The sequence below is a fragment of the Falco rusticolus genome, chromosome 7, assembly GCF_015220075.1.
Source record: "Falco rusticolus isolate bFalRus1 chromosome 7, bFalRus1.pri, whole genome shotgun sequence".
NCBI lineage: Eukaryota > Metazoa > Chordata > Aves > Falconiformes > Falconidae > Falco > Falco rusticolus.
The window spans coordinates 62357525-62418472 of record NC_051193.1 but is presented as its reverse complement, the minus strand read 5'-3'; the positions used below and the strand labels follow the sequence as shown (position 1 = coordinate 62418472).

Below are 60948 nucleotides of genomic sequence, written 5' to 3'. Positions count from 1 at the left end.
TGGCTTCAAATCTTCTGCTACAGAGATAACTGCATTTCATGAGGTGTTGAATCCTCCACTGTAGGCACAAAAATGTGATGAAAAAAAAACTTACCTAAACCTTACCACCTGAGGCTATCACCCCACCATGCAAAGACAGAGAAAATAGCTAGAAAGTCACATTTTTAACTTAAAAAAAAAAAAAAAAGTAGAAATAAAGAAATAAATGTACTGGAAGGTGAAAACAAATGCTGTCAAAAGCCTATATTTACAAATGGATAAAAACACAAAGGTACTACTACTGCCTGAGGATGGTGACATGCCAGAAGCATCTGAGAGCCACCTATTGCCTTGATTCTATATTTGATTACCAAAACCCAACAAAACAACCAAAAAGTGATCTCTGAATAGCAGTGGATTGTATAACCTCATCGGTGAAAAGGTTGTTCTCTAGGCAATCGGCAAACGCCTCCCATTTAGCCACCTTTGCTGATTCAAGGCATAGCAGAATTTTCTGTGGTGATTTTTCTTTATTGATCTTTACACAAAACTTAGTAACAATTGCACATTTAGAAAGTCTGTGATGATTAAGAATAAATACGTGTGGTTTGACCAGGAGAGAGTGGAACAAGGCTCCATGAGCCCTTTGAGGGACACAAGGTCTTTACTTAAAGAGTGCAACACCACACTTCTCTCAGTTTCTGATGTTGTCTTCAGCGCTTTCAATCCCAACAGCCTTATGGGAGACAAGTCATGAGGAGAAATGCCAGTTATGGCCGGCACAAAGAGAGCAGTCCGGGAGCTGGGCTCGGGGGGGTGACCAGCCAGCGGGCTCGTGGTGGTCCTGGGCTGGCTCCTGCATCAGAGTGCCGAGGCTGTGACCGAGTGGCTGCCCTCCCTGGCCGTCTGCATGCCCTTGAATGCCAGCGAGGCGGGGATGTCGCAGCTGTGAGGGGACAGCGGGGTGCCTCCAGCGTGCTGCCAGCCATGGCTCGCCATGTAGCTGGATGGGGCGGCGCTGTATGTCATGTAAGGTGACACTTGGGCTGGTGTGGCATAGGGAGGCATGGCTGGCGCTGACACAAAACTGCTGACGGCCGGGAGGCCGTTGGGTGCCTGAAAGGAAAGGGAAAAATGTTTCTAAGAGAGTAAGACACAGCGGAGCTGCCATAAAGAAACTGCCCTCAGATGCTGCTGGGGCTTTATACAAGAGCCGGGGCTGGTGGGGACACCCAGAGAGACTCCATAGCCACGCTGGGTTTCAGGGGCACAGTGGCCCCCTTGTGCTTTGCTTTTAAGACCCGTGCCAGCCCTGCACACCTCTCCCAGCAGCCTGTCCCAGCCAGGGACCAGCAACAGGCGTTTAGGGATCACACAGTGGGAGCAGGGCAAGAACCGCTGAGCCCCTGCATGCCCCTCCGCCTTCCCACCAGCTGCTGTTCACAGACTCCTTAAGCCCACGTTGCACCTAATCATTACATTTGAGAGCTACTGGAGGTATTTGTGGTGAGTTTGTCCCATCTCTTTTGCTGAGCACCTTCATCCTCTTGGCAATGGGTCCCATGGGTGGGAGCAGATGGGCTGTAACATTTACCCATCTTTCCCAAATCTCACATGCGGTGTTGGTTGTGGAGGCCAGGCCCTGGCAGGTGGTGCTGTCACAGTTTAACCTGGGTGTGCAGCGACCACAGCCATTCCAGTGACAAGAGAGAGGGAGCCATACCAGCGCCTCACCTACCCCAGCCCCAGAGCAGGGTGGGCTCAGCCCTGAGCTGCAGTGGGCAGGCGCGGGCACAGATCCTGAAGCAACATTCCCTGGAGCAGAGAGGTAACAAGCAGCTGGGGGAGGTGGGAACATCTGAAACTCTTGGGTAACTGTTTGCTCAGAGCATGAGTCAGAACTATAGTATTATTATTACTATTGATGATGTCTTTTAAAAATCTGTTTTCTAGGTACTTTGGATATAACCTTGCAAATGTTCTTTGCTCACAGCTTCTCCTGGTTTCAATAGGGCTTCTGTGCACAAAACAATTGCAGGGCTGGGTCCTTTCCTGCAAGCTATTTTCCTAGGTCCTTCCATAGGCTGGGGAGAAGGGTTTCTATTTAAATAGAGAAGGGAGAGTCCTTCAGGCTGCCACAGTAGGATTTCACAATGAATGACTCCTTATTTAAATAAAAAGTCGTTGGTGGTTTATTTCACACCCTGTAAATGCTTCTTCAGCAGAACAGGTACAAACCAAGATCATTCATCTTGCTTAATTTTTGATTTGTATAGTGTTTATGTTTTAAGAATTGGGACGGTATTTTTTCACAGAAGCATTTCTTATCTGAATATGAAAGAACAGGTATCAATTCAACAAATCATATAGTATCTCCCATTTTTAATCATCTGGTAGCACCAAACCCAACCTAGATAGTGCAGAGTTAAGAAATGAAACAGGCTTTTATTTCTGCTAAAGCTTCACACGATGTTAACATTTTGCTTGTTCAGTTCCTGTCTGCATTGCACCTGCTTTTATTTCCAGTATTTACCTCCATAAATGGCACTGGCTTGGTTTCAGGCTCATGAGTTTCCTACCAGTGTAACTCACAGTTCCCCTGGCTGGACTATCCTCTCATTGCCACTTGGGAAGCCAAGCCATAATCCTGCTGGAGTCAATATAAATGTGTACAACGATCTAAAACAGCAGGAGACAGTGACAGGATACCAGGCACAAGCCTCCAATAGGTGTATTAATTAGTACAAAACATACAGCTGCAGCAGCAACATAATTGTCATTCCAAATCCATAAACACTTTGTTGAAGCTGAACTTGCCTTATTCTTTTGAAAATCCAAATATGTGACCTGACCTTCAACTCCAATTACACGTCCCCTACTGTGTCTCAGAATTACACTTTAGCCTCAGCTCTAAATATCAGCATTTGCAACAATACTAATTAATACAAACCTTCAAATAATTGCACTGTAAATTAGTACACTTCTTAAATCACATGGAAAATTATTTCACTGACTTTACTGGAAAGTAAAAGTGTGACAGGCCCTAAAAAGCTGCTGTTCTCCAAGCTGCCTGCCTCTTCCAATGTATAAAGTGCTTTTCAGAAGAACGTGAAACAAGAACAAGAACCTTTCTGGGTTTTATAACAAACAGCAACAAAAGGCTTTGCACAGAGACAGTAGAGCCATTAGAGCCAGGCTGTAGCACTGAGACATCAAAAGCCACAACCCAAAGATATCCTGCACAGCACCCAAAAGGGGTGCTGGAAGCAGGAAATACCTGTGGCAAGTCCCTGAAGAGTCTCACAGCCCTTGGGAAAGCACAAACCTCCAAGCCCTGAACCTTGGAAGAAGGGTTTTGGGCTCTGTAAGGCCACCCTGCTCCTCCAGGCTTGCCCACTCCCAAGCAGGCTGTTACCAAACAGTGGGCTCAAGGCTGTGCCTGGAAAGCCCCATTTTAAGTAGGATTCCTCACCGAGTGGTCATGTCCCATGAACCCTTGACTGTGTTTTTGAAAGGATTCCTCCTAGGCTGCAGAGGAGGTACATGTCCCTCCAGTCTCCTGTGTCGTCACCGCTCCCCTCTACCATGTGTGGCTCTGGGAAAAGCCAGAGCCACCCTCTGGCACAGGGAAGAGGAAATGTTTCCCATATGCTGTACAGACTGCCATGCTGTAGGATGCTCTCCAACCACTGGCACTTCCTCTTAGACCTCTTTGGAAAAGGCAGATGCTCGAGCAGCCTCTCATCTGAGGAAGAGTAAGACTATAAATGTATCCTTCAAAGCTGTGCATAGCGCTGCATTATGCCAAGGGGAAATACCACAATGGCTGTGCCCAGCAGCCCACCATCACAGGCCAAGGGTACATGGGTGGAGAAAGGCAACTTTTGGTACTCAAGAAATCCAATGCTGTGTCCAGGCAAAAAATAGAAAAATCCCTGGAGCTGATGACTCTGTGTGTACCTGTAAATAAAAGAGGACATGGCCAGTTCTTTGGCCCTGAGGATGAGCATTGCCATGCCATACCCAGCCACGCAGCTCACTCGCTCTGTCCTGGCTTCTGCCAGGAACAGGGGGCCCTCACCCATGCAGCCTGTCGGGCAGGGTCCCCAGGCTACGCCCTGCCTGATCCCATGCTGGGGTGGTGTCTGGCCGCCTGCGAGAGGGACGAGGCTAGATCTGTGCCAGGCAATGTGCCAACAAGCCACCTTTTTGTTGGTCCATCAGTGCTCAAGCCCATGTCCTGGTCTCCTGCAGCTCCTACAGATGAGGCTGCCAGGGGCTTCTCAGCAACCAAAAGCTGATCACTTTGCACAATTTGGGGCAAGTCTGAGCTCCTGAGCAGCTCGCATTAATGCGGACATTGCTGATATATATTTAATCTAATCATATATATGTTCCCCTAGTTCTATTTATCATTGTGTGGCCTTTCTCAGTATGGTCCTATGGCACAAAGTAAAATGAAAGTCTCTGAACTATAATGACTGAGGAAGCCCTCTTTTGTTACTGAATTACATTGGAGGTGCTACTTAAGTTGTTATTGACTAAGGATTCACTAGTTTTTGTAAAAGCTTAATTTAAAAGAATACCTATCCTGACTTGTAACAGACAGAAAAACCCTTTTACCCACTTCCCCTTTACGTAAATTACTTAAATACTAACAACTGTGATCACTGTTGTTTTTATAGTGTCTATTCTGAATGTGAGAAAGATCTTGCCCTCATACTGAGAGCAGGACATGGAGGCAGCTGTGCAGGGACCACCAGTTGCCACCCGTCGGAGAACACCAATGCTGGAGAGCTGTTGTCGCTGCCTCGCTGAATTTATGAGCCGTTCTTACTTCTGTTCCAGTGCTACAAAGCTTTACCGCTCACAACCATGGTGAGGTGGACACCAGTGGGTGCCTTCAGCCAAGCAGGCAGCACTGGGATGGGTAAGGACTGGCGCAGCACCAAGTGTGGATCTGCCCCAGGGGAGGCTTGTGCCATACCCCAAAGCAGCCAGAGGCCTCCTCTGGACTGAATTTAAAGCTGAGGGGATAAAGAAAAACTCACCTTACGTGATTTACAACTATGCTACTCAAAAAAAAAAAAAAAAAAAAATCCAAAACCTGATTTTCATCGCTGACTTTCATCAGTGAAGGACCTGACCCAATAAGTTTAACCGCAAGAGATTTTACTTCTAAACAGCTTTAGATACAAAGTGTAGGTTATCAGAAGGGTTGAATCTTGTCTGTCAGTCTGGCACTTTTTACAAACATGACATTCACTTAAAATAAATGGAAGGGATTAAGTTCCATGACCCTGTATATACTGGATGAATAATTCATCCTGCAGTATTTCAATCAGAGGAAATGAACACCAAAATATAAACATTCATAATTAGGAGTGCAAGAACCCCATGGTGTTTATGGATTTTAAAAACCCTTAGAACTTGTTTTAAGTGCAGAGCTGCTTGAACCTGGTTTTTAAGTTTTATAAATATTTTTTTTCTTAATTTAAACCATTGCTTTTCAAGGGAAATCTAATTTTTAAAAGCAAACAAACAAACATGTAGTTCTATCTGAACAAGAACCTCTGCTGTGCAAGTAATAAGGGTTCCTGTTTGAAAGCCCTTACTGTCCAGCTTCTACAAAGACCAGAGAGAAACAAATGCTCTGAATTGCTGCTTCTATCAATGTTTTAAGACAACTGACAGAATAAGTACTTCCAAATTTCAGAGCTGTGTTCAAAACCTAGAACACATGACCTCCCACCGATTCGTAAATTCAGTTAAACATGTTATCGCAAAGATACCTGCAAAACGACAGTGGCTGGGTCAGGATCACAAGCTGGATCTGGTACCCTTCTGCCAAGTTACCGCTGATATAACCAGTGCCACTGAAAGGAATATCCAGGCCAGAATTCAAAGCCAAGGTGGACATAAAGTCTTGCTTTAGGTCACATAAAATGGTGCTGCTGAAACAAGCGGACTGCATGTATTTTCATCAGTGAAGGAGTTGGTTCAGTAGCTTTAACAGAGGAGATTTTTAGTTTTAGACACTTTAGGTACAATACTAACTGGAGATGGCTTTTATTGTCATCATTTTCAGTCAGTTTGAGATTTGGGACACAGAAAGGGTGGTGGATGAAAAGCAGGTCTAGAACCAAGCTTATATGGGATTTTCTGTGGAACAAGTAATTTCCATTAGCCATTGGGACTCCTGAAAGTCAGAACAGTTCCTCTCTAAACCAGAGGTCACCACCACACACACCTTGATTTCTGTTTTGAAGATTATGCTGGTACAATATGTCACACAGCTTCAGCTTCCCCTCTCCTGCATGGAAAGGAGAGACAGGGCACAAGTTCCTGAACAAACTTCCCAATCAATCCATGTCAGCCAAACTGCCTGGCTTTTTGGGGGCTTTTTTCTTCCCCTGCCTTGGACATGTTAATATCAGAGAAATACACAAGCTAGATTTCACTTTCAGACATCATGGTATAAATCCAAATTCTATATTGTAATTAATTGATATTATTTTGTTTTATTTCACCCCCTTCTCTACTATTCCTTCTCTGCCTTTTGCTTGCTAGATATGTGTTCTCTCAGCCTCAAAATGAGACCTTGTCCTGTGATCCCTTCCCACGTGGCTTCTAAATGTTTCAAAAAATAACCCAGAATCATAGCATTCAAAATCACAGGCCTGCATTTATGTTCGTTATCATTAATAGCAATAATGCAAATTATCTCATTTCAGGTTTACGTGTATACAAACAAGAGCAGATTTGATGCTGCAGGTAGATGCTAAAGTAAGTGTCTGAAAGAACATGAATGATTCTTGTTTTAAAAGTAATTATTTCCAATTATTTGAATCACTTGCCTGTAATTGTTACAATCTTTTTGTTAAATAGATAATTTATTGCATAGACTAAGAAAGTATGTTTTGTAGAAGTATTCTAAAGGTCCATGAAAAAAAAGTGTTTCTGGAGAAACAACATAGGCTTCAAGCTCAAGTTAGCTAATTCATGAGCCCTGATGAGCTTGGACAGTGATCCAGCCCCAACTCCCCTGCCGGAATCAGCAGTTCAGCCTGCGTCGAGACCTGGGCAACACACCTCTAGTGAATGAGGTTGCTGTTTCATTTGCATTTCTCAGATCTAACACTGACTTGATGGAACAAATCCTTCCTGCCCTTGGATCAGCTAGCTCAGCGCACTGCCTTGATCCTCCAGCACAGAGCTTTTCCCCGAGAGCAAACGAAACAAATCTGCCGAGGTATCACAGCCGCCTCAGAACAGCCGCTCCCCAGCCAAGTGGAGGACTGGCAGCAGCATTAGCCACAGGGGCGCTGCTGTAGCCCCACGGACAGGCATCCTCCCACCCCTCATTCTTCACAATGAAAAACTTAAAATAATTTCTGGAAACGCTGGGTCTTTTCTGATGTCCTGAAAACACAGTCACAAAGTAGCTACTGGAGAAATAATTTTTCCACAGCAAAGGAAAAGCATAGCAGGGAGCAGAGCTGAATATCTAGTCCTTCAATCAGAAGAGCAAATTACCTTAAAAACCCAGAGGATAGCTCGTGTTCTTAGTGACGTGCACATAATCAGTCAAAAAGGTTATGGTAACAACACTAGGAGCAATCAAACACAAACTGCAAACATAAAGGAAGCAAACATGCTAAATCTCCCTTTTTAATTGGAGGTTAAATATGATTTATAAATCAAACCAACAGACAGGATCCCAAGGGAAGAGTAAACAAATTTTCCAAGTAAAACATTAGCAGCAGGCCTGTAATGGAAATCTCATTTAGGAAAATGGCATTACCTAAAGATGTAATGCATCTATGTTTCTTTTAAAGTTTTAAAATTAATAACCTTAAATAATATTTTGGTAAAAATTGTAGTTAACTAAATTAGGGGTGAATTCTGAAGCTGCTATTCAGTGCTATAGAGCATCATTGGGAAAAATGGCGTGATCCTACAAACACTCATTCAGATCGGTGTCCTGCTAAAATTAATGTGCCTACGCAAGTAAGTCAGAGTTACCTAAAGAAGGATTGCAAAAGTGAGTACTGAGTAAATTTATGATAACGTTTTTTATTAAAAATCTTTTTAAGAAAAATATAACAAAATTGCTAAGCTGTATGTGAATAACCTAGTTAGAGTTGACCCTGCAAATCAGGATTTGCTGTCTTTTTATAATGCTGGGGAAAAATCTTGCAAAAATCTTTTCATATTAGAGTATATATCCATGTTATTAGATGAATGAACTTATTTTACTGAACATATTCCCCCCTTTGATTTGCTATTAATTTCACCGTAAGCAAAAGAAAATAAAACTGACTGAAAAAATTAGGACTGTCATTAAATAATTTAGACATCCAAAAATTCTTGAACAGAAGGGGAAATATTTTGTAGGTAGGTTATTACTTTAAAACATATGCCTTTATTTTCAAGAAAGACTGAACAGCGGTAATACATTGGGATTGAGGAGCTTTTAAAATAACACATGGGCAAGGGCTTTACAGTTGGCCTGTTGCTCAGCTGAGCTGGGTTGAATCCCAGAAGACTGAGCTTTGAAAAATGGAAAAAGACCTTTCAGGAATGGGGAATTACAGTATTTCTCTTTCACTGTAAGTCGTATGAAGCAATGCTGGTATTCTGGTTGAAGTCACAATTAAAACAGAGTTATTTGCATGCTTGAGTGCTTTAAGATTCCAAAATAATTAGCTACCCAATCCTACACAGTGTCTCTTACAAAGATGTCATTTTCTTTATAGTTATTTCTCCCGTTACTAAATTCAATGCATTACAATGTACTGCATGAGAAAATCACGCTACTTCCTTCTGAAATAGTGTTCATTCCCTTAATAATGAGCAGATCCCATTGCCCACATTTAATGTGCTTTTTTATTAACTTAAAGTTGTTTCCTTTACTTATAGACGTCCCCAGCTGCACTGAATAACACAGAAATCAGATAATATCAATTGAGTGTTTTAACTATAGTTGCGACATGCATCAAGATCACTCTTAATTATATTTTCTTATCAAATTTTAAATCTTGGCCTCTTCAGGGAAATAAAAACCTGGTTTTGGAAATACGTATGTACACACCATCACCAATCCCTTCCTAAAGGAGCCAGGGGCATTTTATGTCTTTTCCAAAACAAACTACAGCAGAAACAAAAGAAAGGGGGGGAAAAAAAATCTTTCTCAGAGGCTGAGGAATCCACTACAAAAACAACAGAGAAAGGAGAGGTAGGAGGAAAAGGCACAATGGAGACAAGGCTGACGGAGGTTGTTGTAAAACCTAAGCGCCCTCTGAGGGGAAAGGGGGGAGCAAGGGTTTCCAGTGCTGCTTCAGAAGAGGGATGGGTTTACAGGGTTTTCACAGTGAAGTGAGATCTACCACATACAGCACACCAAGCACACACCACTAAGTCCACCTAAAATGTCTCCCAAACGTAGATTATCATGCAAAGTCTGTACTTCACTGAATGATTGCTTTCCATTCATACTCCAGTTTAGGGAGCACGACATTAATGGAAGTCACCGCCTTCCCAGTGAAGGTGCTGGATCTTGGGATATATTCTGTTATTTAACAAACCTCAAAACGAGACTGCCTCAAAGTGGAGTGAAAACAAATTCTGTTTGCTGTGAGCACAAACCTTGACTTTAATGACAAGGACCCAACCGGAGTCTCCCTTAGACAGATACACTGGCCTCATGAGATGACAGCTCAGAAAAAAATCATGCCATATCAGCAAACTCCCTTGAGCAGGAACTAATAACAGACTCACATAGTTTCACAACAGATTTGCACAATAATTCACCCTTAGTATTTTGGCAAAACCTGCAGTCAGGTAGGGCACACATAGATGTTAAACAAGCCGATACAGTGGAAGGAATAAACATTTGTTCTTTCCATGCTGATGGTTAAAACTGTGATGTAGTAGCAAAAGGTTTTATGAAAAATGCTTTCTCAATCTATTTAACAATATATCGTAATTTCAGTGTGGTGTTATTTAAATGAAACTGATGTTGGAAGAAGGAGACTTAGGGATGCAGAGGCGTCAAAGGGATTCTTGATGGCTAGAAGCTAGGCAAATATGGGGGCAAACTGGTAACGTCCCCACTTTGGCCTCTTCAGGGAGAGCCAAAACAGCGGCCCCCTTTGCCTAATAAACCTCTGATGCTGCAGAGGCGGCTACTTGGAAGCTGGTAAAGAGTGAAATCACAGCCCATCAAATATTGAACGCCTGTGGTCGTTATGGCTAGGTACGCAGGCAATTCCAAAGAGCTGATAAATTGCCACAGCAGACAAATTCAAACACACCATCCAGAAGACTGAACAGATCAAGTCCTATCTAATCCCCCTGCCCCTGGCACTCTGCTCCTTGGCTGTGATACCTATTTCCCACCACTCTCACTTTTCAGTCCCTGGTCCTCTTTGTCGTGGCAGAGCTCCTGGTGGGTTGGGGCCCTTTGAGCAGAGGGTGCTCAGAGTGCAGTTTGCATGTCATGATACCATTCACTCACCTCTCTGACTTTCTTTATTAGTTTCATCCGGGTGGAGTGCCCTGAAGCCATGTGGGTTGGTGGGCAGGGCACTGTGTTTTGGCCGTGGAAGCAGGTGGCCAGTAAGAGGCAGGTCTCACAAATGGGGTTCGAATGGGGTGCCATCCAGATCACCTGGGAAGGAATCGGGTGCATGTAGTGGGATCAGCTCATGCCCCTCACCCACAACATGCAATGACATGGATGCCTAGACCTCGAGCAAGCGACCTTAGTGACAGTATTTGAGTAGCAGGCACTGGTCTGGAGATCCTAACGAGAGCGACACAGAACCAGACAGTCTCCAAGCCAAGGTCTGAACCTCTGCACCAGACAGGAGCTCTGCTAACAATTCTGCTAGGCACCACGGCAAGGAAACAAAAAAGCACCTCTCTTCAACGCATTTCCCACCCCCGCCCTGGGTATGCGTGGTGAGCAGGCGGTCCAGACCTTTATCATTGACGGATTTTGCACAGACCCATAGCAGGAATCCAACCACCTGAATCCTGAGTTAGAATACAAGATGCCAAATAAGAAATCTGCGAATTAATTTTCAATAAATAATCTGTCATGTAATTGGCCATAACATTTAAGGTTATATTTTCATCTTCTCTCAAAAGAAATTACCATATGTTGTGGGTTCTAAGCACTGCAGATAAAAACAATTACAGATGCTTTGACTATTGCATATACAGTTCATTGTTCATCTACAATCAAAGATCAGGAACTAAATGTTTACATTGCCTACATTTTCTGCACAAATAATTGTCCAGAATTGCACCCACAAGTATTTGCAATCATTTGCCCTAAAATGGAGCCTTCCCTTTATGTGCTGACAGCACACGGTGCTCATGACCCATCAGAACGCAACCAAAGGACGCGGAGTGCTTTCGCAGCAGAGCCCAAAACTCAAGCCACCAACAGCTGATGAAGTTCAGCTAAGACAGAGGTGAAGTGGTGGCTGCTTTGGGGTCTGCTCAGTATGTCAGAGGAAGACTTCACTCAAACCATAGTCACAAGCCCTTCTGAATTAGGAGTGTTTTCAGCAGCACTGGTAGGATTGGGATCAGGCCTCTGGACAGCGTACCCTTTCCAAGAGCAAGCCTGCACTAACCACTTGCTCTCAGACCCCCCAGTTACAAGCTTTTTCCCGTTAATGAGTATCAGCTCCCTTTGGCGATGCACACATCTGCTTCCTGCAATGCAAGCAGCAAATAATTCTGAAAAGAAAAAATATTTCCAAAGCTATTTGCCTCTCAACAAATCATACAGACATACGTCAGATCTTCTCCTTTTTCATACATGTGTAAATCCAAACCACAATTTTTTCAGTTTGCATGTCAGTGACTTTAGCCCAGAAAGTCACAAGCATCAGATGTCTGAAAACTGCATTTTAAATATGATACATATTTATTACATGCTTTCATTTCAAATGCAAGGTACAAATAGTTTTGTATTTCAGTGATTTCAGCCTTTTTTTCCTTAATACAGCTGCCAGTAGAAGCTGTGCAATGCATAAAGTACTCAGAATATTCATCCTTTGTATTAATAATATAATTATCTGTAGAAGCCATGCCCCCACTGCCATGCTGAATTTGTCTCTCCCTATTAAATACTGCAATATAATGAGCTCTGTATGAAATGTGTATGACCTAAAAGCTCTCAGAAAAATCTATTTTCCTTTTCAGTTTCTCTGATTCACAGTCACTCTGTTTGCAAAGCTCTATGACAAATTTGTGAATATGATGCACCAGGAATATATAACGCAATTGCTTATGTATAAGTGACAACTTGGGACATCAGGTAATTCAAAAATGAATAGGAACTTAACAAGGCATCTTTGTGATTTCCTCGGGAACATTTGGTACAGAATCCCAGTCTGCCAGTCAGAGCTTTCAACTCCCCAAACCCAAATACCGAACGATGTCGCAAACAAAGGCCCCAGAGACACCAGGAAATCCATAATACTCCAAGTGAAAAATGTTCTACATCCAGAGGTTCAGTTTCATGTTAAATGAGCGTGACTGCATATTGCTGAGGCAAAAACGTGAAATCTTCCTGCCTTTTTTGTGGAGCCCTTTCCTAGGTGAATTCCCTGATGTGTGAGGCAAGGGGTGAAATGCAGCCGTTCGAACCCATCAAAGTGATCAGCCTTGCCTGCCGGCTGACAAGGCTGTGAGGTCACTAGTTTTGCCTAAAAAAAGCCTACAGGATCCCCTGTGTTAAAACAAACGGATGTCATTTAAAAGGAGGGATCAAAATAACATCTTTTAAAAGCACAGAAAACCTTGTTCATTGGGCTCAGTTTTTCTAGTCTTCCCCATGCAAAGCGAGTTTCCAGGGGATTTCTTGAGAAGTAAAATATTATCTTCCATAATTAAGGCTGGGGAACAAGTCCTTCGCTCCCTAGTAGCTATGCCACTATTTGCAAGCTGTGGATAGGTGAACCTTGAATGTTACTGATGCTTAAAATGTAGAGCTGCTATATGTTGGAAACGGCAGAATTCCCTATCACTCACACAAAATCCTTTGTTAATGTGCTTCAGAGCACATTCCCTCTGCTCCTGTTGTGTAATTGGAAAGCCTAAGTAAAACACGCACGCTTGATTCCCTGCTGCTCTACTCCTCTTGTAGGCGCCTCTGACTTCGGTAATACAGACATAAAACTGGAATATTACAGCACAGTCGCTTCTCTTCTCTGGGGGAAATCTGCTGGCTGCCTCCTTAAGACCCAGCTTTTGTAATGAGCTTTGACCAAAGGAGATGAGGAAAATAGCATTTACCCCGGAGCCCAAGGACAGAGCCTATTTCACCGTAGTCCTTCTGGCGTATAAATTGTGACAGTGGCTTCCCCGTTTTTCCACCGTTCCAGATACCCCTTTGCTAGATTCACACAAATGAACCAATGTTCTCTCTTGTCTCCTGCTCATCTGTTTACACCCAAAGCGGTGCACACTGTAGAAGACTATAAAAAGATCCAAGGAGTTCAGAGACTTCTGGTGAGACTTTACTGTCACAGACTGTCACCCCAGACAGACTCAGTGGGCTTCAGCGAATGGGCAGCTAGTCAGTGCTATGTGCAGCAAGAATTTGGTTCATAAATTCTTTTAGCACCTGGTTGGAACAAATCTTTTTGAAAAAAGAATGTTGCAAAAACTGCAAAAAAACACATTTTCACATCCTTATTAGACACAATTTTTTTCTGAATACATTCTAAAATAGCAAGGTAGTAAATCTGTGACAGATGAAACAATTAATGTACATGTGAATGAATTCTCTGGTAAGCAAGTCTGAATACTACATGAATAGACTGGTCTATACATTAGAACTTTCCAAAGCCAAATTCTATTTATCTATATTATTACAGGGAAAAGGGGGAGGGGGTGGGGAGAATCTCCTCTCTGTCTTCTTTTAATGAGCAGGGTCCTGAAAATGACCTTTTGGATAAATACTTTTTAGCTTTTCTGCCCTTTTAAACTCTCTGGACAATGTATTTTGATAAATTAATTCCATTTTATTAATAGCAATTTGCTCCATTTTTAAATAGCGAGTATGTTTAAATTACATTTCTCAGGTGATCTGTCAGGTTGAACAAAACTTGACGACTGGTAATGACAGTAGAACAGCGATATATAATGAAGATGAAAGCATAAATACTGAAAGAGTGAAAAAAGATAAAATATAGTTTCCAACACCAGCATTGAAAATAACCCAATTTACGTAACATTGTTCCTCAACACATCTGTTGAGGCAAATGAGATTCCAACAGAGGCAAGTGGTTTATAGCTTGGGAGCCTGATCCTGCAAATATTTCAGCAGAACCGTGTGAAGAAGGCCCAGGCTGGAAAATAAGACAAGTCAGCCGCAGCACAGCTGTTCTTAACAGAATAATGACAAGCTATTTCCATCATTTTTAGTAAGACCGCTAACACTTTGTTTTGTTTTGTTTTTAAAGAAAATTGTGGATGGATGAATATTAACTCTAAATCTAACTATCTTTAACCATACACGTAATCCTATCCTACAGTGCACGTTATTTGCATTATGCAATGAACAGAATAATAATGGGTTAATAGAAAAATGTAACACGAAATAAACAGGATAGCTTTAAGGGTGGCATACTGTTTGCAAGGCAATATATGTAATAAAGTGGTGGTTCGCTTTTGGGGCCTACAGTACTTCCCACTCTGCCTCATCCGCCTCTTTGCAAGCATCCCCGCCGTTCGTGCTCCGCATCTTGAATTCGAAAGGGTCTGATCCTGCTACTCTCAGCACCGAATACGAGCTACAACAGTCTCCTCGACATGGAATCCAAGACCAGACACAGAACTCGAAAGCTGTGTCCAAACCCTCTGTCTCTGAATGGGAACACGCTAAACATGAGCCCGCGGTTTTTCCTCGACTTCGTTATAAGTCTAACAAGCGAGTGTCCGGGAAGTCAGTGCAGCTGGGAAACCTCTGATACCTTCTGAAATGTTTCCATCGCACGGGAAAAAAAAAAAAAAAAGTTTTCAAAACCTGTGCTTTCCCAACGAGTAACAGTTGAGCCTTTTATAGCTTTTCTCCTGGCATGGGATTTGATTAGCAAGTACAAAGATTTAGACAGAGATTTATTAAGTAACAGTTATATTGTGTTGTAATTAAAACGTAGGAAATTCGCCGTCTACTTAAGCGTTTAAAAATGCTTAATGTAGGAAGCAATTACACCTCATTTTCAAATTATTCCCCTGCCTACAGAGCACGCTGCGGAGCGGGCAGAAGGCGGCTCTCGGGGCGGCGGCGGGACGTGCCCGCTGACACGGCACGGCACGGCACGGCACGGCACGGAACGGCACGGGGGTCGGGGCCGGGCCGGGGGCAGCGCCCCGGGGGGCGGCGCGGCGGGGGCCGGGCGCCGGGCGGCTCGGCGGGCGGGCGGCCGGCGGCGGCGATTCTCGGGTGTCTGCTGGGCGGGCTGTGCCGCGGCGGCGGGGGCAGCGCCGAGAGCCCGGGGCGGCCGGGGTCGCCCCGCCGGCAGCCTCTGGGCCAGCAGAAAGGCGGGGGAGGGGGGGGCTACCGGGGGGGCTGCGGCGGCTGTGCCGAGGGGGGGAGCGGAGAGGGGAGCAGAGCAAGGAGCCGGGCTCTGTCCCGACGTGGCCTGTCTTGGCGGACCCGATGGCAAACCAAAACCGAGGAGACGCCGGCACCGGCTGCAGCCCGGGAGCGGCGGCCCGGGGCGGGGGCCGCAAGCCCGGGGCCGAGCTCAGGGACCCTGCGCATCACCGCCCTCCCGCCCCCCGCGCTTTACCTGGCTGTACTTGGCCTCCTGCTCCAGAGAGCTCTTCTCCAGCCCGTTGACGGCGTGTTGGGCCGGGGGGGGGAAGCTGTTCCGGCCCAGGCTGCTCCATTCCTCCACCTTGGGGCTGGGGTAAGGCGAGGTGTCGCTCACTGCTGGGAAAGACGGAGGGAAGGGGGGGTTAGAGACAGGGGCCGGGATGCGGAGCGCTTTGCTCCAGGCTGGGGACGGCTCCCTGACCCCACGGGCCGCGGTGCGTGGGGCAGAGCTATGGGGAAGCTTGTCCCGAGCCCGCTCCACCTTCGCTGAGCCTCCCGACAGCCCCTGGAAAAGGTGATCCCAGGGGGAGAAGGGAGTCGGGTCCCTCCGTGCAGCTGATGGCGGCGATCGCCAGCCGAGCCCGGAGCTGGCCGAGTCTTTCCTCCCTGCGTCCCCCACACTGGCGGGACGGCACTTGTCCCCCGGGGTGTCCGAAGGGGATTTACGGGAATCGCCTCCTCTGTGCGTGTGTGTGCGAGTCCGAGGACAAACGATACCCCCTGTTAGAAATAACCCTGACGCGGCTGCAGATGAACCGGGATCCAAACAAATTTGGGAAGAAAAAAAACACAGGAAAGCAAAACAAACAAAACACAAAAAGACATTTAAAAAAAAAAGGAAAAGGAAAAGGAAAAGAAAATAAAAGGAAAAGGAAAATAAAAGGGGGGATAAAAGGGGGAAGGGGAGAGAGAAGTCCTGTTATTTACACGCGCATCAACCGCGGCACGGGAATACCGGGCTGTTTGCAGACGGGCACGTTCGCCGGGCCCCGCTGGGGACCCCCGGGGGCACAGGGCTCCCTCGAGCCCCGCCACCGGCCCAGCGGAGCCTGCGGGCCCGCCGTGGGAGCGGGCTCCCCCGCACACCCCGCTCGGCCCCTCGCCGAGGCTGGGGGAAGGCACAAATCTGAAGTTGTCTTAAGAAATTGAGCTCTCTCGGTGAGCGCCCTTTTCTGCTGATCTCACACTTTCCCATGAATAGGGGCTTCCTTTCCGTGTCAGCAAGGTCAGTTTATCCTATAAATCAAGGGCGAGCAGCCCCCATCTGCGGCATCGGCCGCTCGGCAGCCCCGGCGCTCTGCTGGGAAGGGGAGGAGGGAGGTTTTACATGCAGAAAGATGTGTGCCGTGCCGAGGGGGACGGGGCAGATACCGAGGCACCAGGCAGGACCGTCGGAGGCCTGCCTGCCTGCCAATGTGGTGTTAATAAAGGAGGAACTCACTAAAAAAAAAAAAAAAAAAAAAAAAAAAAAGCTCCATTTCTCATGTGATTGTAATGTTTGTAATGTTCTCATTCTTTTTAATGTTCGTTGCCAACACTACCTCTCCCCGGCACAGAGCAGAGGTTGCCAGGCGTGTATTTGTTGAAGTCCACTCAGAAACACATTTGTTTGTGCCAGTGTGGGCTGAGGATAAAGTTTATATCGTGAAGCAGAGGGCGAAGAAGGACCAAACTTTTGTATTTTTGTATGTATGAATATAAATAAAAGATATTTGTGTGCGTGTGTTTTGCTTGAAAAAAAAAAACATACCACTTTTTTGAGAGCAGAAAAAGGAAATTATTCTGCATTGCCTAAAGGATCAATTTGCAGTTGAAGTGTTGCTGGAACCGGATTGTTGCCGCTAAAAACGCAATGAAAACAGAAATCACGGGGCCCCCCTCCGCTAATTGGGGAGGGAAGAGTGGGACACAGACATCGCTGTAGGCAAAGGTTATTTTAGACTGCTGTTTTAACCACTTTCACTGTTAGTTCACCGGCAGAGACCGAAATGGAAAAAACGTCCCTTTCTTTGCGGCAAAGCGTAGCGAGCGGCTGGGAGACGCTACGCAGTTTCCAGGCAGAGGAACAGAAAGAAGGTGGAAGGGGCAAGAGAAGCAAGTCTCGGGGGCTGGGTTTTCCTGGACCACCGCTTCGGAGGAAAACACAGCATCAGAATGCAAGCAATTAGGTGACATTTGAACTTCCTGCCGGAGCAAATTTGGTCTGATTGCGAAAACTAGAGAAAATGGACTTCTCGGTAACGCCAAGGCGGCGCCTGAGACTGGAGGGCGGCAGCGAGCCTTGGCCGGGGCCGGGGCTGGGGCCGGGACTGATCGCGGGGCCGGGGCCGCCGCACCCCGGGCCGCTCTTGCCGGCCGAGGGCGCAACTGCTCGGGTCGCAGCGGCAGCGGGGACGGCCGGTATGTACCGTTGGCCGGACCCCCCGCAGACCACCACCCCGGGACCTCCGGTCTGCCCGAGTCCCGACGCGCATCCTCCGGTAAGCTGGGGCTGGGGACAACGCGAGAGGCTTGCCGAGGCAAACCACCGAACCTCCTCCCGACCTTCGGCCAGGAAGGAGCCCAGGAGCAGGGGACCGAAAGGCTCTGGTCCTGCCTGGCTGCCGCTGCGGCCCCGGGTTCCCCCTCCTCACCTTGATCTGTGATGGACCGGATCCCCAGGATGTCCGTCACCGAGTGGGAGGACGGCCACGTCCTGGGCATGGCCATGGTGCTGGGGATCGCTGGCACCCCGGGAGGGGTGGGCACCTTGGCTCCCGCAGCAGCGATGGGGCTGGGGTAGGAGTAGATGTGGTTGTAGGGCAGAGCAGGCTGTGGGGGCGGCTGGTGCTGCTTGTAGGACTCGTAGTGACTTTGCTGAGACAGGTTCCCGATTTTGTTCCGGAGGATGCGGCTGATGGAGCTGACCGACGGCACGTTGTACTTGTCACACACGCCATCGGCCAGCAGGCGATCCCGGATCTCCCAGGCGAAGATGCCCGGATCCCTTTGTTTGTAGGTCCGGATATGTTTTACCACCGTGGGGGTGGTGACCCGAGGCTTGCTGCCCCCGATAGCCCCCGGTAGGATGGAGCCTGTCTCGTTGTAGCGGGCCAGGATTTTGCTGACACAGCCGTGGGAAACGCGGAGCTGCCGGCTGATGTCACACGGTCTGATACCCAGTTGCGCCAGTTCCACAATCCGCAGCCTGATGGCATTGGGCAGGGGTCTCCCGTTGACAAACACCCCCCCGAGCTGGTTCACTTCCCCGAAGGCAGGTTCTGCAAGCAAAGGCACAAACACACCCGTCGGACACGGCAAACGGCTCAGAAGAGGGCGTCTGAGCTGCTCCCCATCACAAGGCAGATGTCACAGCTCGGGGACCCCGCGGCCACTCCACACATGCTTCTTTATAATAGCGCGGTGCCCCCAAAATTGGGAAAAAAAAAAAAAAAAAAGAGAAAGAAAGAAAAAGAGCAAGGGGAGGGGGCGGGAGGAAGAGAGGAAAAAGAGAAAAAAAAAAGAAATAAAAACCCTGGCAACAAATGTCGGAGCTCTCTGGACTGTGCACCAAGCATATTCCAAAAAAGCACATACCAGAGATGCAAAACGAGATCGCCCCAGCAGACAAGTCAGCTTTATTGCCACAGGAAAAAGGAACACGGAGAAGACAAAAAGAAAAGAAAAATATTTTCGAAGACGTGGGGGAGGGGGAGGAAGGGGAAAAAAAGTAGTTGAGGAAATTCTTTTACATCTTGGGAGAGGCAGGGGCAACGCGGTGCTTCTGAGTGGGGACTAACTTTTTAAAGACCGTTTCTGGTGCTGTTAGCGCCTCTTGCTTAACAGCACAATTACACCGGGCTGTAAACCAGACGTGCTAAAACGTTAACTGCGAAGATCGGTGTCAGGAATAATATACAACGTGCCACAGGCTCCGGCCATTCGCTCGGCTGCGATCCTGCCTCGCACTCGCCTAATAACATTAATAACAAACCGAGCCGTCATTAGCTTTCTCTTTTCTCTGCTCCTGACCCTTAACGTGTTCTTACAACTTGTAGGAACACGAGCAAAGTCAATAAGGGAGCTGCGGCGGCGGCACATGACGGCCAACGGGTGCTCCCCCTCTCTTGACAGCACTTGAACCCTCCTGCAGCGCCCAGCACTTACCCATTCCTCTGAGCAGGACACCGCTGGGGCTGCCCTAAATCCCAGGCGGACACCTATGCCCAGAGCCAGGCTCCCGGCCTCCCGCGCTCCCGGCCGCACTAGCCCCCGCGGCTCTCTGATCTCCACCGCGGAGGCAGCAGGGGCGTGAGGGGAAAAGGGCTACAAGGAAATCTGCTTCCCGGCGAGAGAGCCTTGACTTCTGCATTTCAACCTCAGGGCACCGTGGGCAGGGCTGGGCTGGGCAGGGCGCCGCAGCCCACCGCTCCCCCGAGCCCGCCCCCGGGGGCGGCCCCAGCGCCCAGCCGCCCGCCTAATGGCCGGGGGAGATGACGGACAGCGCGGTGCTGGCGGCCCTTCCGCTCTCCCTCGCCGGCGTGCTCGGCACCTGGGTCCCCGCCACAATGGAAATGGCCATTTCCTACCTGCCCGGCGGTAAGTTGCGCGGGAAGCGCAGTTAACGCCGGGGCGGCGCTGAGCGCGGCTGGCGCTGGCAGGGCATCGCTCGGCGGGGGGGCCGGGGCGGGCGGGCACGCAGCCCCCGCGGGGCCGGGGCGCCGTCGGCGGCCAGGCCCGGGCAGAGCAGGGCGCAGCACCCGCCACCCGCCGGGCACCGGCCGGGCTGCCGCGCCGCCCTTCCCGGCCCTTCTTCCCGGGGGAGCTGCCGGGCAGGAGCCGTCGGGGCCCGCAGAGCGGTGCCCCCCCTCCCCTGGCAGGCGCAGCGCGATGTCTTGACACAGGCGCGGGTTCCCCGCGTTGACTTTGCGGATGCGGGAGAGAAGTTCGTCCTTGTTTACGGTCGCCTTGTTGTAATAAAGCACTTTAACGAATATTTCGCGGGTGGCGTACCAGAAGGCTGTGAACGATGGGAATTGAGTAATTTTTGGTGGAAAACACAAACCGGTCGGGAAGTCAGCTGCAGCTTCCCTTGCCCCGGGAGGACACGGGACGGGGCTGGCGGCGACCGGGCATCGAGGTGCTGATGGTCCCCGGCCATCAAAGACCGGCTCCGGTTTTTCTTTTAATCCCCACACTAAATATTGCACTGCGCTTGACTGTAAAATGTCAACTCCTCGCAGCTGATTTCAGCTTTATCAAAGACACTGCTACATATTAACAGTTAAAAGAAAAACAGACAAAGCTGGTAGGAATTAAGGTATGTGTGGGTCGCGGCGTGTTTGTGTATGTGGAAGAAGTGTTTGGTTTGGCATTAGGTGTGTGGATCCTGATCTGTGAGCTTGTGTGTGCCTCTGACATACATGCCACATACATCATGTTGCACACAGAGATCATGGGCTTCCCAATTCCCGCCAAGAATTTATCACATTTTCCTTTATTTTTGTTTTCTGAGACTCTTTTTTGTTTGTTTTGGTTAGCTAGTTTGTTTGTTTTAAATATAGTCTGGAAAATACAGGATCTGTAAATTAAATAAAACGTAAAAAGAAATAACGCGGTGACCCGAGTGCACGAAATGCGAAATTGATGTCAGTGGTGTGTATGAACACTGCATAAATATTATTGTAATTGAAATGTTTGTAAGATAGTTTTAGAAAAAAAATAAAATTAATTGCGCTAGATTTCAGAGCCTGCACATATCGCAATGAATGTGCATAGTTATGAATGACTAGGATATTGCAGGAGATCCCACAGAAATTAATGGCACGTTGCAAATGTTTTGTGGTGGGAAGAAGGCGATCGTAGTTCTTTCACAGGTATCTCTTTTATTTGATCGGAATATTCGTGGATGCTTCTCTTTCCTCCGCAGGGATTTAAAACAAACAAACAAAACCCAAACAACCCACCACCAACAATTTTTTTATAGCAGCTCTGCGGTTATTTCAGAAAAATGTGAGTTGCCCGTCCAGAATATCACACTTGTAAATTGTGATGCTTCCTCAGCCTAGAGAAAATCACCTCCGGTAAAGGGGTCTGTCCCGTCCCGTCCCCTGCCCCGTCAGATGTCCCAAAGCGGTGGCATGCTGCACAGGCAACACTCGCGGGCATTTGCTGAAGCCAGAATCCTTGTCGATGTTGTGAGCTGACCTGCTTTCGGTATTTCTACGGCAGGAGGCATTGAGCTAGCGGGACCCGGATCCAGCCTTAAATTAGCTTAATTATGTAGTTAAACAATGGAAGGGGGTGCGCGTCCGCGAAACATCCTATCCGCCTTCACAGCGTCCTGCTTCCCGAAGCAGAGTCCTGGAGGGACCCCCGGCAAGGCTGCCCTCCCGGCCGGCTGCTTCCCCGCCCGCCGGGCCCTGCCCGCCGCCCCGCACACGCCTCCCCCCACCTCCCGTCGCTTCAGCCCGGTGCAGCGGCGTGTGGCCGCGGGCCATCTCCGGGCGCACGGCCGGTGTCAGCCCGGCCCCGCGGCTCTCGGCCCCGCTAGACGCCCCTGCATCTCCCCCAGGGTTACTGGGATGCTCGGGCGTGACCCTGCGCTGCTCTCCCACGCTGCCGGGGCAGCTTCTCTCCCCATCTGTGCCTATTGTGTTCACGGCTGTGTCCTTTTCTCCCCCCTCCGCCGTGTCCTCCAACCTGTCTGTTCCCCCTCCTTCCCTCTCCCACCCCTCCACCCCCGAGCCCGCCTCTGATCTCCTGGATATTCGGTTTCTTTCCCTTTCTCAATGTGTGTTCCTGATGTGGTCCTGTCGGAAAAGCTCGTTTACTCTGCTCGGGTCTCCAGTGGTTTAAGGATAATGTTTATCAGAAGTGAACGTGCTCAACTTGTTTCCATTCAACTGCTGAGTGTGGGCTGAAATACCAAAGGTCACATCTACAGTGAGTCGGTAGAGGGCAGGGGGAGCCGAGAGGAATATGAAAACATTATAATATACAACAGCCTGTTGATCGCTTCTGACCTGTCTGGCAAAAAGATTAATTTTTTTCAGGTAGGAAATCATTGAGGAGTCGGAAGGGAAAGGCGGCAGGGAGAGGAGGGCGGGGGGCGCGGGGTCAGGATTTCGCCACCCGGGGCAGGGCATGCGTGGCCGGGCCGGGGGCTCGTCCCGAGGTGCAGGCCGCCCCGCCACGCACCCGCGCCCCCACCTCGGGGTCCCCGAAAGGGACCCGGGCAAGGGCCAGCCAAGGGCCGGGCTTCCCCTCCCGCCCCTTCCCCTCCGCGCCGAGGAGAGGGACCGGGCTGCTCCGTCCCGCACCGTGCTGCTGGAGCCCCGGGTGCCGGCACCCGGTGTCTCTCGGGGGTCACCGCCTCTGCCTGCCTCCCCCCGACGCCGGGGCATGGCACAGCGCGGCTGGAGGCTGCTTCGCCGCCTCTCTCTTCCCTCAAACCCCGCTCTCTCGCCTTCTCTCCTCCACCAAACGGACCTGGCGTGGGTTGCCGCAGCCCCGGGCGCGGCCGGTACCGGCGAGGCGGTGGCTGGCAGCCCCCGGCTGCCCCCGCCCGTGAGGGCTCTCTCGGGCGCTTCCCGGCGCCGGGGTCCCCCAGATAGTGCCCAGCCCCGGGGCTCTCTGGCCACTTCCCGCAGCGGGGAGCGGGGTCCCGGCGCGGCGGCATCCCGCCCGTGGGGGCTCGGCCGTGCTCACCTCGGGGTGCCCGGCCCCCGCCGCCCCCAGCCGCGGGCCCGTCTTCCACTCCACGAGGGCTTTCGGGGGGCGCCGCGGGGTACAGCGCCTCGCGGGTTCCAGGCCTCCTCCGCTCCTTGGAAGAAATCAGCCAAATACAACGCGGCACACACCCCCAGCCCCTCTTCGATGCCGCAGAATTTTTTATTTTTCTTTTTTTTGGAAGGAAGCTAAACCCCTCTCCTTCTTCGAGGGGAGGAGGCTACTGAGGAGCTGTTAGGGCAGAAGGGTGCTCAGATAACAACATGTTTTGTAAGCTGAACTTCCCGAAGTGTAAAGCCCCCCATAAGTGTAGCCGGGTGGTCGGGTTTCTCGATGTGGTGTGGGGAAAGTGGGGGTCTGGGGTGGCCGAGCTCAGAGCCACGCAGACGTGATGGGACTGTCGCAGGGACTGTTGCAGCTGCCCCGTCTTCCACCCCGGCTCCTGCCATGCAGCGCAGAGCCACGAAATCCCGCACCCCCCCTCCCCGGGAATCGACGTTTGAACATTATATTAATTCATTTAAAAAAGCGACAGTTTGGAGGGCAAAGAGCACCTTGGAGCCGGAGTAGGGGTGAAGGGGCAGCGCGGTGGGGACATTGGAGAAGCTTTTGGCCACCTCTGAAAGACAGGGAAAAGCCGGCAGAGGCAGGTGGAAGGGCAGCGACAACCTTGGGCTGTGGCAGGAGGTGACCCATCCCGGGGGGAAGGCGCTGTGTGATGTAGAGAGATGAGACCCCCGGAGCTTTAAACGGGGCTTTCGTTTTGCACGGAGCTATTCCTACACGCGGGCGTGTGGCGTCCCACGGGACATCCCAGGATCGCTCCCATCTTCTGTGAGGCACGTAAGGAATCAAATGCAGGACGAAGGGGCCTTCGCGTGTCCCTGGCTGCCGTGTGCCTTTCCTGATGCGACAGAATCGCTGAGCCCAGCAGGGCAGCGAGGGCACCGTGCCTTAGCGGGGCGTGGGGGGTGCGGGGCCGGCCCCGGCTGACCCCGCGCTCCCCGGTGGACGGAGGTCCACCGCTCCGAGCCTGCGGGCTCGAAAATCCCTGGCCTGACCCCCGGGTCTCAGGTGTGCTGACCTTCCCTCGTAGCCGGGGACAACCGCACTCCAAACAAGCCCGCGGCAGGCGCTTGCTAACAGACTGCTGCGAAGGAGAGGGGGGATATTCCAGGGGGAGATGCCCCTCAGCCGGCGTGCCTGCAGGCAGGGACCGCCGCCTCCCCACAGCCCCGAGCCCCTTGGCGAACTTCTGCAGGAGCAGGCCTGGTTTTCCACTTGTTCTCCCCTCCTCGAGGGAAAAAGTTTTTGTAAGCGATCCCGGGACGCGTTACCGATCCCCCGTTGGCAGATGTCGTGTCTCTTACCGCTGCCCGCTGCCTTGTTGTAGCTCGCTATTAAAACACATGCGTGTACGCTTGTGTTCATATAAACTGCCTGCGTTCGTGCACGAAAGTACTTGTGAATCCATTTTTATATTAATTGAATTAATACAATGTTCAAACATGCATGGGAATACTCACAACCATTCCGAAATTCATAGCTTTATTTTTTAATTTTTATTTTGTCCCGTTCTCAAACAAGCCGGGGGGTGAAGGGGGGGCAGTGCCATGTGTGAAATCAATTTTAAGAAATTGATTTGACGTCAGGGACAAGACGGAGATTGGAAATGTAATAGGGTGAATTTTGCTTAACAAAGTTCCGTCGAATACAAACAAGCCACATCTGAACATTTCCTGCACACTTCGGAAACGATGACGGGCAAAATACAGTCAGGTCTTGGAGACACCTTGGCGGTGACAGACCCCAGAATCTGAAGGGAAAAAAAAAAATCAAGCAATTCATCATAGCATGAAATCAAGGCATAAGGCTTTTGAGTGTCATGCTTTTGGGGTAAGGATGCAACCTCCTGCAAATCTCTTTGCTGGCGTTCAGAAGCAGGGGAGCCCTGTTTCAGCGGTCAGAAACTGCCCGTGCAGTGTCGGGTTGTCCTGGCGGCTTGGCTGGACCGTGAGCATCTCTCCGGTGATGGGGCAGCGGCTCCCCGGGGCTCGGCGCCGGCGGCTCCCCGCGCCCGGCCAGGGCTCTCAGCCCCCGGGCATGCCGCGGGGAGCCGCCTCCCGGCCTGGTGGGAAAAGAAGCTGGCAAGGTCTGTAAAAGCTCAGGCGACCCGTGCCGAGTGCCTCCGGGCATTTGGCCCCTTCCCAGGAGACGGGAGGAGACAGACTGCCTTGTCCGGGTTCACCCCCTCCCATCTCAGGTCCGTAGCAGATCCTCTCCAGTGAAGGCGAGAGCAGGCGTCGGCACTTTACTGGAACACACTGAAGTCAGATGAACAGGTGAAATAAATGTACAGTAGCCTGAAAACGGGCGCAGAGCCGGGGATTACGGATGCCCCCGCGGGCCGCGCTGCCCCGCCGAGCCCCGCCGCGCCTGCCCCCGCTGCCCAGCCCCGAGGCCGCCCCGGCGGGGAGCATCCCACCGGCCCACGGTGCCGCGCCACCGGCCGCTCCTTCCACCCTCGCCTGGATATTCAGATGGAGGTTGGGAGGGTTGGCGGGGGGGGAGCTGGGGGGCTCTTAATGATGTGTTAGTCGCTTGGACAGGTTTAATAACTTTGCCGCCACTTGTTCTTAGCAACCCCTCTGGAAACCAGACAGTGTCTCATTAGGGCTTTCCTGGTGCAAACATTTGACTTGAATGAGTGGTGCTGAGTTAATTTCTCTTTGCACTAGGATTTGTTTAATGACATATAGGGAAATAGACAATTCTCATGGACCAGGCCATAAAGCTACAGAGGGCCTGATTTTAAAAGCATATTTTGTTCTAATAAAGCAATCGGGTTTTCATTTGTCACATGTTACATGAATTTAGAGTAAATGAAAAAATACCTCTATTGTTCTGCATTAAATTATAGGAACCAATTGGGAATTCCTAGGCAATTTTCTCCATTTCTGCCTTCGCTTCTGCAGCACCTAGTACCAGTGCCACCTACAGGAACAATTGCATTTTCGAGCTGCTTCCAAGTAAACAGAAGCCTTTGAGAGACTCCTGGCAGCTCTGTCGTCTTCCTGGACACACAGCACGAAGTCAGACTTGGAAAGCCGTTCTTTTTCTCCGTGGCTTTCTTCCGAGAGCGCGCACCCCCGCACCCCCACGCACGCCAGCGCGCACACGGGAGGGCGGGAGGCACGGAGCCCTTCCCGCGGCAGGGGGGGGGGGGGGGCGGGCAGCCGCCGCAAGTCAAGGCGAGGGGTAGAACCGTTGGCTGACACCTGGCAGCGTTTCGGGGTGTCCCTGGCGATGCCCGGCTCGGTGCCGGGCAGGGGGGCAGCTCCCGCTTGCGCCGTCGGAGCACAGCACAGCACACCTGAGGCACCGGGGATTTAGGGGTTCGCCTGTACAGCGGCTCACACCGACGCCTGGACCTCCTGGCTGTGTTTTGACGAGAGGCAGCTACAAGCCAAGCGCGGCTCTACCTTGCTCCCCTGCGCACCTCGGGGCTTTACCTTCTCCTGGCGACTTAAAACGGATGTCTCCGGAATGCCAGGGGAAGAATAATTATCCCCCTCCCTCGTCTCTTTGGTGGGGGAGGCCTTGGCTTCCAGCGGGGTTTCTCCTTCCCCGCGGCCGTGCAGCCCCGCGGGGCGAGCCCGAAGGGGTTCGCTGGGGAGGGGGCGGCCGGGGGCGGCTCGGGCTGCGCTCCCGCAGGTGGCTCCGCCGGGAAGTTTCCTCACCTGGCTTTGTGTCCGCTAATCCTTTCCCACGGTTAAATCGACCTCCTAAATATTTGTCTTCGGGACGTAAAGGCGGTGGCGATCCTACCTGATCAGATTTGCATGTCCGCCTTTTTTTCTCTCGATTCTTTCTCGGTAAGGTTTTTCCGCTCCTAGAGTGTGCATAAACCCCCTCTCCAAACATGTGTATACGGATACTTTCATCCTTCATCCTATGCGTTCTACTCGTTGATGCCCCGTTGCTCTGGAAAAGAGACACCTCCGAGGTGACCCGAGGTTTGCCGGCAGGTGGGGACATCAGTGTGAGCGGCTGAGGGGCTGCGGCAGCCAGCCCAGGGGGGCACGGGGGGAAGGTGGGACACGCAGGGCCCGGGCCAGCACAGGGCTTGGGCTGGGGGCATTTCCAAAGGGAAAGGGCTGTTCATGTTTTCTTCCAAAACCTCGTCTGCCCTTGCATTGTATAGCCACGAAACATGGAGGACTGGGCTTTGTTTGGTTTGTTTTGGTTTTTTTGTTGGGTTTTTTTTTTTTTTTTTCCTGATAGAGTAGTAAATGCGATCTTGCTTACGAAAGAAAGCAAGCTTTTTGGCCTACGCGGAAAGATTTGTGGCCATTTTAATGTTTTGCAGCCTGGAGAAAACTCGACCGTTCCTGCTCTGAGGGTTTCCTTTCGTTAAGAGAATAAAACGGGGGAAAGAAAGAGACGCGGAGCGAGAGCCGAGCTGCCCCCTCTCCCTGCCCCATCCCCTCCTGCCCCGTGCGGGGCCGCAGCTGCGCTCGACGGCCGGTCCCCGGGGGGGACCCCGCACCGCGACCCTCACCCCCCTCCCCGAAGGGCCCCTGGCGCTATTGAGGCACGTGAGAACAAACCATTTGCGACGTGAAATAGCAAAGACGTAATCGGGCGCGGAGTTCGCTATCGCTTGGTGTATTTTTTGGTGAAGGAAACGAAAATTTCTGCCTCCCTGACTCGGAAGTTTCTGCGGTGACGCAGTGTTTTTTACACGGGGGGTGCGGGGTCGAGCCCTGCCCGCTCACACCACACGTGGAAATCAAAGTGTCATTCCACCCACGCTGCGTGCCAGCCAAGTGCCAGCTTGCCACTATCCCCAGCAGCCTGCGCTGCTGCTTCTCCAGCAAAAGCCCCGCGCCGGGCCAGCGCGGGGAGCGGGAGGGCGGCGGCCGCCGGCAGGGGCTGCAGCCGGTGGGACCGGGGCAGGTCGGCAGCTCCCGCCGGGGAGCCGCTGGTCCCGGCCGTGCAAAGCTCGGGGGGTGCGTTTCGCACCGGGCCGCCCCAATTTCGTTTGCAAAATATTTCTCTCCTGCAACCGCGGTGTAACAACAAAGGGTAAAACCTACCCAGCACATTTACGACGTTAAGACGCCGCAACATTTAACGCAGAATTGTGCTGTAAATATTTTTTTCCCTTTGGACAAAACCGGCTATTTCGAGGGAAGAAGACCGCTGCTCCTCGCCCCTGCCCACCTACCGTGACTCCGCTCCCAGGGAGAGGCAGAAGCCGCCCGACGCGGAGATGTTTCCCTTGGGCTTCTGACGGTTCAGAAAAAGACATTTAAGAGCGGGTTCTCCGTGGGTTTTCTGCCAAACGCAGCAACAAGGAGTAACGCAGGGACGATGCGGGGCCAGCCGCGGCACTGAGGGGCATTTTGGCTTCCCCCGTCGTGCTGTGATTTTGCACACCCCCCTCCTTCCCTTTTCCAAGGGCTGCGAGCGCTGATGGCCGAGCCCCAGAGCCTGTAGCTGTCCGCCAAAGGGACACCCCCCCACACACACCCCGCCGGGACCCCCGTCCAGCCCTAAGGGACCTGTGCAGCCCGGGGGATGCGGGAGAGGGGCGGCCTGCAGCCGGCACGTCGGAGCGATCCCTTGCCTCCTCCTGCAGCTGCCCACCTCCAGCCCCAAATCCCGGCCCCCCCGCCCAGGGAGGGGGCGCAGCAGGACCAGTGCCTGGGCTGCAGAACCGCCCTGCTCTTGGCAAGGGAGCGCCGGAGCATCCCCGACGAGGGCAGCTTCCAGGCTGGAGAGCCGGACCCTGCCTTTGCACTCCACGCACTGCCCTGGGATTGCTTCCAACGGCGGAGTTGGAGGCAGGAAGGTGAGGGGATGTTGCTGTGTTAGCCCTGTGCTGAGCACCGAGGCGTCGCCCCAGCGACCACGGGCGGCTCCACGCCGACAGGCAGCGGGGGCTGCTCGTTGCCTGGCCCCGGCCCAGCTTCCCTCGGGACACCCCAGTGCCACCGACCTGGCCCCCGTCGGCAGGGCCCGGTGTCACAGCGGGCTGCTGCTCACCGCCTGCCCCCACCACTGCCCCCGGACTGATGCCTGCTGCATCCACCCGGCCTGTGCAGTGTTTCCCTTGACACTTTTCCTCCTCTCAGGGATAAGATCTGAGATATCTCCGTTTGGGACATTTTTCCTTGGAGTGTTTTAGGTCATCTCAGAGGTCTGAGACCAATAGGCAGGTGCTCAGCGATGAGGCAGGGGAATAGAAGGGCTGGGGGAGGTGTGGGCTTTGCCTGCTGCTTGTAGGAGACGAGTACCTATACAATAGGAAGAAAGGCGAGGCCAAGGCCTCCAGGGAAAGTCTGCTGCCAAGACGTCCAAGCATAGCTGTGGCGAAGGTCTCCACGCAGCCCTGCTGGAGATGCTGCATGGCAGCTTCCCTGCTCCCCTGTACCAGGGCTTCGCTGTATGACAGAGGTCGGTGCGTATTCCAAACCAGGGAAAGCACGGGTGCAAAGCTCCCTGCCGTGCAGTGCCAGGTTTACTGCATCTCTGCGACTTCCAGGATGGAGACCTGGAACCAAGACCTAACCCAGGAGAGTGACCCTCCAGCTACGGGTGGCTGGGCAGAGGCAGAGCAAAGTGGCCGAGGTGAGGCTTGGCCACAGGTTCATAGATGGGTGCCCATATCTACAAACTCAGCAACTGCTCAGCCAAGGTAGGAAACTCAGCCCAGCTGCTTTGGTTCGTTGTCAGCACTTGCAGGTCTTTGTCCGAGGTCTCGCTTGTATCATGCAGGATGCTGTGAACAGCCTCTCAGTCTCTGGATACCAGGGCATAAGCCACACAGTATCTTTCTTCACTCGTGTACAAACATCCTCCACTTATAATAGGAGTAAGACATGAAATGTCACTTAGGGGGGGAAAAAAGCAAATAACATCCCGTTGTTCTGCACATTTGAAGGGTTTGTTTATTCTTTGTACGCACACAATTTAGGATGAAGGCGGGGGCTTCCACGGGATTTGAATAAGGTGCCCTTTTTACCTTCTAATTTAACCTATACTTTCCACTCATCAATTGTGACTATGGAAAGACTATTATAGACCCCACTCCTGTTAAATATAGTTGCGAGACCAAATAAGTGTGATATTCTGAATGGAAAATGCATTTTAAAGAATCAAATAATCATAGATGAATTATTCATGTATTGGTATTGTAAATTAATAATAATTTTGTATATGGAAGAGCTGCAGCACCATAGAAGATACAAAACACTCTCAGGACCAGCTTCCTATATTAATGATGTGCAACTTTCTTCAAAAATAATCGTGGGTGGTTTCTTCAGGAGTAAAACCGGTTTAAAACCTTTGAACCTGTTACCTTCAGTATTTCTGCGTTTACACACATAGAATACAGTTTCTTATTTATGAACAAATCTGAGCATACTGTTCCGAGAAACAATGCAACAGAGGTAGGATCACGCTGGGAATGTGGTGCGGATTTAGACAATAAAGATGACCTTTAGGCTGGCTTTCAGAAATGTTTTTATTAAAAGTCAGCTAAAACTTTTGTGCTCCTGTTGCGCGGTTAGTGTTTTCTTTGCGTGTACACGTGCGCTTTAAAATCGGTCTCTTTCAGATAGATGTATATGGCTATATACATACGGCTGCAGCTGGTGGGACTAAGGGAAAGGTATTAGGCTGTCAGGAGGTCCAGATTCAGTAGCAGTGGAGAAAGGACTTAACAGGATCGGAGCTCTGTATTAGGGAATCGGTGTGGAAGAGCCGACGGCAGGTCGTCCCCCGTCCGTCCCCGTCCCCCGACAGCGAAGGACCCTGCGGGCTCTCCCGCCCAAGCGATCGCGTTCCGAGCCCCCCAGGCGACAGCCGCCCGGTGCCAGTTCAAGGTGACCGCATGAAAACCGCAGAAAGCAACGGGGCGAGCGGGTCCCGGCGGCGGCACACTCCTGCAGCCCCCGGCAGCCCCTTCTGCCCTCCTTCCCGTCCCCCAGCCCCGGGGGGCTACGCGGCCCCCGCAGCGGTCCTGTGCTTTTTGTGGCACTCACCCGGCGGCAGGGGACACTGCGAGGCGACACGGGCTGTGCACGGGGTAAAATTCGCCGTCGCCCGGATTTTTATCCCTTTCGAGGTGCCAGCTTTCGGCCCGGGAAGCTGCACGCCGGGTAGCCTCAGGCTGCCCACCCCATCCCTCCCCTTCAGCTGGGGCACCCCCGGGAAGGAGAGGAGCAGGGGGGATGCGCAGCGGGACGGCTGTGCCCTGCAGCGCGCACCTGCGCGCAGGGGGCGCGGGCCCCCGCGGATACTGCGCGCAGCGCCTCTCCCGGCGGCGGGGCGGGGGGGAGCAGGGGAAGCCCCCGGGGCCGAAAATGCCCCCGCTTTCTCTCCCGACGGGAAGGACAGCGGCAAGAGCCAGTCCTTTCCCATCGCACGCTCCATATATAGTCGTATATACATCTATAAATAATATATAACGTATATATAAATATATACATATGTTTTCAGCGTGGTTGTGTCTTACACGAACCGGGACGTTTTCTAGGAGTGGGAGGCGGTTCGTCCCCAGGAGCTCTGCCGGGATAACCCGCACAACCTCTGCCCCCGGCTCCCGCGCTGGGGCTCCCCGACTGCGCTCCAACCCAGCGAGGATTGTCCTGCTCGTTTGTTTCTCTCTCGGTCGCTTTGGGACTTCCCACACGAGCTGTCGGTAACGTCGCTAAATCCTTTCTGGCGTCAGAAGCAAACGCAGCAAACGCAGGCGCTTCTGCCGCTCTTTGTCATTCTCCTTGAATCTTTGAGCCGGGTGGGAAAGGGGGTGGATGATACACACCACACTGATGTGGACAGAGAGTGAGAAACGTGTTTTTTTGAGCCTGGAGAGTGGCCTGGACCCGGTGCAGGGTTGGGGGTGGGCGCCAGGCGGGGGTTGGGGAGCCCTCCCCCCCGGGGCCAGCTTCGTTCCGCCCGTTTTCCAAGGTGGTGGTTGCCCCAGAGGCCACCGTGCTATTTCTACCCATTACACGTAGGAAAAAGGAGCCCTCGTAGCATCAACACCATGAAATACCTGGCGTTCTCTCTGCCCCCCACCCGCGGTCTTCAGGGCTGCCTGAATTTGCCGGGAGGGAGGCAGGAGCTGTGAGTGCACCCCATCTTTGTGTCTGTTGGAAACCTAGTTTTATTCACTTGCCAGGTTGATATTATGAGTGATTAGCGATTTGGAGCAATACTCACCTCTTCCTGCTTACCAGAGATTGCTCTGGGAGCAACCACTCGCCCTTTGAAATGCCTCGTGTGTGGGTCTGACACTGGGGAGCCTGGAGGGGGCTCAGGGATGGACTTTGGTGCCAGGAGGGGAGATGAGCCCACCAGCTGCCGCGTTTTGATTTGTTTTGATTTCTTTTGTTTTCCTCAGGTCTTGAAAAAGTACCTCCAGGAGAGAAGGAAACAGAACGCTAATGAAAGGTCCCTCTCCCGGCGTTGCATTCCCATCAGTGTGCCTGCCCATCAAACCGCCATGCTGCAGCCTTTGCCCCACCAGCCAGGCTCTGGATGTGGGGTGGGTGACCCCATCGTCTCAGTGGTGACTGCAAGGCAGCCTGGTTTCTACTGCTCCTGTAGCAGCAGCTGGTCAGGCTTTCCCTTCTGCCTGGCAGCCATCCTCTCAAAGTGCGGCTTCTCATTTAAGACAGAGAAGCAGCTGGGCAGCCTCCCTCAAGTCGATGCAATCTGTGGTTAGCATAACCCTTGCTTGCAGAGCAGTTGGGGTGGAGGAAAGTCTTTGAGCTTAACTGTGCTGGGAATTTTCCGTTTTCATTTCAGTCACAGAAACTGGTTGTTTCCAACGTGGAAAATGCTCCAGGCCTCTGTGTGATTAAATTCATCTGCAGCATTTGGGATGGGACATCGCAGTGACAGAGTGAGACTGGGACTTTCTGCTGGGTCATGGCAAGGCTGTAGGCACTGTAATTTGAAGGGTGTTCATATACCAAAGCGTTGTCTCTGCCTCTTGCTCCTTCCCCTTCTCCCCTCTGAGCATGAAGGTAATGCTGGGCTAAGCAGTGTTTATATCTAACATTCCCCTGTACGTTTGAGTCAGCCTCAGAATTCTGAGAATAACTAGTGAGCTATGAAAGGCAGATTCAAACATTATCATTCATCCAGCTGATGGTAGCATCTGCTTGAAAGAAGGTGAATCCCATGCTGATAGTGGTGGTGACATTTGCCTTATATGCTGTAATGCAAGACCACAGGAAACAAGATCAATACACTTTAAAGTAACAGAGTAGCTCTCACTGACAGCTGGTTTCTCTTTTTTTCACCCTTCCCTCAGTCAGTCCCTGGATTACAGTTTTAACTTTATGCTTTTCCCCTCTTTCTGGTACCAATATTGAATGAGATTACTCACAACCAGACAAGGGCTTCTCTGCTGATAGCCTCTCCTTGAAGTCCTTTTTTGCCTTACCAGCTGTTCAATACTACAGAAGTCCTGTAGTTCTTCCTGAGATCCAGTCAGCCATCTGGCCCCTCTTGAAGCATTTAAGAAATCTTCACTGATTTCTTCTCCTCTTCCTTCACGTCATTATGTTTGTCTGCCTGCAAAGATGCAAATGTGGAAACGTTTCCACGAGCAACAGCCCCTTCCAGCTGATCATAGTGCATGGCAAGAACAAGTCCTCTCGAGACAAACTGGTGTGTTAAAGCCACCAAGGTGGTCTGCTGTGACCAGCTGTGGGCAGAGATCAGCCTTCTCTGGGCTGCCAAGTGGGTGTGGAAGCTGCCTGATGCTGGCATGCCTGGAATTTCACATGTGTGCCCTACACTTGCACAGTCAAGCCCAGGTTTCCAGGTATTTTCTTTCTGGGCTTAATTCCACCACCATGCACCAGAGCAAGTAATATCTTATTTGGCAGTAAGTTTCACTCAGTCATGAGGATGGAATTGATCCTACAACAAGTAATAGATTTTTACCTGCATCCTTTCCAACACTCCCTACACAGCCTCCCCATCACAAAAGCAAACGGAAGCTCCCAGAAATCAGCAGCAAGTTCAGAGAGATCTGGCTTCTCACCAGTTTGAATTTTGGCGGGTGGTGCTTGCTCCAAGAGGAGCTATAGCATAGCTTTTCTAGGACTGAACTCCTGGGAAGACATGAACTCTTTAATGCAATGGAGAGCTAAACTCTTCTTTAAAATAAAATTATCTAGTGGTTAACAGTAGTGACTTTTCTGTATGCTGCTTCTAACACAAATCTACCTAGCTTCAGCTTTCAGAGACCAAAAATTAAAACAACTTCATCCTCTCAACAAAAAGTCTGGATAACAGGAGTGGATTACAGCTCTATCTCAGTATTGCCCTCTCCCTCCTTCCTGCCCTTCCCTCCGTTCCTGTGCTGAAGTCTGTGAGAGCTGGATGTGGACACTGGGGAGCAGGTCTTGTGCCTGTTAGTAGCTACAATTACTTGAGCACCTCAGCTCGGTGCAAGGTGAGCCATGTCAGGCCACGTGTAACAGCTGAATATCTGGGCATAGCACCCCGGCAGCAGCTTCCTCTGTGCAAGAGTACTCATCCCAGGTATTTCTGAAATACTTTTCTGATTTTTTGTTGCCTTCTGCTCTGGTCGCATCCAGCTCCATATTACAAGGTGCTGAGTAAAGCTTATGAACCCTATTAAGCGATGGCTCCAGGGTTTGTTTACCAACATCAACTAGAGACTCCAGCTTTTCTGCAAAAACAGAATCTGAGCCCAGGCTTATCCAGGTATCAAGCTGCCACATTCCTTGGGGCCTGCAGAGCAAACTGGCCTTTGTGAAGAATGTTTACCATGACTGTAAGGCAGCTGTGTTTAGAGAGTCATTTCAGGGAAGTCTAGAAATAACCAGCTGGATTTCCATAACAGGTTCGTACCTAATTGTAAAGGAAGAACAACTGTTCATCATCGAAGCTTTGCATCCATCACAGGTAACACAATGAAATGGCAGTGACAAGACGCAGAGTCAAACAAGGATGCAGGGGAGTCTTCGGGGTCTAAATGTTACTCAGTTCTTACTCAGGTTTTAAATTATTATTTCAGGATCTGTTCTTGAAACATTAATAGAGGCGCCAATTGTGTAACCCTGATCTCTGAGCCAGTGGTAAAGTAATCCCACTCAGTGGGACTGCCATTAGCTTTAGATTCTTTCAGGGTGAGCATTGTGCCTGCAGCCCATTTTTTGCAGCTTCCAACTTAGTAGTTGTGGAGACATACGCTGTCAGATTTAATATACGGGAGAGAGCTGGTCACCAAGGCTTATCCCAGCTTCAGGATAAACCTAAGTTTTTGCTATAAACAATATCCCATGTGTAAAGAGTTCTGCCCATTTTTTCTAAACTGCAGCACCTCTTCATCCCAAAGGTCTTGTTTCCCATGACACCCCCAGTAGCAAGCACAGCACGTGGAAGAGGACTGAGCAAACCATGAGGGAGCTTATCAAGGATGTGCAGTTTACTTTGCTCTGCGGAGCACTGACTCCAGAGTAGTCTGCCTTTAACTCAGATACTGCCTAGCCCAGGCAGGACAGGTCCTTTAACTGGACAGACAAATAGTTTAGTTGTATTTTTGTTTTGCTTGGGGCGTGTTTTTTTGGGGGTGTTTTTTTGTTTTTTGGGGTTTTTTTGCTACAAATAGATCCCATTTGTCAATGCCTCCTACAGACTTTGGGGGGAATATTTTAAAGCTTATTTTAATCACCTTTCAAGGATTAAACTCTTCTCATCTCCTGTAATGAACCTAAACTTTCAAAATTTTCTGGACCAGAAAGTTGCAGAAATTTCTAAGGTATGAATTCTTCATAATTCTATCAAATCTTTTGGTTGTTCAATCCCATTTTTAACCTTACTGACAATGAAGATTCTTGTTTCCCCATGACCTTCTTTTCTACTTTTGCTGCTGGCATTTATTTATAACTAAAGCATTAAGTTATCATTAGTGGTTAAAATAACTGCAAAAATTATATTTACTAACTGAATGAAATATCCAGCTCTGGTGATAAACAGATGAAGTAACTCAGATAAAAGATTTATTTTCTCCATATGACTGCAAAATGCAGTATTTTATAAGCCATAGAGCCAAGTTCTGCCTTACAATTCACCTGCTCTGCTTTCCAGAGAGGGTAGGAGCTACCAGAAGGTATGAAAGAGGCTTTGTATTCTGTAGCAGATGACAATTGTCTTGTTAGCTCAAACTCTAGCAGCTTATGCTTTCAATCTGAGTTCCTTGAGACAGTTCTTTGATTTATGGTGGCCCAAATGGTAACTGGCAAACACACACATGCAAAGGAGCCACAAAAGCCAACAGCAGCCAAACAGACATCCGAAGGCAGAAGTTTGTTTATGAAGTAAAACTGCAAATAATCCTTTTTTTCTTTTTTTCCCTTCCCTTAAGTAACTGCAGTTCAAGAGGTGGTGGAAATACTGGAAGGGAGGAAAATTAGTCCTCAACTATGTTTGTGCAGGGTTTCACTAGGAGGAGCCATACCATATGTAATGAATGTGCAGGGCTGTTTGCAATTAGCGTACATCAGAACGGCTCCCAGGGCACAATTTTTGCTGTTGCCATTTATCTTTTTAATAAATACTTTTCAAATAGATCAGAAGGTAAAACTGACTCAAGTTACTGTGATCCTTTGATTTCTCAGCATGTTGTTTTTATAGACTTCATTCTGCCACCAAGAGGATAGTAACTATAACTACCACATGACGTACACACTTTATGTAGGACCGTAGTATTTTGTAAACTGTTTCTGCATCTTCCTGTACATTTTGTACAACAATGAGCACAACTGGACATGATTCTACCTGATGCTTCACCTGCAGGAGAAACAATAAGCGATAATAACACTATAGGGAGTCGGGAACAGGAGCCTGACTTATTACTTGAGTTCTGAAGTTGTTCATCCCTAGGGAAAGCACGACTAATTTCTCTTTAAGGTACTGAAAATGGTGCAGAGCTACCCTACTCCAGGTTGAAAAACATAGGAAAATAAGGGTGAGTAATGAGGCAGACTGTCTTTGAGAGGGAGCTCTCTGGGGTTATTGTCACTTCCATGTTCCTTCAGGAAGCCCAGAAATCCCTGTGGGCTCGTCAGTGGAGAAGACAGCTACAGCTCAGCCTCCTGTTTTACCTGTTGGACTGCTGTGTGCTCCTGAGCTGAGTCATGCTGCATACCTGCTTCTAGGTGCAGGAGTAAAAGTCCGTAACTCCCTTCCATTTTGGTTTAGAATTTTTTTGTCAGCAAGAGTAATCACTTTTCCCAGACAGTAAAATCCTGAAGTCTCATGGCAGATGAGTGCCAATATCATATGCTGGAAGTACAGCTACCAGTATCTCTAATCTTGTAAGCCACACACCAACATCATCCTCAAGGCATATGTTGCACTCTTCAGAAAGTGGAGGGAAAAGTCTACTATTGGAGTATTCACAGTGGTGTTAAAGGGTCATTTACTTGTGTGAGCTAGGAGTTGAACCTGTGTGGGTGGCTGACCCTACAGAGAACCAACAGATATCAGCATCAGGAGCCTTTGCTGGGTCACCTCCACTCACTGTAAGGGATTTGGAAAGTCCAGTGGATTTTCTATCAGCATCGTTCTGCATTTTTCTGTCATAGAAACCACAGCTGAACTGTTCAAAATCACTGAAGTGGTTACTTTTCAATTCTGTACTGCATTAGAGGCTCCAGCTAGGCTAATAAAGATGTAAGAGAACAAAAAAAATGAATAACCCATTTGCACAATTCCAATGTGCATAAAGTCATGAAGTTTCTTGCACAAGTAGAAAAAGTCACATATTTGGCTCTTTGAGTCCATTTTTAAGGGGCAAAAATACAACTGTCTTCAAAGGTAGGATTTAAACACTCTCCTTACAGTGTGCTCCTTGCAAATGCGGGCTGGGGTCTTAAATGTTGCCCTGCTTAAACCTACTGTATTAATTCTGTTTGCAAACTGACCTCATTTGTATCTCTGTGAAATGAAGGTGACCTGACTTACCAGCATCAAAGGAACCGTTGCGAGAATATTAGCAAGGCACTGGAATACAGGAGGGACTGGAGACATTCCTGGGAAGGTTTTAGCCCAGTGATGGAAAACACGTTTGTGTTATTATTTTAGCACAAGTGTCTTCTATAATGCTAAGGTTTGCTATCAAATACAATATAAATTGCACATCTGGTTGAAGGAAATAAATACATTAATGCTTCAAAGACTATCTGTCAGGCTTAAAAAGCAAAGAGATGAGGATTTATTGGTGTTTTTATTATTAACAGAAAAGCCTTGAGACCTCAAAATAGATCAGGGTTATAGGTAAAAGTGGGTTCTTTTCTTCTTTGTTCACTATAACAGGCAATTAACATCAAGCCAAAATAGGATCAGCTGAATGCTAATATGTTGACTGTATGTGTTTGGATAATGTTACCTTAATCAATACATGGATGAAAAAGAAAGACTGTAGAGAGAAATATGCATTACAGGCATATTCCTCATCTTAAACATTTCAGATAGTGTGCCATTCTGGAGATACTATTTGCTTAAGAAACCCCAGTCTATCCTTTTCCAGTCTTGCAAGACCTTTGGAAAGCAACAGTGGCTACTTCTGTGCAAAAGCTTGGAATGAATGTCTATTTGCAGTAGCATGAATGATGAAGGAAAGAGGAACTTCTAAAATAGATGCCTTACAAAATTATAATTTGAGGAAGCTGGGGTAAAAATATAATTTCCAAATTAGCAAATCGAAGGCAGCTTGAAGGCACACATGTAAGATTTCCTGCATGAGCTGCTCGTGACTTCAGGCTCCTTTCCAGAACCCTGTTTCATGCAATGCTGGTTAAAGCGTCGCAAGGGTCACTGTGAGGTGTTGGAGGGAGCTGTACCAATCCTGGTCCCCTCTTTCTCCTAAAATTTATCTGCAAGAGCTTCTCTTCTGCCCAGTACTGGGTTGAATCTTTCATGAAATTTAAATTAAATTCTTACGGCAAGCTCTTTATTGATTTTATAACAAAATCTGACCCATGCTGTGTTAAACTGAGGACATCCTTTGTTTTGTTGGGTTATTGCCTAATTACTAAATAAAGAAATATTAAGTACAAATTTAATGACTCATATGATATTTCAAAATGGCGTGTACTCTAAAGTCCCATTTACATCTACCGCATTGGCATGTAACTCACTTTCTATTATTCCTGAGGCTATTAATGTCAGTAATTACAGGAGGTAACATGTCTAATATTGACTGTATTGTAGAATACAGCAAAGTTGAGCTATTAGAGTGTGTTTTATATTAAGTACAAAAAGCTTCTGATACAGTTAATGTAACTATAAATCTTAACTCAAATGCTTATATGTCTCTTTTATGACCTGAATAAACTCTGAGGTAGAAGCAGGGCAGCTGAATAGCCGCTCGCTGCCAAACCGCATATTCAGCTGAATATGCGCTTACAATATCCTTTTCATATTGGATAATAACAGAAAGACAGAGAAGAGGCTGAATATTTTCTCTAAATGAAGTATTTTTTTTCCAGAACACTGAGTTTAATGGTAAAAAAAATCCCCTAAATAAACACGAACTCTAGAATCATAAATGTATAAATAAAACATAAAACAATCAAAATAGTGTGGGGTGTTTTTGGTGGGTTTTTTTCCCCCAGTGGAAATCTAGCCTGTGCTTATGATAAGAGGTGCTTTACAGGTTTTGATGTGTTAACTATGGAAGACCAGGGCACCCTGTGGCCTGGGGAAGGCACACGGCTCTGCCAGGCTGGCTCAGTGGTGGAGGCAACCAGAAGCCATGGTCACCTCTGGAAGGTGCTCGCTGTCTGTGCAAGCTGCAAAAGGAAGACCGGGCTGTGAAGGTGGAGAATATTTTGGGAGGCTGTGCTGGACACAGCTGATGGTGTGCTTTGACCTGGCTTTGCGCTTGCTTGCACTCGCTGATGTGAAACCCCAAGCACCAAGCCCGAGCAGCAGAAGTGTGCACCAAGGACAAGGTAAAGACCAGGCAAGGTCCTGGCAGGGCTCAGACTTCCAGCTTCACCTCCTGAGTGCCATGTCACTCACGTGTCCCCAAGGCATCGGTACACATTTCGTGAGGTTTCAGCAGGGTGCCCGCAGTGCAAGGGTGGCTGCAGCATAGGAACCTGTGGGGTGAAACAGGGAGTGAACTCATCTGACCCACAAAAAAATAAGATTTAGGTGCAAGCTGCACTGAAAATCATAGAATTAAGCCCAGAGACGGATCAGCTACCAGAAAGCACAAGCTCTACTTCAATCAGCTCCCACTGAAATCAACTCATTTGGATGGGAAGTTCTCCTTAAAGACCTTCAGTACAATATGACCCTTTAATATTAAGCATGTCAACATTTAAATTGATGATGCTAATTTTTTTAGAACTATTTACAAGGGGAGTATTTCCCTCTGAATTTGTAATAAATCATGTAAGACATCTTTTCATTCCATTCCCCTTTAAAAAGAAATATTTGGTAGTTTAAAATGTTTAATGTAGTGGAAAATCTAAAGGGAAAAATAAAGCATCAATAGGCTATTTCAGCAGCAGAAACCATTTGGGACCTGCTTAACCTCCTAAGCTCTTCTCCAAATTTATTTGGAAAGGGGCATATAAAGAGCTCATCACTTTCCATCTCCATTTTCATGTGTGGAGCATATGAAATAGTTTAGCTTCATACTCACACTCCAAGCTGATATTGATGGTGGGATGAAGTAACTTGAGATCACTATTTCTTCCTCCTTATGACAGTTCTGGAACATTTGGTTGACTAATTACCTTGTTGCTAGTCAGCATTTTTTATATATATATATATATATGACTTTATTTATGAAGGTACATGCCCATAAGGATAAGAGCCACACACATAGGTTACCATTTTAGAAGAGAGGATCGTTACCCCACCCTGTGCCCGGGCTTTCTCTGTGCTTGTGGTAGGAAAACTAAGGCAAGAGAAAATGTTATTGATGTTCAGTACTTCACCCTGTCCATTGCTCAGTGCAGACCAAACTGAAGGACTGACATGAAGATGTGACCAAGGTCTTCCTCAGCTGAGTGCGAATCTTCCCCTGACTTCAAGAGTTGATGGACTAAAGTTGACAGCACAGAGATTATGGGGTATCAGGCAGTGTGGGGTATGCCCGCCTCTTCTCCTCAGTCTATATCACATTTGTAGTCAATAAATCTGTAAGAAGTTGTTCTTTAAAACCCTTCCAAACATAACAACCAAATTCTGTTTATGCTGAGGGACCTGACATTGTACTCCTTTTGGACACAACACTCCCATTGCTGTCAATAACAACCAACCAAGCAAAAATCTAAGACATAAATTAATTACAAGGATGTGCATGTGTCAGTGGCTTGCTGTGTCTGCATCTGTATCAGTGTCTCTCTATATATTTATTTACTTACCTTTTGTGTTGAAGATGAAAGGTTTTTATTACACCTAAACTTAAAAGCATTACTTTTAGAAGTTGAACCCCATAAACAGCCGCATGTGCCTTCCCCTCACCCCCTTCTTCCTATTTCTTTTCTCAGCAATGTCTGGCTTGGCAGACCCTTGCAGAAGTGTCTGTTCTGCATTCTTCAGAGATAGCTCTAAAAGAAACCCAGGTGGTGACCCCACCTCTCAGCCCTCTCCTGCCAACCCCCGCTGAAAGCCCGGTAAAAAGCTACACAGCCCAGCACTGGCATTAACACTACACACATAAGCATTTATCCAGCCAGAGAAAATTATGTTCCCTAAAAAACTGATTGCTAGCTTCTATAGGATTGAGTCGTATTAATCTAGTATGATTATATACATTTAATATATAATTTATTATATAAAATTATATATAATCGGACAGACTGCTTCCAGAAAGAGCAGCATAGCCATAAGGGTAAAACATGTCACATTTATTTACGGTAAAAATAAAGTCAACATTCCTGAAGGGATGTAGTTAAAAGTAACTGGAGTAAGGAGGGGAGACACACTGGATGATGACAGGCAGTTCTATCCTAGTGGAAGTTTTTAAACTCCAGCAGTTCTTGGGAAGCTCCGTGGCTGCAGAAGGAAAAAAGTAGAAGAGGGTCATGAGAGAGAAATACAGACCAGGCATCAAACGTGACCAGAGACCAGCTGGGCGAGGAAATGGGGATACAGCTTTTAGAAACTAAGCACGTGGGCAAAAACCTGGAGCCAAGAGGCTGCGTTCAGGAGGTGGAGAGCTGGGGTTGGGAATCCAGTGGGATAGGGACTCGAAGCCCAGATGGGAGAGACCAGCACCTCCAGGTAAGAGGCTGGCAGAAGAAAGCAGGAGCAACTGGGACTGACTGGGAAATGGGAACAGCAACTGGCTGAGAGAGAAAGGAGTGGCTGGAAACAAGGAGCCAGAGTTGAGGAAGGAACAGGACTGGGACAGAGGTGGTGAGAGGGGAGTAAGAGCTAGAGGAGGAAAAGATGTGCTAAAGGCTACAGCCCCTTCACTGGTCATTCCAGGGCAGAGAACAGAGCAGGAGGATCCTGGGTCAGGGCACTACTCTGCTCTCAGCCCCTAGCAAAAGTGTCCTCTGGTCCGCAGAGAGGTTAGCAACTTAGTATGGCTACACATTACCCTATTAACTCAGAGGGCACAAATCCATATGGAGAAGCTAAGAGCTAACCCCAACAGCGTGAGCCATAGAGGTGTTAATATGATGCCACATAATAGAATTTTTGTTTTTCCACTTTGCTTCATTAAGAACCTAGGAAATTACCTACAAACACTCTCTTAAAAGAACTCTGTGAGCTGCCAAAGCAAACACGCAGAAGTTGGAAAGCTCCAGAGCTGCAGTTATCTGTGCAGTTTTTTCCCCTTTTACAGGTATGCATTGGGAATAGAGGAAGCCATACGCTTTGCTCACAGAAGATGTGTCAGCCTGTGCTCGGTCCCAGCCCTGCTCAGGATGAGTCAGGATTGTGTAAAGAGATGCTCAGCTCCCCAACAAGTTGTTTAAAGGTTTAATGGTGTGTTTTGAATATAGCTGAGTTGGGGAAAACAGTGACGACTATCTTGCTTAAAGCTATTGAATGCCAGCCTGAAGAACTCGATGCAGCCCTCCTTGCTTGTGCCACATATCTCTTCTATGACATCAGTAAGTTTTTACACCAAGTTTAGCACACGTGGTCACTAATTGCATGTTCCCAGTTATACGGATACCTGACTTGAGACTCCAGGGTCTGATTTGGAGAAGTGCGGAGCACTCGCAGCTGCAGCAGGACTCAATGGGAGCTCTGCTCTGAATATCTGAAGAATTACATAATGGTAAGTACCCTAACAAATTAGGTCCTGCAGTCTTAAATTGGGCACCCAAAATCACTGCACCCCTCTGGTCTCCTGTTTTCCAGCTGCAAAATGGGGATGATAATCACAGGGGCAATCTGAAAATAAAGACACATTTGTGAACTGCTTAAAGACTGCAGTCATTAAGATCATGGGAAACTTCCCAAATTAAATTAAAAACTCTTTCTTCAGATCAAGATTGACTGGTCTGTGGTAAATAGGGGTTTAAGCCACATGTTAAACACATGGAGAAAGCAAAACATTGAATGGCTTTTCAATGAATGAATGCCACCCATCCTGAGCAGTGAATGAGGCAGGCATCCTGTGGGAAAGGCATGAAGTGGTCACGTATTTAAAGATGGCATCACAAGCATGCATATAGAGGGAGCATATTTAGACTGTATGCCTCTAAGGCTGGCTATCCAAACTGCTGCGCACTTAATGTCACAATAAAAATTGCTAACATGATTTCTGCGTGGGGAGGGTTAGGGATAATAGATGCTTTAGAACTGTCTGTTCTTCTGGGGGAGAGATTTTCTGATTGAAATCAGGCTAAACAATGTACGTATGTGTTATTAGCCAACCCTAATACAGCTAAAAAAAAAAAAAAAAAAAAAAAAGAGTATGTGTATATACTGTTACAAAAACCTAATAGGAACTGTGTGACTGCCATATATTACCTGGCACGCCGAAACTGTAAAGTCTGCTTTCACCATCAGAGTGTGACTTATCATCTGGAAGTGATTTAGTTGTGTGGTTACCTTTGGACTGCTGCTCTTTTTGGTTCTTTACTAGCAAGCAAATAACGATGGAGAATAAGACTTTAGCACTATCAAGTAAACAAATAATTGGGCTGCAGATTTCAAAACCAGAGGTGAGAAGTGATTTTGAAGCTAGTCAAAACTCTGCAGGTTTTATCCTCCATGGTTGTTACTAAAAGTAGTTATAAAATCCAGATCTCTGCCCTCCCTCACTCCCCAGCCCCCCCTTTCCTTTACTATGTGGTATGAAGGGAACATTGCTTGAAATATTCTGCCACTCAGCTCTGCACAGTCCATGTCCATAAACTGAGTTTGTTTTCTGAAGTAATTTGCACAGTACAGATCTATATTCTCCTCTAAGTGCACACACCTGTAATTTCCATCAGCATCACTAGGAGCTACTTGTATGTAATGAAAGGAAAATATGGGCTACACCGGGCATTTCACATGAGAATCTCCAAATGGGTTCACATTACCTCCCTCTGACTAAAAAAGCCATGAAAAACACCTCTGATAAATTTCCTATGACTGGTTCACATGGCAGGTGGCCCTCCAACTAGAAATAGAATAGTTATACCTGACTTCCCCAATATTTCTGAACGAAGGAGAGAACTTTCAAGAACATATCAACCCGAAGGTGTTGTTCTGTCTGGGATCACAGCTTTTGTACCTACCGCATCCCAAAATGGTTTTGCAGGCAGTGATTGTTTAGCAATAAATTAATGCAGAAGAAAAGAGAAATAAAAGGTGATGAAAATTGAGATGATGTTTACTCATAGTCAAGGTTGCACCAGGTTGAAGTGGGGGAATACTGGAAGGCGGTTTCAGGTACAGGAGCTCCAGGGTTTTTTACACAGTACCTGCTGAGGTGAGAGTGTAGGAAGGACCAAAGGGGATGCCTCAGCTATGTTGGCAGGAAGATGGGAGATGTGTGATACGGACAGACAGGCAAGGCTAGAGAGTTCAAGTGATTATTTTAAATGTGACATACCACACGTTATTCTTTGGTGCCTTCATAAACCCCCATTATCACATACTCACTAGAAATTGTGTGGAAGGAACATCTTAGACTACCCCAGGGGAAACAAAACAACAGTAATACTTGAAAGATGTTCCAGACATGCAGTACTGAGATCATATTTTCTAAAGGTATTTTCTATTATTCAGTAGAAGAAAAAAAAATCTTTTGTTCAGATCATATCTTAAGAGAAATTTCTTTCCTAGGAGGGTAGCGCAGTACTGGAAGTCATTACTCAGAGGGGCTGCAGATTCCCCATCCAAGGAAGTTTTCAAGGTGGAGCTAGAGACAGCCATGGCTGACCTGGTTTGCTGCTGGGGGTGGGGGTGGGGGGAGTGCTGGCAGGGAGGGGCAGAGCCCTTGCGGTCCCATATTTCCCATAACCAGCAGTGGAAAGGGGAGCAGGGACCCTGTGTTTTGCTCTGTGGAGGCCCCTTTCTAGCTCTGACAGCAGCAATCAACAGAAAAAATTACTTTGAACTACACCCTGTGGGAAAGCATCACAGGTCACGGTAGAAGAGTTTGATAAATTTTAGCTAACATGTTTCACATTTGCTTTCAAATCTATGGCTAATGAGCGACACAGAGAAGAGCTTCAAAATCATTGAACTGGTTCAGTTTTGAAAAATATTTAAAATAGGTCTGGCGTTAATGAGGGATCCTTGAGGCTGGCAGCACTAGGCGTGGTAATGCCGCCTCAAGCCCTCCCCATGCCTGAAAGTCAGGAGTGCCAAGCAAGACAGGCAAAAGGACGCTTGGTCTGCAAGTCCCGTGGGGCTTACGTGGGAGCTGCTTCCTTACAGAAGGCATTTCAGCTGCTCCTCACATGCCCAGCAAGAGAAGTGTGGGCACGCAGGGAATTTAGGCAGCAAGTGCCTTCAGGGTCGGGTACCAGCTGTGAGGGTATGGAGCAAATACTCCATATGAATCTGTTCTGGGACAATTTTTCATAAACTCCTCCTGTCCCTATAGGTTACATATATAGGTGCTAATGCCTCCAGCATCTTGGAGTACACTCTTTTTTAACTGGCTGCATAGCTTCCTGTAGGAGGAATGGGTGCAGAGTGCAGCAGCACGTTATGGTCAGCAATTATACCTTTGATACCCATTTCTTCACTAACAATCAGACAATAGTGGAGATTATGCCCAGAGTAACCAATCTAGCAGCAGACCCAGTACATGCGATGCAGTGTCCTGATAAAATCACACGTGATTAGCAGAAGAGTTAATGGCAACAATAATGCATTGAAAAAAAAGTCTCACAAAAGGACCAAGAAAACCAGTGCCCTGGATTTCTGTTGTCTCTCTCTGGAGCCATTCAGAAGGCTTACACTCCTGGTTTTCTAAACAGCTGGTCCTAGCCCACTGGCCACTGGGCCCAGCATGGTGGCACTGCCCTGCAACCCCTTCCACCCCCTGACTTTGCCTGTCCAGCACGGTCCAGAGGCAGGGAGACATCATGGCACAATGAGCCCAGTGCATGAGACAGCAGAGCTGTGGTGAACTGGTATGAGTTGAGCCCAATGAATCACATCCAGAGCATGAGCCTTACCTTGTGCATCTGCGACTGCCTGGACAAATGGGCTTTTGCTTCCTTTTTTTTCAGTCTTTCAAAAGCAAGAGAGACAGTAAGTCAGATTTATGGCCAGGTTGGGACAGGTAGTTGCACAGTTTGAAGTACTGAGTAGCAAGTGACATCCCATCAGCTGAGCTGCTGTAGCTAAGTGTACGAGTGCTCTCAGCACACTCCAGCTGCACGGGGCTATGTGTTAGGTGTTAAGGCACCCTCGGGGATAGAGGCAGAACTTCAGCAGCGAACAAAGAGCTGGAAATTCTTCCATCCTTCTTCCCAGCTTTAGAGAGAGGAAATTGGCAGGTGTAAGGAGAGTTCATTTAAGACTAATTGGTTAATTGAATTACAATGGGATATACTTCACCTTGCAGATCCAGAGATGAGTAAGGTGGTTTAACATATCTCCCCTGTCTTCCACCCATAAGTACCATTATTTTAAGTTTCAGCTATAGAGCCAGAATTGGGTGTTTGATTGAGTAGCTTAATAGAACTACAGGCTAGCAATATTGGGTTAGTTATTTCTTACGAAAAAAATATCCAAGCCTAGCACAATGCAGATACTTCTAATTCTGTTATATTTTCGTACTTACAACACCTGTGTAAGGTATTGTGGCCAACATACCAAGAGATTCTTTTTGATGAAGACAGTATATTTGTATATACAGAAAGTGACCAAAGAGGGCTGATGCCACAGGTTCCCTTTGTCACATTAATATTTTAGGGCAAAGCCTGATACTTACAACATTTGCCCTGATTTGCCTGAGGCACCATAACTACACATAGCAGTGTGTAAGGTTACGTCTAAAACACTTCTTCCCTGCTTCCCTGCTGCAAGCAGGCACCAGTTGATACCATAAGAACACCTGTGTGTTGCCAGCTTCTGCACTTTCAGTGATCAGTGAAACTTCCAGACGTGTCCTTTCTGCACATTTTTATTGGTTAAGTTCACAGAAAACCCACTTAATTATTGCATAATGCCTTCATGAATCAAGCTTTTACTGTGCACTTCAAGTTGCAGTAAAATAAGTGTGCTTCATATGTTAACAATTACAGGCTAGATTTATAAAAGCATCGCACACTGTTTGCATTGGCTTTTCTAACTACTTTATTCACAAAACAGTGTTAATGCACCTAAAATAAATTCACCTGCCTTCTGAAACTCATTAAACTCTTGTATCTCTCCACAGATAACTCTTTAGTCACCATGTACTCTAGGAATGCACCACGTAAAATAAAGATGGCATGCTCCTGCTCACACTTTTTTACTGTTCAGCCAGGCAGGTGTTTGATTTAGACATGGCTGGAGCCAGGTCTGTGCTGGATCTCACAGGGTTTGAAGTTGCAGACACGAGGGATCATCGGTGATGGACTTGGTCCTAAAGAGCAAAAGGGTGAATTACAGCAAGGATCTAGCCTACTATAAAAGGACACAAAGAAGATCTTTGCTTTGAAATTCTAATCTATGCTGCAAATTCAGGTTTACTCTGCTTCCACTGGCTTCAATGAATGTCAGCTGTACTCACACAGCTGTAAAATGTTATTTATACCTGCAAGTCCGCTGGGTCAGAGTGATGCAGAACTGGTGTAAGAGAAGAAGCCAGTGTGTTGCCCTGCTGTAAGTGAAGGCAGGATTGCCTGCAATACAAGGCAGGCCCCTAGCACAGGATTTTGTTTTTAATCAAAAATCACGTTTCATCTGGATGAAAATTCAGGTCAGATTTATTTTGTAAGAAGCATTTCTTTTCTTACTTTATGCAATCTGACCTTTTAAAAGTAACTTTTGGTTTTACACTAATAAGACAAAATAACTTGTTTTCTAACTGTTTTCTTGTTCCTTTTGTACAAAGTCTAGTTGGTTTTTTTTTAATATGGACACACAAACATGTATAAATTTATTTAGCATTTTGTAGCACGTGATTTGTAAAAGAGGCATTGAGGAAGAAGGTGTCAATGCAGAGGACTCTGCATAAGTAGGACATTACTGCTTTTTGACTCAGCCTTCCTCTGAAGATCCATAGAAACTGTAGGGGGTTTTTTTGCCAAACACTAAGTGAATTTCCTGATTGGAACATGTGATCAGTTTGGAAAAAGTGTGGGTTTGTGCAACCTGCTTCCTGCCCAAGTACAACTTTGCCTTTGGCTAAACTAGCACCACAAGTCATAATCAATTAAAGTTCTTGTTTTTCCTTTTGGAACCGAGCACTCAATTTTTCATGTGAAAGTCTTAATGGTGGGTATATGTGTAAGTGTGAATGTTTTCCTGTGTCATTCATATTAATGAAGGCCTGCAGGTGTATTTGGAACACATTTTCTGAAGTAACTTGCAGAAAATATTTTTTTCTTTTCTTCTACTTCCTGGAGACCACCACCCCACCCACCCCCAGCATCTGCATAAAAAATCAAATTTTGCGACTGATCTGGAATTCCATAACTCTAATCAGACCATAACTTGTACCTAGTTTAATCTCGTCTCTGGAAAAATGATCTAGGAAAAGACTCAATTTATTCTCCATTACAGAAGAAACACACTACTAAATGGGGCATAGAAATACTCCTTTGGATTGACCTAATCAAAATAAATTTGTTTCATCTTCCATCATTTGAGTAATAGATGTTGACAAAGCCACTGAATAATTTGGCTCCAAGTCTAGCTGAAATTTCTTTAATGGTGAATAGGAGATAAGTGTTACAAATGTGTCTCAGCCCTGAGCAGCAAACTGAGAATTCCTTATTAACAGATGATAAAGCGGTCACTCTTGTTACCCAAGTTTCTAAGGTTTTCTGAAATTCAAGTACAAAAATCTGACAGGACAGCACACAGTATTTGCCAGAATGAGTAATCTCAGAGAGCTCACCAAGTTTGCTGAAGTCAGCTGAGAGATTTTTCTTTTCTCTGGGATTCATGTCAGTGTTCATGTTCTCCTACAAGCAGTGTGATTCAAAGCCTAGGAGCACCTCTTCCTGGACTGTTAGAAAATCTTAGACCAGGAATTCAGAGGGAGTAACCCAAAGGTGATCGTCTAGTGAGGTTCTTCTGCAGAGCGTTGATAAAAGAAGGCTCACTGTACTTAAAACCCAGAGATTAACAAGGAATTAAATTCCAGTTGGAAGCAAAACAGCAAAATGAACCTCCCTCACGAAAGCTGAGATTTAATGGTGATTTAACAGCATTTACAGCCTGTAACCATGACTTCAGTGAGCTAGGCACTCTGCAAACACCGCTTCCCTAAAGCCATTGCAGAAGCATTCTTATTTTAGACTGCCCAGGCTGGAGCACCGTGCCTGTATGTGCTCTTTTTTTCCTTCAGAGCTGGCTTTGTTGGGACACATGATGGTCTCTTGCTTCCCCTCTTGGTTCCAGTTGTGTTTTAATGGGCTTCATGGTTTCCTGGTCTCAGAGTACCCTGAGTCAGTGGTGCTACATTTACTGGAGCTTTTAAAAGCATAAGGAAGAACAATTCTGCATTAGAACAAAGGTCCAACCATCCCAAAGTATCATGTTTTCAGCAGTGGCCCAAAATCACTGCATGTGGAGGAACACAGGCAGAGAGAACTCATGTGACAACATGTATCCAGAATACCCTCCAGATCTTGAGCAATCTTTGGGTTAGAAGCTCTCTGGCCAGAAGTGACGTCTTGTTTTCAATAATGACCATAATTTACCATGTAAGAAGGATTTACAGAGTTAGGTGTGAGCATTTACAGATGACTTGTGGGAAAATAGCAATGAAGGTGGTGAAGGTTCTGGAGCACAAGTCTTATGAGGAGCAGCTGAGGGAACTGGGATTGTTTCATCTGGGAAAAAGGAGTCTTGGGGGATCTCATTGCTCTCTACAACTACCTGAAAGGATGTTGTAGGCAGGTGGGGGTAAGTTTCTTCTCCCAGATAACTAGCAACAAGAAGAAATGGCTTCAACTTACACCAGGGGAGGTTTAGTTTGGATATTAGGAAAATTTCTTCACTGAAAGGGTGGTCAAACACTGGGACAGGCTGCCCAGGGAGGTGGTGGAATCTCCGTCCCCGGAAGTGTTTAAAAAATGTGTAGATGCAGAGCTTATTAGGGACATGGTTTAATGATAGACCTGGCAGTCCTGAATTAATGGTTGGACTTGATGATCCTAAAGGTCTTTTCAAACCTAAATGATTCTATGAATCTATGATTCTATAAGAAAAAAAATGACTGTGAGTATATTCAAAAAAGGGAACAGGTTGCCTGGAGAGGCTGTGGATTCTCCACAACAGAGATATCCAAAACCCAAATGGACATGGCTCTGAGAAACTTACTGTTTTGACCTGCTTTGAGGAGTGGAGTTGGCCTAGTTTTGGACTAGGTATCTCCAGAGGTGCCTTCCCACCTCAACTAGCCTGTGGTTCTGTGGCCTTGCAATAAAGGGAATTAAAAAATCAGACACATACTAGAAGTTTGGTACCTTCTCCCCACTCATTTCAAACTTCCTGACCCCATGAGAACAGGGTGGGTAAGGCCCTCTGACCCATGCTCACAGACCTACACATTCTGGTTACATGTCCATAACAAATTCCTGCATTGTGAGGGCAATATGTAACCAAAAATTTGCACCAGAAGCCGTTTGAGTTAAATGTATACTTGTACATTTTTGATTGCATACTTGCACTTTGAGAATCAAATTTACAGATGAAACACCTTTCAAGCCCTTTCTGTCCTTCCAATCAGGACATTCCTGGCTGTGCCGTCCAAATTAATTTCACGCTTTAACATTGTAGCTGTGCTTATTTATGTCCTCTTATCCTATTCTGAACAAAAATCAACAGCAAAACTCACCCTGACTTCAGGGGACTTCATGGCTGCAGCAGCAGAACCTGCTGAGAAAATCAAAACTCAGAAGGTTAAATTCAACACAGTGGTATCTTTTTGACAAATCAGTTTTAACACAATAATGTGATTTTTTGCATTGCATTATTCCACATGTTTTAGGGAAGGTACATTACTGGGTAAAACATCTTACAGTTTCTTATACCTTTAACATTTTCCAACCCACCATCTTCAAGTGGGTCTGGTGGTTTTGCAATGTGTATTTTTTTGCTATATTTTGTTATATTTGCAACAACAGTCATGCAATGTGTTTCCACATCTGTACTGGTAAATCTGACTTATCTGTGCACAGGAACTGTGATAACTGCAGGTTTCCTGTGTCACTCCAGGGTCCCTAGGAGATGCTGGTTCTGTTTGGGAAGGTAGAGCTCAAAGCAGGTCAGATACAGGGGCTACACACTGATGTATGTATCTATGTATGTGCTGCATTTTTTAAGGGCTTGTCAAAACTCGCAATCTTGAGATTAATGTGCAAGAAACCCCAATACAACTATTCCTTTCAGACACAGGCAATGGCTATATGATTTAGACCGAAGCAAAGAATGCAAAGTATTAAGAAATATTTTTTAAAAAACCCACTAACTGTGGAAGATTTCGTGTGCGCGCAGTGAACACTGAGTCAGAAACCTAGTTTCTCCACTGTTTCCTACCTTTTACCGTTTCTCACACCTGAGCAAGGGCCTGCAATCTGCAGCCCCGCGGGGCGGGCGGTGGGTTTGTACCCGCTCGCAGAGGCACACGGCGTTCCTGCCGCCGGGACCGCCGCCGGGGCGCGCGCCCAGCCCCGCCAGCCGCGCGGGAGGCGCACAGGCAGCGCAGGCAGCGCAGGCAGCGCCAGCAGCTCAGGCAGCGCCGGCAGCTCAGGCAGCGCAGGCAGCGCAGGTAGCTCAGGCAGCGCCGGCAGCTCAGGCAGCACCGGCAGCGCCGCGTCGGGCGCTTCCCGCAGCCAAGCGCTTTTGCTGATGCAACAGATGCTTCAGGCTTGTACCTCTAGAGGGGGGTAGATACCTGTGTACTGCTCTCAGCTCGCGGCAAGGACAGCTCGGCCAGATCCTGGTTGCCAGTGTTTCCTGAGCGTTTCCCTGTAAATGTTAATGGATCACCTGGCAAACAGACACAACGGGTTTGCCAGAGCCGGAGGCGCTGGCCTTTGGGGAAGCCTTGTAGCCATCCTTGCCCTAATACCCTCTGGGGGCTTTTCGGCATCGCTTCATTCTCTGCTTAGAGCGTGGCTGCAGGTTTTGAAACGGGGCAGAGCTAAGTGCTGGGCAATGACTTGTCTTCATAACCTGTTCACTTATAATTGCTCCTGTGCTGTCCTCAGAGCCCACCTGCGCTGTGACACTGTGAAGGCCTGAAGGCATCTCACGCTTTCCCGTTGTGCCCTGAAGGGCAAGGCAAACAAACATGAGGATGACGGCAGGTTTACTGCATGCCCGCTTGCCTACACGGGTGCTCTGAGTGAGGTGTTGAGGTAAACATTGGGGTTATCATCAGCAGAGCAGAGATGTTGTTCCTGTGGGAATGTCTGTCCTGTGGCTCTGCAGAAATCCTAGGTGTCAGTAACATAAAACATTCTGTTGTGTGGAATAGAAACAAAAGTAATGAATATAGATAATTCCTCTGGTCTTCCTCATTCCTGCCTGTCATTGAGGAGATAAGGGAACAGCATGACAGCTAGCACAGATGTAGTAGTATATAAATGATCTCCAGACGGAAAAGGAATTTAGCCATTTACTGGGAGTTTCCAGATGTTTGGAAGCCCTGCACAACTCACATTAACAACACAGACCATGCATAGGGTATCTGGAGATGAAGTGCACCTCTGCTGCACCGTTGGCTTATGCTCATGTAGTAAGTCTGGCACATTCACAATGTGCTGAGCGTACTGTGTCACATATGCACCAGCTGCTCAGCCCTGGCAGTGTCAGACCCAGGAGCACCTGATGCACAGCACATGCATCCACGTGTTGGACCTGGATTCCCCCAGCAGGAGAGATCCGCCATCTGCAGGCAGTGAAAGCAGCAGATGTTTTGGGGGGCTGTCTTGGCCATGGGGAGCACTTCCAGCTTGTATTTGCTTGAGATCCCAAGCTGAACCACAGGTGATTGGTGGTACCAGCCAAAACTAGAGATTGTAAAGAGCTGAAGATATTGAAAATTTTTTTCACCTTTTCCTGTCATGGCAAAAAACCCCTAGAAATATCGAGAGAAAAATATTTTTTAAAATTAAGATCAGAATTATTTTATTTTGCCTCTTCAAGCACAGAAAGTAGATTATATATAACTTAGAATTTTGAAACTCCTGCAGGATCAAGTTTTCAAAAAAATAAAAACTATACAATGTAAAACATCTTGGACCATGGAAAGAGTTATACTGCATATGAAAGCACATCAACACATTCTTTTTCTACTTTTCTATTGATGCACCTATACATTAAGAAAAATCTTGCATTGGAAAACAGAAAATTAAGCTTCCGCCTCTAACCCTTGTGAGCTTACAAATACTGTATTACAAAATATATGTAATATTATTAAGTCTTCTAATACCATTTTGGAGAACTGAAATGCAGCAAGGGTAGCATCAATTTAACTTTAAAGTTTAAAAAATCAATGCCTGTGTCAAAAAAAATCACTAAATGTCTGTTTTCTTTTTTTTTTTTCATTGCCCATGTTCATTCAACAGCTCATGGGGAGAAAAATAAGAAACTATGAAGGTTTCCTCTGTAATGTTTTCTTCTTTTTCCCTATGAATCACAATGAGTCAGCTCACACACGTGCAGGTTGCATTCCACATTGCTTTCCCTCCCTGATGCCCAGAGTCCAATATCTCCTGCTTCTTCCCAGCCGCATTTCCTTCACACGTTCAGAGCAAGGTCCTCTCACTGGCAGTGGGCCTTTCTGCCCACGTGAGAAAGCACATGTCAGTTGGAGCTGGTATGCCAAAAGTCCTTCTTCAGCATATCTTTGTGCCTTTATTGACCTTCTTCACCCTCCAGGTGTTTTCCCCACTGGAATCAATGAGGGAGTTTTATGGCTTTAAACTGATTTCATTAGGGCATGAGGAGAACCAAGGAACCCTCCATTATTTTTCTACTGAGGCTTTCATATTTCATAGTTTGCTTATTTGTGCAGTACCTTTGGCTGGTTTTGGACATAGTAAGGTTTCAAACCAATGATCCATATCCACAACACAAATATTTCCCTCCTTATCTCTGTACCTGATGCTTCAGCTGATTTCTCTTTCAAAGGTCATGAATTACATTACAGAAATGAGGACAGACTGGCTACGCTGACTCCCTTGGTGCCAATCTGCTGGGATGAAAATCTTGGTTACAGAGAGTGGGATGGCCGTTGAGTTGTAGAAATTCATCATCCCTTCGGCCTTTACTTTTGTGACCTTGAAAGGCCAAGAAGACACACTGTGGTCAACAACAGCAAGAATTCCTAGGCTTGCTAAAGTTCTTCCTTGGAAGCAAAATAGCTACAACATTTCTAAGTATTCCCAGATTTGCTTCAGAAAGTTGTTTGTGTTTTGATCATATACATGCTTTTTTTTGGCATGAAAAGCAACTTGAGGTAAACAGAAATCAAACAAGATAAATGCAGTCCAATTTATTTTAAAGTAGTGCTGATTCCATAGAAGCTATAACTGCAGTTAAGTTTTTAAAGAATTTTTGTTTTAGTTTAGTTTTATTTATTTTATTTTAATAGCGTTTGTTGGATTGTCATGATGAAATTAGACGAGGGTGAATCAGCTGAGGAAAAAATGCACCTTTTTTCACTCACCTGCAAAAGGGCTTTTCACCCCTCTGAAGCCTAATGAGCTGCACGCAGCCACTCAGCAAACAGTAGGTACTTTTCAATTACTAGTCATTTACTGGAGCAATTTCATTTTTTTTCCCAGAGAGAAAAGTCTAGAAAAGGTTGAGGGGTGTGTAAATTCAGCCTTTTCTGGGCTGTGAGACAAGGCTGGTGGCCTGGATGACTCATCTATGTAGCTTTGCTCATATGAGGACAAAAACCAAGTCAGATCCCTGCTCTGGTTCTGAAGCAGTTTACGGAACACTGGGATGACATGAGCTGCCTTGCCATTCAGCTAGAAGATAATTTCACACTACTTGATTGCCACCTCTAAACCCTTTGGGACAGAAGTTTCATCCATCACTGAATGAGGCTGGTTTTGACCCCTGTACATGCTCTTGAGCTCTCTGTTTATCCTGCGAATGACAGAGACCTCTCAGGTGCCAGGCATGGGCTTGGAAGCTTACTCGGAGTCACCCAGCCTGCCTCTATGTGGCCCCACATAGGGCTTGAGAGGGGACGGGGGCTCCAGGCTCACACGCTGGCATCATGGCGTGGAGAACGGTGATGGGGAGTTGGACAGCATGATGGGGACAGGTTAAAAAAAAAGAGAAAGACCATTCTCTTTGCCCTGGGAGGTTTCCTGTGGTTTGGGGATCCCGTGACCAGCGGAGAGGGGAGCGGAGCAGGTGGCACCCTCATGTGTGCAGGGCCCACACCACAGGGCTGGCTGCTGTGATTTCAGGCTGACGGGAGGCTGGGCAAGCCTTAAGCGATCCGTCTGAGTAGACTGAAAGGTCAGGCAAGCTACCTTAGAGTTGTTCATTTTGTTGAATGGCTGCAGTTTTAAGCAATGTTTCAAACCCAAGAAGAGTGTGGTCAGGCAAAGACAAACGCAGATTTCCATGATTTTTAAAACTGAAGGTAACTTGACTGTAGACAGCAGTTCTTTTGCAGAAACCTGTCAATATATGTATCGTGATATGGCCAATGATAATCAAAATACGAAATTCTGGGTGAAGCAACTGTAATTTTGATATGAGCAATCAGTGACTGGAGAATAACTATTTTCATTAGAGCAGAACAAAATTTGAAATTTCTGTTTCAAACTTTTAGGGGGAAATTCTTTTCCCTAAAAGAAAAAGAATTTTCCCTTCGCTCAGAATCAGAATAAAAAGTCAAAATTGTTCATGACATGAAATACCTCAAACAGACAACCACAGCAACCTTCAGTCTTTTTGCATTGAAACAGTTTAGTGTGTTTTGTTGTTTTGCTGAAGTAAAAATACCACAGCTGAAGTGCTTCAACTATATAGAAGCAAAGCACTTCAAGCTGATGAAATGAAATATTCTGATATTTTTCCACTGAGCAATTTAGGTAAAAAGTTAGAATCCTAGTGATTCTCCAGACAACAAAGAGCCAGCAGTGGGCTGCAGAAGGATGCAAGGAGGGAAAGCACATTGTGGAGCCAGAGAAATAAATGGAGTGGAAGGTCGACAAGAGCTTTTTGCTTGCCAGTCTTAAAGGACCTCGTGTGGGAAGGAAAGACATTTTAAAATAAACATTGCTAGGATTCCCTTTCTCTGTTGTTGTCTTTATGCTGCCATGAAATATTTCGGGTTGTTACAAAGAAAAAAATGCAGGAAGGGTGAAAACAGACTGTTTTCTTCATATGTCCAGGTCCCAGTGGCTTCCTTGTCCCATGTATGAACCTCTGACAGCTATGTGATTTTTAACCGTTTGTGCTGGTTGGCCTACCCTAAGGAAGGCAACATGATACCTAAGTACAGAACAGGTACAATGAAAACCTCGATGTGGGTGCACAAGCCCTCATTCTCTGAGCTCCTTATGACCCTGGTACAGGGGGTTAGTCAGTGTAATACCTGCTACTGGCTCCAGTGTTCACCGGGCCATTAATCCTCCACTCACTGGGAAAAGAACAGTTTCCATCAACTCATTTTACAGAAGAACTCAACACTGTGCTGTTTAGTTTTGAATGGCTGTCAGACTGCACTGAGGTCCCCTGTCCCACCTGCCGTGGGACCGAGTATCAGAGGATTGCCAGCGAGCTTCATTCCCTGAAGGGTTTAATGTTGCTGCTGCAGGTACAAGCCAGCAGGCTTAGCAAGGGTTGATATTTTTCCTCAAGACATGGCTTTAGAGGCCTTAAAATCACCTGTCAGCTCAGTTTGTCTTTCTGTCTTTCCAAACAGGATCAAACGGCCAAGTTGCAGAAAAACCTCAGCCAAGTTTTTCCTTCCCCAAACCACAGATTCCCATTAAAAATCACTCTCTCGTGGCATTTAGGGCTTAGCCAATATTTCTGATTCTCCACTACCTTTTCATTGGAGCCCACTGAACAATGTTTATTCTTCAAGGCTGAAATGTGATACTGTATTACTGTAAAAGATAGAAGTGCAGATTGTTTATTTAAACTACGGGCCTCACTTTGCCAATAAACATCAAAGTATGTTAAAGTAGATGCAAACATGATGCAGATGCCCTGGAAAGGCGTTTTATATTGTCAGAGCAAAGGATGAGGCCATTGCAGGGTTGGTGAGTCTCACAGGTTTACAGTAATTTGACTTTTTCCTTTAAAGCCCCAAGTCCTGACATCATATGAACATAAAAGAAAATCAGCTTTCAAATAAAGTTAATTTCTAGATTTTTTGTTTGCAGAACATCATTTCCCAAAAGGACCTTAGAAGCCACATTGTCTATCACAATATGATTATAGTTACCTCATGTTTAGGGGCAACATTATAGCATGTTTTTTTGTATTATACCTGAAAAAAACACCCACGTTGAAAATACTTGAAAATATTTCCTTACATAGTGACCTTAAACAAAGGTTACAGTGAGGGTAATACATTGTTTCTGATGTAAATATATAAATTTGAACAGTATAACTCCTCAAAGATACTGATGATGAACAGTAATTATAATGATTCTTTTTTAATAGGCTAAAAAATATCTCAGATTATGTCCCAGGCAAGAAGCTGGAGAGGAAGACAAGTTCAAACCTACAGACACAGAAACCATGCTGCTTACTTGCCGTTTACTGCTTTCCAGGAGAAAAGGGATTGTGAGTAATTTCGAAAGGCCAAAAAGATGGTAGGAAAAAAGTGGAAGTCCTGGCAGCATCCCGTCCGCTAGCTGAAGGGACATAACCTACTGCCAATACGCTCTGGAGGCAAACTCCTACAGGCTGTTGCCAAACTGTTTTTAGGTTGTTATTCCCCATTTGATGCCCAAAATGCCAATACAAACTGCCTTTGCCAGCTCAAGTGTCATTATACCTTCTTAATGACAAATGTACCTCTAAACATCTCTGTAGGGATGGGCCAATGAGGCAGATTTTTCCATCAAAGTTTATGGAACTGAATTATTGAAGACTGAAGGAGCTGTAACCTGGCACCATGTGTCAGCTGTCACATGGGATAGTTAGATGTGACATGAAGGGAAGAAGAAGAAGAAGAAGAAGAAGAAGAAGAAGAAGAAGAAGAAGGAGAAGGAGAAGAAGAAGAGAAAATTTGAAAAGGGAGCAAGGTTTTTTTCTGAAATCTGAGGATGGAAACTCTGTTTAGAGCAATCCTTCCTCTAAGATGCTGTAGAGTCTAGATGCTGTGGTGCCTGATTCTCTTCTCTGTTATTCCCATTTTAGGATGCCATTTTCTGGCCAGACAAGCCTGACTTGGGCATCCAGCTGGGCTGGGAGTGGACAGTCCGTGCTGGAGTGCTGCTGGACGCAGAGGAGCCAGCGTTAGCTCTTACCTTCCCTGCTGTTTCTTGGCATGCAGCCTGTTCCCATGACATTATCTGAAGCTGGTCATGGAGGTTTATGGTTTATTTTTATAGCAATGTTTTCAAGCAATTATCTTCCAACTTGTAGCTATAGACCTTTATACTCTCAATCTAGCAGAGGCTTGTTTCTGTAAATCCACTTGTTTAAGATTTCCCTCATGTGTGCACACTAAACACATTGTTAACCTTGACGAGCAGTTAAACACTTAACCAGCACTGCAAAATTTCAGCTCATTTTCAAGTGTTGTAAGCCTTCATCTCTCCTGTCTGTTCCATAAGCCTGGCATGGTAAGGCAATAAAGGAAGGACTGAAACAGCTAGAGCCAGCTACTTAACTGCTTTAAATCAGGGTAGCTCCGCAAAGTCAGTGGGGCTATGGAGACAGACGCACGCTCTAGATCTGGCGTCGTGTAAAAAAAAATCTCAGCACTCACTGGCTTTCACCTACCTGCATTTTATTTCTTTCTTATTGTTTCTGCTGGGGGTGTGGGAGTGTGGTTTTTTTAAGACATTCAGTTTATTTAGAAGAGTACTGAGAGTTTATGAGTCAATATTGATTTTGGTGAGTTTGAGTTGGCATAGGCACCTTGCATAAATGCAATTATGTCATGCTAATAAAATATATTAGAGATCATGCTGGCCAGCAAGTGTTACTTCTTCACAATGGACTAAAACCCCAGGCTCTGATTCTATTGGCTACTATGTTTTATAGTTAGCGTAACTCAGATTATTAGTTATTCGAGATGCAGAAGAATAATCTGAAGATGCACGGAGCCAGGCCCCCCTTCACTGAATGTGGTACCCAAAATGTAACACATTCACATGCTAGTCATGGGCGAATTCCAGAGCCTGAGTTTCTGGATCTGGAAGACAAAAAGGGAAAATGTTGCTGTAGTGGTTACTGCACAAGTGAAAGACCAAACAAAGGATATGAGGATCAAAAATGAGGCAGGAAGAACAAAAACTTAAACACTCTGCATAGAAAGATTAATTATATAAAATAAAAGCTGGAAGAAATAAAAGAGCCAAACAAGACAGTCCAGGAAATTTCTAAAAATGTTGCTGTTGACACTAAAGAAAAACAGAGAATATTCTGCCTGCAGCTGCAATACAGCTGTCACATCCAAACAAATGAAAACCCTTTGAGGACCAAAAAAACCCAATAAACTGTAACACTGTTTAAGTGAAGCAGGATCTTTTCCCTGCATCCCAAGCCGAATATTTATTTGTGAAAAGGTAGCCTAGGAACACTCAAAGCACAAAATATCATTCTGGGTCCAGGGAAGCCTAAGATCTGATTTAGTGCATGTTAAACTGCATCTTCTTACTGTCTTGCTGCCACTGTACCAATGAGACTTCTGCCCTGTTTTTCCATCTCTGTTTCAAAACTCCTGATGGCAGATTCTGAGACTCCTGATTTTGGTGGCCTAAGCAATCAGACAGTGCACATATACGCTTTTAAACTGAGCACTGTAATACTTC

At 47.2% G+C, this 60948-nt stretch overlaps 1 protein-coding gene across 2 annotated transcripts; it reads right to left on the bottom strand.

Moving 5' to 3' along the window:
• Positions 1 to 215: 215 nt before the first annotated feature.
• PAX9 (paired box 9) lies at positions 216 to 19925 on the bottom strand. Of its 2 annotated transcripts, none has more exons than XM_037395081.1 (4): positions 19754 to 19925; positions 18241 to 18867; positions 15801 to 15943; positions 216 to 1095 (listed from the first exon to the last, which is right to left on the bottom strand). In XM_037395081.1, exons 1-4 carry the CDS (start codon positions 19755 to 19757, stop codon positions 841 to 843), a joined length of 1029 nt encoding a protein of 342 aa, XP_037250978.1. In that variant the 5' UTR covers positions 19758 to 19925; the 3' UTR covers positions 216 to 840. The 2 variants fall into 2 exon arrangements, with proteins under 2 accessions (XP_037250978.1, XP_037250979.1); XM_037395082.1 differs by having other exon boundaries at positions 15801 to 15940.
• Positions 19926 to 60948: the final 41023 nt, after the last annotated feature.

Excerpts from the sequence above, each read along its gene's own strand:
- PAX9 (XM_037395081.1), bottom strand. Across the intron at positions 15,944-18,240 it reads CCGGTCCATCACAGATCAAG|CAGTGAGCGACACCTCGCCT; the intron begins GTGAGGAGGGGG and ends CGTCTTTCCCAG. Across the intron at positions 1,096-15,800 it reads AGGAGGCCAAGTACAGCCAG|GCACCCAACGGCCTCCCGGC; the intron begins GTAAAGCGCGGG and ends CTTTCCTTTCAG.